Genomic DNA, 54,879 nt, shown 5'->3' on the forward strand with positions numbered 1-54,879 from the left:
TATGACTTTGAGGGTATAGAAGCTAGTGACGACCATGTTGGACCCAGTCCTAACCTTAACCATTATGAGCTAAACAACGGAACAGGTGCTAGGGCTGTAATCTACTGACACAGGCTTGGATAGGGGGCTTTGGATTCACATGGACTCCGCAGGTGGCTACTGCCAAGAGTTTTGGGAAAGGTAAGACTGCAACCCAGTGGTCATGTTCAGTAGTGTACTGTCTAAGCCCCTTCTTTTTCTCTATCTCTTCAATCCTTCAGTGGGCCACAGCTGACTGTTTTGGAAAACACTCATATTCTCTATACAGATTCTTAAGACTTGTGTAGATATAGGAGAGGTCCTCTGCATGAATGCAGCAAATACAATAGATACATATCTGTTTTCTACCTGACCTGTGTGGTTGACCTACTTATTGATAGTCATTCCATACTCTCGTGCTGCTGATCCAGTTTCTGCTGTTTTGCCTGTGCCTACGGAACCCTGACCTGTTCACCAGACATGTACTTCCTTGTCGTGCTTCTGCTCCAGTTTCAACTGTTCTGCCTGCGGCTATGGAACCCTGACCTATTCACCGAACGTGCTACCTTGTCCCAGACCTGCCGTTTTCAACCCTCTCTCTCTCTCTACCACACCTGCTGTTTCGACCTCTGAATGCTCGGCTTTGAAAAGCCAACTGACATTTACTCCTGAGGTGCTGACCAGTTGCACCCTCTACAACCACTGTGATTATTATTTGACCCTGCTGGCCATCTATGAACATTTGAACATCTTGAAGAACAATCTGGCYTTAATGGTCATGTACTCTTATGATCTCCACCCGGCCACCCCTCAGAGCCTGGTTCCTTTCTAGATTTCTTCCTAGGTTCCTGCCTTTTCGAGAGAGTTTTTCCTAGCCACCATGCTTCTGCATCTGCATTGCTTGCTGTTTGGGGTTTTAGTCTGGGWTTCTGAATAAGCACTTTGTGACATCTGCTGATGTAAAAATGGATTTATAAATACATTTGATTGATTTGATTATAACACTGTCTGTATAGTCTTGAAACAGGGCACATGAGATTCATGTCAATTCATTGAAATCTATCCAGTTACACCCACATATAACTACTACGGATAAGCGCTTATTCTACAATTCTCTCTGTTTATTCATCTGAAGAGCCAAGAGTCAGTATGAGAAAGYAGTGGGTCATTTTTCTGGATCAGTCACAGCTATGGAACCAACCATTGAGCCCCATTTTTCCTCCCAGGTACACTGGCCTGTTGTATGTGAAAAGCCATAAAGCTCAAATTAATAATAAACTTGGGGTCCTTGTGTAGCTGTAGCCACAATACATATGACTGAGATGGAGGTAGGAAACTTCAAACATTTCACTCACACTCTGTGTGCCATGGCTGTTATGAGTGTTCTGTAACAGTGCAGAATATAACAGGTTGACAAAAACATCAGGAAAAAAATCTCTCACTTTTAGATATTGTTTGGGGCAGAGAACGAGATTACCCATGTAAAACTGTAAAAGTGTGCTATATTGAATAAGACAAGATTAAAGGGCAACTGCACTTCCTGATTTGGACTTGTTTTAGATTTGGTTCTTTAAGAAATGCTAGCAGCCATGGCTGAATTCAAACGCAAGTTGGTTTCAGTGTCCTGGTTTGATGTGGGTGTCTTGTGTGTGTTCGCAGGTGGGAAGAGTTAGCCAAATTATTTCACCAATTAGCTTCACTGGCTGGTCTGCCAATGTGGCAAAATGTATTTAACTTTGGATAGCCTAGCTCAGGGGCTAGTTAGGGGCCGTCAATAAATTACACAATTTAAATTAGACAATATTTTCATATGGCACACCTTTTCAATTTCTCATTAAATTCCCCAAAATGTATTTCTACAATTTATAGTTGGTTTGACATTTTTAAGTCATTGAAATTTTGAGTTATAGGAATTTTAACATATTTCCCATTTACATTGTGTAATTTACCGATGGTCCCTAACTAACCCCATAGGGATAACCAAAGTCAACAAAAATGTACCACAGACATTACGATTGGGTCCCATGCAGTTGTGTTCCAAACTGATGATTACTTGTGTGTTGCCAGCTGTGGACAGGATTGAAACAAACTCAACATTCATTTCTGTTGTGATACAGTCACGAACACAAGTCTCACAAAACGATGCCACGTAAGTAGTTTTCTAAATGAGAAGTTCGTTTTTAGGGGCAGCTGCTTTTTAAATTCAGTTCGTAGTTTTACTGAAAGGTAACTTAAATGTTGGGGGTAATATTCAGGTCAAACTTTGTTTGCTACATAGGCTATCTGAAAATGTTTCATACTGTTTTGAAAATAAATTATGCATTGTAATACCATTTTGAGTTGAGATTAGTCTGTAATTCATTGCTGGTGTGTTGTAACTTGTGTGTGTGTGTTTCAGTTTTTTTCGGAAKAATTTTTAATTTAGGTAGATGTGACATTTTTTGCTTAAAGAGCCAAATTCAGCATCATAAAGAGTTTCTGGCCCTTTTCACAGCCTTAGAAATACAGAGTTAATTTGATTTGTCTGCTGCAAGATTAAAAAGCGAACAGAGGGAAAAGGTGTTTTAAGGTGTTCATTTCATTAATTCACAGCGCCCTGCGGTCAGGATATAAACACACTTGTGGAACATTACGTGTTTGATGTGGGTGAAACATTGCCAATGTTAAGTGATTAAAGTTCAGGGTTGTGGAAAAAATGAAAGCAGTCCACATTTCAGCAAAATATGGTACTGAGATGGGAGAGATGTGGGTCCTATACTCTACTCTTGCGTGAAATATGTTGTCAACATACACAATGTATAGTCACCAAAAATTCAGCCTGGGTTACAAGAGCAGTAAAGTCAAGCTGAATCTGCCTCCCACTGGTGGCAGTAAAGAATAGCTGTGGTGAGAGGAGGGCAACCTGGTCTCAGAGCATTTCATATTATTCTGTACGTAAATCTGAGAGTATATGTATATTTAGTATATGTTACGTTTCGTATGGTATGTATTCATTTGTGAATGTCCATCACCCATTCATATGACATGTTACGAATTTGCAAAACATAAGATATGTTACGAATTCTAGCTAGGTGGCTAACGTTAGCTAGCTAGTTGAAGGGTTAGCTAAAAGGGTTAAGGTTTGGGGAAGGCTTAGCTAACATGCTAAGTAGTTTCAAAGTAGCTAAAAAGTAGTAAGTAGTTGAAAAGCTGGTAATTAGCAAAAATTCTGAAGTTGTCTGTGATGAGATTCAAACTCACAACCTTTGGGTTACTAGATGTTTGCATTAGACGCCCACCCATCCACTCCAACCAACTACTCTACTTTTGTTTTTGCATTAAGTAATCATCGGTCTTATCTAACTGTAACAAACGTATCATTGTAATTTGAGTGTGCTGGATTTATACTATGTTACATCTAGTCTATGAGACCAGGCTGGAGAGGTAGGAGGGATCTGGTTCTGTATTGTGAGCTCTTTGGGAGTGGCAGTCTTGGTGGTCTGAGAGACTGGTGGTCTGTGACAAATCGGACACCGCTTTCTATCCCCCTGAAGCCCACTTCAATCCGGTTTGGCCCTGATCCAGCCCTGAATCACTCCCCTAAGCTGTGATACAGGAAAACCCAGAGAAACAGGCCTAAATCATACCTGTCCAAACCCCATGTGACAGGAAGCTAAGACCAACCAGGGAGGGAAAAGTCCAACTCGAAATGTAACTATTAAAGAAGGAGTTTTATATGAATGTTTTATACGAGCCTGTGGTTGCAGAGGGATCTGCCGTGTATACATACAGTACGTCCTTTGGACTTGAGTTAGGGAGCAGTGGATTTATTCATTCACAGGCCTTCTGTAAAACCTGAGGGAGTGAGGCTCAACATGAGTAACTCAGACACAGTTTATTTGGGAAATGAAGCATGTCATTGAACAACAGTGTTATGTCCTATCAGGTTCCTATAACAGTTGAAATCTAAAACTAACAGTGTAAATCTCTGCTAAAGGCCTTGCCTGCAGTAGCCTACTAGTCATGATGTGGGGTAGATATCAGAAGAAACTGGTGCAAGGAGCTATAGCAGGACGGGCTCATTGTCATTGCTGGAATGGAATAAACGGAACGGTATCAAACAAGCATATGGAAATGACATGTTTGACTCCGTTCCATTAATTCCATTCCAGCAGTTACAATGAGCCCGTCCTCCTATAGGTCCTCCCACCAGCCTCTAGAGAGAGTGATTCAGGCGATGGTGAGTATAGCTCTCTTCTCTCTCTCGCTTCTCATCGAGGCGACGTCGGCAAAGAACATGATGTCCTCTTTGCTCTCGACCTCCCTCTGGAGAAACTGGAGACCAGCACTGTTGAACCCCAGAACATCCAGGAGCAGAAGGCGAGATAAGTTTGATAACTTTGATAAGACTTGTGGATCATCGGCCTTTAGAGTAAAGGTTTCTATATACTTTGATTGGACTTACCCTGAACTCTCAGACTTTAGAGATGGTGTTGCTTCTTAACTCGTCTATGACGGTTGGCAGCATGTGGTTACTGGAGATCTGGCCAAAGTGGACCCTGGAAAGATAAGGACCAACCAGCACAGTGAGGACAGACACAGACAGACATGAGGCTCATATACTCGCAAGTACCACAGAGACACCAGACACACACACACACCTGTGTGACACGGAACCCAAACCGGCTGCGCGCGTGCACCATCGTGYGCTATCGTGCATAAATKTATTTTGCCCCCCCACACCAAACGCGATTACAACACGCAGGTTAAAATATCAAAACAAACTCTGAACCAATKACATTAATTGGGGGACAGTTCGAAAAGCATTAAACATGTATGGCAATTTAGCTAGTTAGCTTGCACTTGCTAGCCAATTTGTCCGATTTAGCTAGCTTGCTGTTGTTAGCTAATTTGTCCTGGGATATAAACAGTGAGTTATTTTACCTGAACTCCGACAAATTAATCCACACATAAAACGGCCAACCGAATAGTTTCTAGTCATCTCTCCTCCTTCCAGGCTTTTTCATCGTTGAACTTATATGGTGATCCATCTAAACTTGCATAGTATTACCACGACAACCGKCAAAACAGTTCGTCTTTCAATCACCCACGTGGGTATAACCAATGAGGAGATGGCACGTGGGTACCTGCATCTATAAACCAATGAGGAGATGGGAGAAATAGGACTTTCAGCACGATCTGCATCAGAAATAGGAATGGCTTCTATTTTAGCCCTTGGTAACGCAGATGCTCGTTGGCGCGCGCGAGCAGTGTGGGTGCAATAATTGAATAACATGGATTTCAAMATTTCTTTTGCGACGCTCGCGCACGCGACRTGTCCGGTCTGGTCAGCATGTGAGGTTATTTGCATATCGTTGTGTCTGATGTAAACCTCTTATCTCCACAACAGAAACTTTTCAGGAAATTGAACAAATTACCATATTCTCCCCATTAACAAACATACAATTATGAAACTTCCCCAGGTTATCGCACCACTTGAGAAGCCTGCGTTGGAGGCTAGCATACCTGAGCAGAAAGAAGCGGCACACTAGCTCGACCTCCAGGCCATCCTGRACATAGCTGTTGAAGAGAGACAGCAGGTCTGGGACGTATGGGAAAAGCAGGACCAGCAGAGACACCTCCAGCTCACTGGAATGGGCATTCTTCATCACGTCCATGACATAGCGAGAYGGCTGCAAGGGAGGCAGAAGAGGATGTAGTTACAATGGTTACATGATCGATTAGTGAGGAACGGAACTAGTACCCTGGGCTATGCACGTATCATAATTTCAGGTGGAATTAAAAACTTACAGAAACGTTTCCAAAGCCACAAGGATAAGATTGACTTTAGGTGGAGGGAACTGTTTGCCGGCTGACTGGCAGGCTGATGCTCCTCCATTTTCCTTTTCTCTGATCTGTACAGCTCCAGAGCCTCCATGACAAGCTCAGCCTGAAGAGAGAGACATACACACACACACACGCACAAGAGAGAGACACACACACCATTACAAACTACACACAGACAACCTCTCCATCTCTGCAGTCTAGTTACTTGACGTGGAGACTCACAGCTGTCATGACTGTCCTGTGAGGATCACAATGGGTCAGATCAGCTTGGAAATGGCTGACAATAACCAGACCTTCTCTCACCCGCAGAGTGGAGGAGGGATCTGGTGTGGGGGTTTTGACACCTCCACACCCTGTCGTAAATTTGAGGAGAAGACTTTCTTTATTCCCCTCCAGTATGAACAAAGGAATCTCTGTTTCACAGACTTTTCCCAACAAAACTCTAACTCGGTCAAACGTGAATACTGGAACAATATTTGTAACATAATGTGGCGTGGGGAGTGGTCAGTGGGGAGCTATGGAAAACTAATGTAATATTGCTTTTCATTTTGTGATGTCATTAAAAACTGTATGGACAAAATACTGTAACTTGGAAAGTATATCCCCTTTATCTGTCAAGTTTCCATCCAATACATTGTGCATGTAGTATGAAAAATGTTAAAATTATTGTTGTTAAGATAGGAATGTGATTTTAGGAGGTATAAGAGAATCTATCTCCTATAAACTGTGCATARGTAGATAGCCATGCCCCGAGTGAGGTCGGATAGCGTGTCAGACAGACGGAGCTGTCCCCTTCGAGCCTTGGTAACGAAATTAACATTAGACCAGGAAACGTGAGGCGGGTAGCTACACGTTTGAAATGGTTGGTACTTTGAACCTCAACACGAGGTGAAGAAATAACCTCACCTTCCTTTAGACCAGAGAGACGGCAAGCTGCAGCTCATGTTCATTGTGGGTCAAATCCTGACTATCAACACGAGGAGGAAGAGGAAAACAAACCCTCTCAGACAATCACTGGTACAGCTGATTAGCTGTCCTGAGTAAAATATCTTGAACTCTTCAAACCATCCTACTACCCTTGTCAAATCATTGTAGTACGCTACTCTCATCACCTGACTGGAACCATCGGCACGGCTGGCTTATCTTCAAATAAGCAGCTTCAGGATCGAATGGAACAGAGTGAACTCTGAGGTTCTGTTCAGGACTACACGCCGGACAAAGACACCCACATGTAAATACATCCATGATTTCTTATTCCAAACGGGCGGCGGTTCGTGTGCAAACTATATGACTAATGTGAGAAGTCCTGAAATGTATCGACGATAAGTGTCTTTTTCTCTCTCTCCATGTCGTTGGATAAAAAGCCATATTGTGAAAGTCCGCTAGGGACTTTTGTCTCATGTAGTAAGTGTGTATGTTTCTTCTGTGTTATTCTTTAGTTAGCTAGTAAATAAATAATTAAACCAATTTGTGTAGCACTGAATCATGAGCAAGGCTGGGGTTTTTGCAGATGCTTGAGTTTACGACTGTTCAGAATGATGATATGAGGTAATGATTAATAAGATGACTGTTTATAGATGTAATAGATATATACCTTATAGAGTTTAATTCGGGAGATGGTAACTCTTTAAACAACCTCTTCCGTGGTGCCCCAAATCCTAATTAGTTCATTGTTACATGATTAATTTAAATTGGGTAACAATTAAACATAGTTAGATGATTAAATAAATAACAATAATCAGATTAATGAAAGTAAAGTCATGACACAGCTTTGACTGTCCTCTGTTCTTCTTCGCGGCACTTGTGCTGCTTTTTGTCTCTACAGGAACCTGTGAGACGCGAGATATCAGTGAGAGTGAAACGACACAGCGAAAACACACCTTTATACTTCCACTGTTTGAAATAAATAATATGTCACTCCGATGGGAAAGGGCGCATTTAGGTCACATAATTGCTTGCCAATCATCAATATTCAACACATTTTTAATAATGGAACTCTAGGCCTCATCTCCATATGGGAAATGTAACAGCATGGGAGTGAATGTCACCTCTAGAGTCTGGATGTGCTCAAACTTGACTGCATCCCATTGTTTTATCTTATTTTCCTTCCCCGCTGTGAAGAACAGATGGTTTTGGGAACAAACTGAAGGTACATGACGCTGAGAAAAGAAAGAAGGAGAAGGAAAGCAGATGAGAAATGACAAAATGGCGACATGAAAGAGCAGATGGGGTGATGTCATCGGTCAGAGGTGGCTAACTAGGACAGTGTTTCTGAAACTGRAGATTAAATTAAATATTTTACTGGAAATGGGGAGAGTRAAGTCAACGTATATTAAATGATATCATTTGAGACCATTGGTAAAGCGTCCACATTAAGCCATTTACACTGACCATATGTCTGACGGCTTAGGACGATGTGTTCTGGCAGTATATTATATATTCATATTAACATTAGGTTATACATTTTCTGTACCTGTCATCGTGGGCAAACATAGATCGGTGACAGTCCCCAAAATCCAGACCCCAGATCTTGACGTTTCTGTCTGCAGAACCAGTTGCTATCATGGCACTGTCCTGAGAGGTGGAGAAGAAGTAACATTCAGAGTCAAGACAGAYTAGACACACATAACACAACTTTAACCATGCACATTCTATATTCATCTACCGTCACACATTACATTCGTTTTTAGTTGAGATTGGTTGCCAGATTGAGTACTGGTACTCACATGAGAGATGTCCAGGCACAGCACAGGGAGCTTGTGTCCATACAGAGAGAAGAAGAACTTGAGTGTGTCAGTGTAGAAGACCTTGACGGTACAGTCCAGCAGGGAGACAGCCAACAATCTCTGATCAGGAGAATATTTCACACACGCAACACATCCTCATCCAGCTGCAGTGTACGCATGTGTTTCACCGTCAGCCTCCTGCAACACACACACACACAAACACTTAGATCAGGGTCAACACAAACTCCAGTCAAGGGCTCACTCCATAGAAGCTCACCTGAATAACACCATGCAGCCTGGGATCACTAGTACCTGCCTGGACAACAGAACTTCTTTGCCTCTAGTATAAAACAGCATTATTGTGTTATTGACAGTATGTGAAACAAMAGGAATAAAGCTTGGCTTACTTCTGTGCAGCCTCTCCATCCTTAATCAGCTGAAACTCTGCCGTCACTATCCCCCTCTGAGGAAATAACATAATTACAGTCAAATAAACAGTGAGAGCAAATGGGAATGATTGTATTGTATGGGGGCAATTCCACGGTAAAGTAGTGATGCTGAGACTTTAAAATGTATGTCAAACAAAGTGCAGATGCCAAGTTTGGTAATGTAATTTTGTTACCAAACTTTGCATCTGCAAACTGTTCTTCAAGTAAATGTGCTTTAGTAAAAAAAAATATGTGGAAATTGTTCTAAGTAATCATTGTGCATAGAGTTGTATGGTTTGTTTAACTTTTAAATCATTGGTTTTTGTTTGACATACTGTACATTTTAAAGTAAGTCTCAGCATCACTCTGTAAATGTGGACTTGTCCATGGGCTTTTGTCTACAGATAAGGGGACCTTTGGAGTTGTAATGGAGATTGGCACTTTAGAAGATGAGATCCATGAACGCTCTACATGTATTGTGGATGATGTTGAACATGGACAGGCAGATCCTGACAGACAGACAGTACCTGATCAGGAGACGGACAGATGGTCTACAGAGCTCTGTTATGGGCATCGACAGTCTCCAGGAGGGTTCCTGATGCCAAGTCAAAGATCTGAATCTTACCACTTTGACAGGAGAGGAGAGAGACAGACTAGGTTAGCCCATAGACATTACATCATTGTATCTGTCCCACTATGGCGTCTGTGAGAGCATGGGCAGAGCCAACATGGCAAAAGTCCTCAATGGCACTGCTCATAATAAAACAGGCTTGGGCACTAGAGTCCTCTCTCGGTAAGCCTGAGTTCCACACAATAGTCCAATACTGGATAATGCACATCTGCAGTAGTTTGGTGTATGTTAGTGTGTGCATGCATGTGTGTTACCTTGGTTCCTAGGATGATCTGCATGTCTCCAGGGACGAACAGGGAGCAGAGGGCGTACTCACACGCCATGGTGCGGATCACCTGCAGGGTAGACCTGCGGCAGAGAGGAACTTCCTGTTACGACACCCAATCAGAATGAAGAAAACGTATAATATGTGTCTAGGTGTCATAATATATGTAAACTTTTAAAGATGCTGGAAAGCCTAAAGCTTTAATGAACTAGATTTAACTTATACAGTGAAACCCCATGGTCAGGTCAATCCTAGCGCTGTGTGACCTGATGTTTCCACCTGTTCCGGACTTTGACAGTGTCCCCGGAGAGGCGGAAAGGACAGCAATGTTGTCTGAGCTGAAGGCCAATGTGCGGGCACCCTGGTCCCCCAGGGCGAGCCTGGAGGTCTTAGTGCCTGTGGGGTTCTTGTCAGACGTCTTGAGGCTGTAAGTCTCCACTGTGTTGTTCTGGAGCAGCATGGCTACCTTCAACTCCCCACCCGCACACAGCAGGCAGTCCACCCATCTAGGATATAAAGTGACACAAAATGTTGGTTGGTTGATTGAGTGTGTGAGAGTATGCATGCGTGTGTGTGTGTGTACCTAATCTTGGCCTTGATGGCCTTGATGTTGGTCAGTCTCACAATCTCATTTGCCAGTTTCCTCTCCACCACAGGCTCTGGGGCGTCCACCTCTGCACCCTGCACATCCCTACACGAGGGGGCAGCAGCACCTCATCTTTATATTTCACAAATGTAATCAACATAACTGTATATATAAACATTTGAAGTATTTAGTTTGATTGGAATTAGATTCCACAGATATTTGACGAATGTCCCAACTTGAACTACATCTGCAGACTGGTTTTTGCCGTGGCTGTAGTGACAGCGTGATCTTTACTCTGTCTGCGACTTACCTGGCCTTCTTCTTGGCTCTCTTCAGCTTCTTGGCCATCACCCTCTCCACCTCGTCCTCCGGCAGCACACTGAACACCTCCAGCACCGCGTCAGAGCCCTGACGAAAGAGAGGGATTGGGAAAAGTAGGAAAGATCAGAGAAGGGAAGAATACACATCGTGTTAGCGATCCGAGAAATGTATGACAATAAACCAAACACCGACCTCTATTGGACACTGTACTTACAAAGATTTTGTAAATATAATTTCACCTAATTGGTAGTTTAGCAGGTAGAATAGGGAACAATGAAACATTCAGGGACGTGAAGGTAATGAGGTCGAATACTGTTGAAGGCACTCTATTTAAAAGAAATGTATGTGAAACCACACTTTCTGCACTGTTGTTCAAATAAATCGTTTTATTTAGTATAGTATCGCTTATGCCTTAAGCATCCGAAATAATGGCATAGATTCGGTTTTAGAAAAATAGTAATCCTGAAAGCAAAACATGGAAGCATTATGTAAACCTGCTGGTGTTCCAACTGGCCCTACTAAAGTCAACGATTTACCGCTGAACCACGGAGTTTTGATGAAAAATGTAAAGAGAAAAATGTATATTTGATAATCATACGCTGCTGTATATTGTTGACCAGCAGATGTCCCTAATGTGCACTGTGAACCGATTATGAAGCTCCAAGGAATTAACCGTTTTTTAGCACAATTTTGTGAAAGCTCTGAAGCCTTCAGAAAGCTTAACGCTAACCTTAAATTAAGACCAAAAAGCTTATTTTTGTTTAAATTAATTTTTACGATATAGCCATATATATTTTTKGGGCTATGGTAACTAGTGGAAACCCGTTTTCTGTCTTCTGGGCACACGAGGAAGACCCTACTAATCAAACACATATGTAGTCGAACACAAACTATAGACTGATAAAAGAAAACAGAAACACATAGACACAGAGGCAGAAAATACGTATATTAAATATTTTGTTATGATTATTGTACTCTTGTTCAATTGCAATTGAACTATCGATCAGTCACATTAACTAGCTTTTGTATTTATTACATTCGTCTGTTTTATGGGGTTGCTTCTTGTGTTGTTGTTTATTTTATTACAAAATATCTCTGCTCTATGCCATATATTTGACCGTATATCTAAATGCATACATTTACCTTCAATATAGAAAATGCTCTCGAGGATTTACTTACCGGTAGCTACAATTCTAATAGGTCCTCTGAGTGCTGTACTATGCGTTTTACACAAATGTTGGGATTTATTGTACGTCCCTGGGCATTATTCCGGAAGGGATTGTTATGCGTGTTTGGGTTCTTTGTAGTGRATCAGCTGATCAGGAACTCACCAAAATATAGTAAACGTGACTGCGCGATGGGAATTGGCTTGATCAAATCAAGTTTTGCCATGTTTGTGATCATAACAAAATCATGAAGACTCACTGCATTCGATGCTTTTTGTAATTCAGTCCTGCTCGGAGTAGACAACATATTCGTGTACGAAGGAAAACGGGTAGGTGTAAATGTTTCTTCTGATTACCTAACGTTAGCTAGAAAAATATTTGATTTCCTTCCCCTTTTCGACATGCTACTATTTGCTGCCGTGCTAGCAGGTTATTTGCGAATCAAAGTCAAACGAAAGCAAATGCTGCACTGGTAATGTATGTGTGATGGTCAGCTGAGCTCGAGCTCCATGGTTGGTGATGACGACACATTTTATGTTCTCATTTGATGTTTTCCCTATAAATAGGGCCTATTTAACCGTTCAAATGGTAATAACATAATATGAGTAATGGCACACGCAAAAACACTAGGAAATGTTTGGCCATGCTTCAGTAAACACAAATATACTTCTTTTTTTTAAGTTATGGAAATTAGCTAGTATATCTTTATCTTCATTCTGCATTTCATCGAGCCCTTATGGTCCATTCAAATTCCCTGTCTGTTTAGGTGCACTAATGTAACATTAATGAGTCGGACCTAGTCAGACCTTGCTTGACATATTCACCCAATTTGCTCTAACTGCCACCTAACCTCCCAAAAATGCAATCAGAATATTCCAAACATAATAAAATGTCTACTGACAAATTTGGCTTCTGCTATTTAGGTGATAGGCTTTATTTGGCAGGTTGTAGACTAGAAGTTACAGAAGTCCTGAAAACTGGTTAATGTATTACTGTCTAGAACTACACTGAACAAAAATGTAAACGCAACACGTAAAGTGTTGGTTCCATGAACTGAAATAAAAGATCCAGCAACTTAACACAGCCATTAAAGAGGAGTGGGACAACATTCCACAGGCCACAATCAACAGCCTGATAAACACCATGCGAAGGAGATGTCGTGCGGCATGAGGCAAATGGTGATCACATCAGATACTGACTGGTTTTCTGATACATGCCTAGGGTTGCAAAGGGTCAGAAACTTTCCAGTAAATTAAGTTACGCCCTGGAATTTGGGGAATTTAGCTTAAATTCATTTAAAAAAGTTAGCTTATAACAGTTAACCTTTTTTTGTGGGATACACGTAAGGCAATTCTAGGTCTTGTGGCATATTTTGGTTAAACTATCCCCAATTCAATGGAATTGCAACCCCTTCCATCACATGTACAGCTGATTCTGAAGATCTTGCACTCTAATGAGATGCTATTGAGCCCACACTACTACACTGTCTGAGCCAAAGACTACATGCTTTCTGGTAAGTTTTGATTACAATACTGGGTGGGGTGAATATATTTTATATGACATACATGATTTTTTGTTAACTAGTGTGAAGGGTTGCGTCAATCGAATCTGGTATCAGGATAAAATGTGATTCAAAGTCACCGAATATACTTTAAGTATTTTTATTTAACATAAGTGATAAATGGTAAATGCAATTTTCGTATATACGGGTTCACTGTATCACGTAAAGCAGAGAACTGACAGAAATTGTACAGACATCTTCTTTTATACTGTGACAGATGCAGTTCCAACTTTAGAGTTGGCCTGTCACAGTAGAGGCTTAGCGTGGTTTAAACTTGCTAGCCTATCGGTGGTGCCCAAGCTTGTCCCAGCCTCACAGCACACAGGATCCAGATATCCGGAAGTGTTTGTTGTGAAGTTTGAGCTGAGTTGTCGGTGACTACACTGCTCASKTCCTGTTTTCTTGTTATTCAGCAGTCACGCTATGTTTTGTGATTAACATGTCCTATTTCTATAAGGCATATATTTTTGTTAAAAAGAGAACAAAACCATCCTTTACACTAGTAAATAGTAGCCTACAGCAAAGTGTGTTTAAATCATTTCTAACTTGTTAACAATTTCTGCTAGTTAGTTTTTGCTACCATGAGGGTTTTAGCTTGCTTGAGCCTGCTAATTGAGGAGTGTTAATTCACCTGTTGCCATACATGTTTCATTTTGAAACATTCATCTTACAAAGGAGTTGTTTTATCTAACTGCTTAACTATTTATCTGTACTTGGAATTTAATTTTTTATGACATTTTTTACTCTGTTTTTTTCTAATCTTTACAGGGAAATACAACGGGCGCTATCTGATGCGTGGAGCCATTTCACTGCAGCTAATGTAGAAGGAAAAGCTGTGTACATTTGCAAATACTGTGCCAAATATTTTTTTTATTTAACTAGGCAAGTCAGTTAACTTCTCTGCGCTACGGATCCCTTTAGCGGGATCATTTTCCTAAACAACCGCTGAATTGCAGGGTGCAAAATATTACTAACAATATTTATAATCATGCAATCACAAGTGAAATATACCAAAACACAGCTTAGCTTGTTGTTAATCCACCTATCGTGTCAGATTTTGAAAATATGCTTTGCAGCGAAAGCAATCCAAGCTTTTGTGAGTGTATCAATCAATGCTACAACAGCTAGCCCCAAATTAGCATGGTCCTTTGATAATCTTCGGATGTTTGCACTCACGAGACTCCCAGTTACACAACAAATGTTCTTTTTGTTCGATAAATATTACTTTTATAACAAAAAAACACCATTTGGGTTGCGCGTTATGTTCAGAAAACCAAAGCCTCGTTCCGTTCGACGAAAATTCCAAAAAGTATCCGTAATGGTCGTAGAAACATGTCAAATGTTTTTTATAATCAATCCTCAGGTTGTTTTTAACAAACATAATCGATAATATTTCAACCGGACCGTAACCTATTCAATAAAAGAGAAAAAGAAAATGGAGAGCTACCCCTCTCGCGCGCAGGAACTAATCAGAGGACACCTGACTAGTTTTGAAAATCTCGCTCATTTTTCAAAATAAAAGCCTGAAACTATATCTAATGCCTGGTCACAGCCTGAGGAAGCCATTGGAAAAGGAATCTGGTTGATACCCCTTTAAATGGAAGAAAGACGGGCCAGGAAACACAGATAAAAAATAATAAAATAATAATAATAGTAATACATTTCTTTTTTTAAATCACTTCCGGGTTAGATTCTCTCAGGTTTTCGCCTGCAGCATCAGTTTTGTTATACTCACAGACAATATTTTGACAGTTTTGGAAACTTTGGAGTGTTTTCTATCCTAATCTGTCAATTATATGCATATTCTACGATCTGGACCTGAGAAATAGTCCGTTTACCTTGGGAATGTTATTTAAAAAAAAAAAAWAATAATAATCTGACCCCTAGCGTCAAGAGGTTAAGAACAAATTCTTATTTTCAATGACGGCCTAGGAACATTGGGTTAACTGCCTTGTTCACGGGCAGAACGATAGATTTTTAACTTGTCCGCTCAGGGATTCGATCTTGCAACCTTTCATTTACTAGTCCAACGCTCTAACCACTAGACTACCTGCTGCCCCGGCAGAGATGCAGAATCATCTGGCCAAGTGCATAAAGTTCTCTCAGCGCTCACAACAAGCATCTTCTGACAAAAGTCCCTCTACTTCTATTCGAGGTGAAAATGATGTATAAGACACCTTATCGATAGCAACAGCTCATGGTCCTCCTGGAATCAGAAGTTTTTTTGACTCCATGGAGGAACGTAGTCAGAGAAATGCTGATGAATGTCTTGCTCGAGCTGCGTATGCAACTGCTTCACCGCTGATGCTCACAGGCAATCAAATCAAATGTATTTATATAGCCCTTCTTAGATCAGCTGATATCTCAAAGTGCTGTACAGAAACCCAGCCTAAAACCCCAAACAGCAAGCAATGCAGGTGTAGACGCACGGTGGCTAGGAAAAACTCCCTAGAAAGGCCAAAACCTAGGAAGAAACCTAGAGAGGAACCAGGCTATGAGGGGTGGCCAGTCCTCTTCTAGCTGTGCCGGGTGAAGATTATAACAGAACATGGCCAAGATGTTCAAATGTTCATTAATGATCAGCAATGGTCAAATAATAATAATCACAGTAGTTGTCGAGGGTGCAACAGGTCAGCACCTCAGGAGTAAATGTCAGTTGGCTTTTCATAGCCGATTATTGAGAGTATCTCTACGCTCCTGCTGTCTCTAGAGAGTTGAAAACAGCAGGTCTGGGACAGGTAGCAGTCCGGTGAACAGGGTTCCATAGCCGCAGGCAGAACAATTGAAACTGGAGCAGCAGCACGGCCAGGTGGACTGGACAACAAGGAGTCATCATGCCAGGTATTCCTGAGGCATGGTCCTAGGGATCAGGTCCTCCGAGAGAGCGAAAGACAGAAAGAGAGAATTAGAGAGAGCATACTTAAATCACACAGGACAACGGATAAGACAGGAGAAATACTCCAGATATAACAGACTGACCCTAGCCCCCCGAACAAACTACTGCAGCATAAATACTGGAGCCTGAGACAGGAGGGGTCAGGAGACCTGTGGCCATCTGATGATGCCCCAGACAGGGCCAAACAGGCAGGATATAACCCACCCACTTTGCCAAAGCACAGCCCCCACACACTAGAGGGATATCTTCAACACCAACTTACCATCCTGAGACAAGGCCGAGTATAGCCCACAAAGATTCCGCCACGGCACAACCCAAGGGGGGGCGCCAACCCAGACAGGAGACACGTCAGTGACTCAACCCACTCAAGTGACGCACCCCTCCTAGGGACGGTAATGGAAGAGCACCAGTAAGCCAGTGACTCAGCCCTGTAATAGGGTTAGAGGCAGAGAATCCCAGTGGAGAGAGGGGAACCGGCCAGGCAGAGACAGCAAGGGCGGTTCGCTGCTCCAGTGCTTTCCGTTCACTTTCACACTCTGGGCCAGACTACACTCAATCATAGGACCTACTGAAGATTTGGAGTCTTCAATAAAGACTTAAAGGTTGAGACCGAGTCTGCGTCTCTCACATGGGTAGGCCAGACATTCCATAAAAATGGAGCTCTATAGGAAAAAGCCCTGCTCCAGCTGTTTTGCTTAGAAATTCTAGGGTCAACTAGAGGCCTGCGTCTTGTGACCGTAGCATATGTGTAGGTATGTACAGCAGGACCAAATCGGAAAGATGGGTAGGAGCGAGCCCATGTAATGCTTTTGTAGGTTAGCAGTAAAACCTTGAAATCAGCCCTTGCCTTAACAGGAAGCAGTGTAGGGAGGCTAGCACTGAGTAATATGATCAATTTTTTGGTTCTAGTCAGGATTCTAGCAGCCGTATTTAGCACTAACTGAAGTTTATTTAGTACTTAATCCGGGTAGCTGGAAAGTAGAGCATTGCAGTAGTCTAACTAGAAGTAACAAAAGCATGGATTAATTTTATGCATAATTCTTGGACAGAGAATTTCTGATTTTTGCAATGTTATGTAGATGTCCTTGAAACAGTTTTGATATGTTCGTCAAAAGAGAGATCAGGGTCCAGAGTAACGCCGAGGTCCTTCACAGTTTTATTTGAGACGACTGTACAACCATCAGATTAATTGTCAGATTCAGCAGTGAAAGTTAACATTTATGTTTTCGAATGACATCCCAAGAGGTAAAATATATGTTCTTCCACCCAGCATACACCCTTCCAACCAGACATGCTTTATCTACTCATTTGCTGGATGCAGAGTTCAAGTGAAGGTCAAGCAAATCATAGAGAAAGCAGACTGTATTGTAATCCTCTCTGATGGGTGGTCGAATGTTTGTGGGCAAGGAATAATTAACTACATCATCTCCAACCCTCAACCAGTATTCTACAAGAGCACAGACACAAGGACCTTGGACCACAGAAGGTATTTGCACTGGTGACAGACAATGCTGCGAACATGAAGACTGCTTGGTCTAAAGTGGAGGAGTCCTACCCTCACATCACACCCATTGGCTGTGCTGCTCATGCATTGAATCTGCTCCTGAAGGACATCGTGGCACTGAACAATGGATACACTCTACAAAAGAGCCAAGGAAATGGTTAGGTATGTGAAGGTTCAAGTTACAGCAGCAATCTACGTCACCAAGCAAAGTGAGAAGAATAAGAGCACCACATTGAAGCTGACCAGCAACACCTGTTGGGGTGGTGTTGTCATCATGTTTGACAGTCTCCTGGGGGGGAAGGAGTCTCTCCAAGAAATGGCTGTATCACTGTCTGCTGATATGGACAGCCCCATCAAGAGGATCTTCCTGGATGATGTGTTTTGGGAGACAGTGGTAAGCAGCCTGAAACCCCTGAAACCTATAGCAGTAGCCATTGCACGGATTGAGGGAGACAATGCCATCCTGTCTGATGTTCAGACTCTGCTTGCAGATGTAAGATAAGAAATCCGTACTGCCCTGCCCACTTCACTGTTGCTCCAAGCAGTTCTGAAATGTATCAAAAAGCGTGAAGACTTCTTCCTGAAGCCCATACATGCCGCAGCGTACATGTTGGACCCCAAGTATGCTGGCAAGAGCATCCTGTCTGGTGCAGAGATCAACAAGGTCTATGGTGTCATCACTACCGTGTCTCGCCACCTTGGCCTGGATGAGGGCGAGGTTCTTGGCAGTCTGGTGAAGTACACTTCCAAGCAAGGGCTTTGGGATGGAGATGCAATATGGCAGTCGTGCCAACATATCTCATCAGCCACCTGGTGGAAGGGACTTTGTGGATCTGAGAATCTTTCCCCTGTTGCCTCCATCATCCTCCAAATCCCACCAACATCAGCCGCCTCTGAGCGCAACTGGCCCTTGTTTGGGAACACACACACCAAAGCACACAACAGGCTGACCAATACAAGGGTTGAAAAATTGGTGGCCATCCGGGCAAATTTGAGGCTTTTTGAGCCTGACAACGAGCCATCCTCAACAAGGTTGGAAAGTGACAGTGAAGATGAGGCCTCAGTCTGATGTGCAAGAGGTGGACATTAACGAGGTCCAGGGAGAAGACATGGAAGCCTGAGAGGAAGACAACCAATTTCAAGTCGAAACTAAATCGTTTTATTTATTGATTTTGGAAGGATTTAATCATTTGCAATTATGTCTACTTATAAGGTAAACGGTTTATGTTTCTGTCTCCATATGATATGGTAATATATTCAATGCAAAAAACATTTACATTTAAATGGTATTAATATTAATTCTGATATATTCCTGTGGAAAGTTTCCACCTCTGAATATTCCCCAAATGTGCAACCCTATCCACGCCCCTACTTTTGTGACCAACAGACGCATAACTGTATTCCCAGTCATGTGAAATCCATAGATTAGAGCCTAATGAATTTATTGAAATAAACAGATTTCCTTATATGATCTGTAACTCAGTAAAATCTTTGAAAATGTTGCATTTTATTTTTGTTCAGTGTATTTTACTCTGTCAGAACAAAGCCTTTCTTTGATTGTGTTAAAARGCTTTTGCTCTACAAAATGGGTTGTTATTGCTACTTTTAACCTACTGAATGATGAACACTGAAACCACCAGACCATTTGTAAACACAAATGTATTCACCACTTGTGACTGTCTGCTGGTCTTTGTCATAACTGCTCCTATTTGGCTCCTGGACAGTGGACACTCTGATATATGCACTTTAATGTCTTTCTCTGGCTTTGTTTGCAGTGGGGAGCATTGAGGTGTAGGCCAGCGACGTGCAGGAATGGATCCTCTGGGAGCACGCTCTCAGTTTGTGGAGGTACAGACTCTGTCCACCTGGGAGCGGCAGCCAGACCCTGAGGGAGAAGAGACAGAGAAGGAGTACACCGACAGCCTGGTCAGCCAGGAGGCCTTCCCCTCCCCTTTTCCCTACAGAGAGGACATCAACAGGAAGATAGTGCTTTAGTGAGTACGCACACTGACTGGACCTCTATCTCTAATACCACTTCCCTATCATTTGGTCTATTTTGCTCTCTCGCATTCTCTTTTTTCTTTCTATCTCGGGGGTCTCTCATTTTCTCATACATTCATAATCGTCAAACTCTTATCAAATGCCTTTGTTGACAGCAATAAGGTCTCTCAAGTTGAATCCCTGGCTTCTTGTGCCTTGTGATTCTGTTATTGCTCCATGCACCACTCTCTCTCTCTCTCCACATGGGCATTCTAGACCCTACCTCATAAATCCTCTTTGTGGAGCGAGGCTGAGCACATGATGTGTCCAGAGGTTCCACTAGTAGGAGTCTCTCAGTAAGACCTTTGTACCCAGGTGGCCTCAAGCCCTCTTCACATTCCTGCTGTTGTTAAAGGAACAGACTGGACTGAACTAAGGCCTTTTTACACAGGTCTTAGGAAAATCACTTTTCTGTTCCTGATTTGTCAGCATTTTCAGGACTTGACACAGTGTCTTGATTGACTTGCACTCCCTTTGCACAAGGATCAACAACGATCACCCCAAGTGCAGGGGTTAAAGTTCTCCGTCACTGCGATGGATTTTCGTCATATGGATTTTTTGTGAAGATTTTTGTTTTTAGGATCTATGTATTTTTTCAATTGAAAAGGACTGGGATTGGTCAAACTCTGTTTAATACATGTACAAAATGATCCTTTTTCCCTAAAGGTATGATGGTCATTACTTTTTTTTACATGAAAGGGGTGCTTAACTTGGCCCCGCAGACAATCGATCTGAGCTCGACTTAAGTTTCATTCATGGGGTTTATTTTTGCTTTAACCCCTGCAGGTGTGTACAACAAGGCCTACAACACTTAGCTTGTTCACAGCCAACCTTTTTGAGGTCGTACTGCTGTGATTATGCCGATGTAGTGAGGAATAAATCWTTATGACTTGTCCATTGGCTGTTTGCTAGCTCCAGCATTTAAGTGAAGTGAAACATCACTGTAAACCTGATCGTATGTCTTCTTTGCTGTTTCAGTAGCTCGGCTGTCTACTGATCTGCACTCCAGTGGCAAGGTTGTCATAGGCTTATTTCTCAATGACTGAAGACTAAGGATGTCATGACTCAGTACCAACTTAACTGCTTGAGTAGTTGCCCTTTTAGACTTTGACAAAGCAGGGCTCTATGCTGACCTTTTTTACAAGGAGCATATGTGCGCCTAAGTTGAAAAATGTAAGCGCACACAAAGCAATTTAGGAGCAAAGTGACAAATATTTGAGGTGTTACAGATAGAATCCTTAATTTTTCTAGGCACACTGGTGCTCCTAAATACAAATTCCAGGTCGCACAGTAAAATATTTAGGCGCATAAGCGAGTAAAATGGTCGCACTGTAGAGCCCTGCAAAGCCCTGTGGGAAGGATCTTAAATCGGTAAACACACCTGTAGTCAAACTTAAACTGTTGTGTAAATCATCCATAAATGTCAAAGGGAGATACGCAAGCTCCAACCTCATACTGTACGACCAATACAGAGTTAAAATATCTAACCCTCTTTCTTTCTGCTGTCTCCTCTCAAGTAATGGCGACGTGGCCCTGCTGAACTGCACAGCGATTGTCAACACGAGTAACGAGACTCTGACGGACAAAAACCCCATCTCTGAGAGCATCCTCTTACACGCTGGGCCTGAGCTTCGAGATGAGCTGCTCAAACTGAACGGTAGGGGGCACCACTGAGTTATCAGGTCAAGGACAACATGCCTGGGTTGCACTTAGTCGGCAAAAAACAAGAGAAAATATTTTCACATGGATGAGGTACTATATCAACTTGATCAATCAGAATGCTTATTTTCGTTGTCCAACTTCTCCTATTGGTTTGTGTCTACTGAACATGACCTTGTGTTATGCTGTCAAAATTAATGTAATGTGTTAACATCATGTGAACACTGGAGACAAATGCATTACTGCCAGCTTTTTATACCACTTGCTAATATTCAAACGGGGGAAAAAGTGTTAGATTGGGTCTTGTTGCTATGTGTGTTGCTATGCTAATCCCTTTCAAGGCTGTGTTCATGGTGAAGAATGTTATATTTGTGTGTTCTGTGTGGGATATACTCTTGTATTACCTGTATGTGTGTATTCATGTGTATGTGTTTATCCACAGGATGTCGGACAGGCGAGGCGAAAATGACCAAAGGCTTTAACCTGGCGGCACGCTTTATTATCCACACGGTGGGCCCCAAGTACAAAGCCAAGTACAGGACGGCTGCTGAGAGCTCACTGTACAGCTGCTATAGGAACGTAATGCAGCTCGCCAAGTAAGACATTAACTCATCATTAGTCTACATGAAGTTGACTGTATTGCATAAGTACAACACAGTGTTCTATGTGTTCCACCTCGTGTTCATTTGGCTAGCTGCATTCCGCTAGGTGTGACTGGAACAGCAGGCCTGTTGATTACATCACAGCTTGTTCACACACACACACACACACACACACAAGTGTTTACTCCCCACATAACACGTCTGTGTGGAGCGCGAGGTGCTCCCTTACTGCCCATTAACCTCATGTTTTTTGTAAAAACAATTTACTGTGTTTGTGGTGTGTACTGTACTGTCAATTGAATGGGGTTTGTGGTGTTTACTGTTAGTATGTGGAGTTGTGTGAGAGCTGATGTTTGTGTCTCTGCAGAGAGCAGGCCATGGCATCTGTGGCCTTCTGTGTGGTAAGCACAACTAAGAGAGGATACGCACTAGAGGACGCCACACACATCGCCTTCAGTAAGACACACACACAGCACACATTCACTAATAATGATCTCTCATACAGTAGCGTACAGTACACCATGTCACATCATTTTAAGTAGCTCATATGTGGCTGTCAACTATTTTTTTTTTTTTTGAAATTTTGCAGGATGAAATCTCTTGAGATGCATCTCGTTTTCAAGAGTATCCAAATTAAATAGACTAAAACAAACAAACAATACTTAGAAAAAATAATATGGCAACTACTAACAATAACAATTAACTAATAATATTTTATTAAACTTACATTAACAGAAAATTAAAAGTTGTAGATCTACAAATAACAACTAATAAAAACTACTGCTACCAATATCAATTCAACTACCAATACAACTAATACAACTACCAATACAATACTGCTACAACTACCAATACAACCCCCAAGGGGTGTAGAGAACTTTTTGCATTTTTTATAACACATTTCATGCAATTCTACTCATTTTGCCATGGGGTGGAGAGAAAAATATACTGGGTATATATATTTCTTTTTTTGTCTTTGGAATTGGCTGCCAGTTTCCCATCCCTGACATGTATATATGCATGCATGCATACAAATACTGAACAAATATAAACGCAACATGTAAAGTGTTGGTCCCATAATTCATGAGCTGCAGTAAAAATCCCATAAATGTTCCGTATGCACAAAAAGTTTATTTCTCTCAAATGTTGTGCACAAATTTGTTTACATCCCTGTTAGTGAGCATTTCTCTTTGCCAAGATACTACATCCACCTGACAGTGTGGCATATCAAGAATCTGATTAAACAGCATGATCATTACACAGGTGCACCTTGTGCTGGGGACAATAAAAAGGCCACTCTAAAATGTGCAGTTTTTGTCACACAACACAATGCAACAGCTGTCTCACGTTTTGAGTGTGTGTGCAATTGGCATGCTGACTGCAAGAATGTACCAGAGCTGTTGCCAGAGAATTTAATGTTTCATTTCTCTACCATAAGCCGCCTCCAACATCGTTTTTAAGAGAATTTGGCATTACGTCCAACCGCTCACAACCGCAGACCACATGTAACCAGCCAGCCAGGCCTCCACATCCGGCTTCTTCACCTGTGGGATCGTCTGATACCAGCCTCCCGGACAGCTAATGAAACTGAGGAGTATTTCTGTTTATTTAAATAGACTGATTTCCTTAATATGAACTCGTTGAAAAAATTGTTGCGTTTTGTATTTTTGTTCTGTGTGTGTGTGTGTGTATATATATATACATATATATACATGTGTGTGTATATATATATACATATATTCAAGGTCCTGGATATGTATATATATTATATATGTATGTATATATGTATGTATGTATACACACACACAGTGGGGCAAAAAAGTATTTAGTCAGCCACCAATTGTGCAAGTTCTCCCACTTAAAAAGATGAGAGAGGCCTGTAATTTTCATCATAGGTACACTTCAACTATGACAGACAAAATGCAAAAAATCCAGAAAATCACATTGTAGGATTTTTAATGAATTTATTTGCAAATTATTGGTGGAAAATAAGTATTTGGTCACCTACAAACAAGCAAGATTGCTGGCTCTCACAGACCTTCTTAAGAAGCTCCTCTGTCCTCCACTCGTTACCTGTATTAATGGCACCTGTTTGAACTTGTTATCAGTAATAAGACACCTGTCCACAACTTCAAACAGTCACACTCCAAACTCCACTATGGCCAAGACCAAAGAGCTGTCAAAGGACACCAGAAACAAAATTGTAGACCTGCACCAGGCTGGGAAGACTGAATCTGCAATAGGTAAGCACCTTGGTTTGAAGAAATCAACTTTGGGAGCAATTATTAGGAAATGGAAGACATACAAGACACTGATAATCTCCCTCGATCTGGGGCTCCACGCAAGATCTCACCCGTGGGGTCAAAATGATCACAAGAACGGTGAGCAAAAATCCCAGAACCACACGGGGGGACCTAGTGAATGACTGCAGAGAGCTGGGACCAAAGTAACAAAGCCTACCATCAGTAACACACTACGCCGCCAGGGACTCAAATCCTGCAGTGCCAGACGTGTCCCCCTGCTTAAGCCAGTACATGTCAGGCCCGTCTGAAGTTTGCTAGAGAGACATTTGGATGATCCAGAAGAAGATTGGGAGAATGTCATATGGTCAGATGAAACCAAAATATTACTTTGGTAAAAACTCAACTCGTCGTGTTTGGAGGACAAAGAATGCTGAGTTGCATCCAAAGAACACCATACCTAHTGTGAAGCATGGGGGTGGAAACATCATGCTTTGGGGCTGTTTTTCTGCAAAGGGACCAGGACGACTGATCCGTGTAAAGGAAAGAATGAATGGGGCCATGTATCGTGAGTTTGAGTGAAAACCTCCTTCCATCAGCAAGGGCATTGAAGATGAAACRTGGCTGGGTCTTTCAGCATGACAATGATCCCAAACACACCGCCCGGGCAACGAAGGAGTGGCTTCGTAAGAAGCATTTCACGGTCCTGGAGTGGCCTAGCCAGTCTCCAGATCTCAACCCCATAGAAAATCTTTGGAGGGAGTTGAAAGTCCGTGTTGCCCAGCAACAGCCCCAAAACATCACTGCTCTAGAGGAGATCTGCATGGAGGAATGTGCCAAAATACCAGCAACAGTGTGTGAACCTTGTGAAGACTTACAGAAGACGTTTGACCTCTGTCATTGCCAACAAAGGGTATATAACAAAGTATTGAGAAACTTTTGTTTTTGACCAAATACTTATTTTCCAYCATAATTTGCAAATAAATTCATTAAAAATCCTGCAATGTGATTTTCTGGATTTTATTTTCTCATTTTGTCTGTCATAGTTGAAGTGTACCTATGATGAAAATTACAGGCCTCRTCTTTTTAAGTGGGAGAACTTGCACAATTGGTGGCTGACTAAATACTTTTTTGCCCCACTGTGTATATATATAAAATCTCCACATGGTGATGTTTTTGTTAGTTAAAAACAGTTTGTTCTTCGCATTTAAAAAAGGGTACTGATTTCTATAGGTAAATGATTCCTGTCAGTTTGTATCTGAAAGATCTTATGCCAATCTCATGAAGTACCCTTAGCATTTGTAAATGCTGCTGTTGTCGAAAGCAGTACTGTGAGTCTTGTATCGTTAGGTGTTCCTTAATATATAAACAGGGACATTTTTTAAGTTGATAGATTTCAAAATAAATTGGTACCAATGCAGTTGTCTTCTGCTTGAATAAGTGATTCATACATTGTTTAATGATGTGTCTTACAATTGCATCCAATAATGAATCGGCAAAGATTTGTTATTTATTAATTAATTAATCTAATTMACAAAGTAAKGTTTTGGTAGATGATGTCACCATAGTCTATGAYAGGATGCAGCATTCAGGTTACTAAGGTCTTTTAAATGGATATAGTAAAACAATTATTAGATCTATATAGTAAACAAAGCTTATAGTTAACTGTTTTTCCCAATATAATCAATATGCTTTCCAAAAGATTCATAATCATTACTTAATCCCAGATATTTCAAACGATCAACACTTTCCAGCCTTGCAACTATTCATACTGGCATGATGTTTCATAACTCATCCATGACCCCTGACCTATGTGAAACATATGACTGTGTAACTGTGTTATTTTTTGTTTTGTTTGTTGTAGGAACGGTCCGCAGGTTTCTCGAGAACCATGGAAAGAGCATAGAGATGGTGGTGTTCGCTGTGACGGATATGGAAGAGGTGTGTTCTTATATTCTTCTCTGCACATACCTTCGATGTTTTACACATTCCTAGGTTTATGTGCACAAATGTACTGGCTTATTCTTAGGGCAACCAACATTTTCTGTAGTGTAACTGAACTCAAGGTAATGTTTGGAGCTGTGTTTCGAAGGCCATGTTTCCATGGTTTATTGTGATTATCCACTCATTTGTTATTCGTAGAGAACTTAAAATATTTCAAAGATGACATTAGTGTTCCAGTATGAGGTAATTATTCATGTCAAAAGAAGGCAGAGCAACTATTTTATTGATAAGGAGAGTACGTTTATTATTTTTATGTCAGTCTGAAACTGAGGGTTTTTGTGTTAGAAAGCATGTGCGGGTGTGTGGCATTATTTTATATATGTGTGTTTAACATTTGTTTTTGTATGTGTGTCTTAGCCTACATACAGGAAGCTGCTTCCTCTCTACTACCCTCGTTCTGATGAAGAGGAGCGCGCCAGCCTGCCCCTAATCCCTGCCGACATTGGCAACTCAGAGGGTGAGCCTGTAGTCCCAGAGAGACAGATCCGCATCGCTGAGAAACCAGGCAGTCTGGAAGGTAAGACTACATTTCCCACAACCCACTAGGTGCGACTCATCTCCTAGCTGTAAAGCTGAACATGGTTTCAATATGTTTATCATAGTACATAGTAACAACTTCCATTCCATGTACCGTACCAGTCAAAAGTTTGGACACACCTACTTATTCAAGGGTTTTTCTTTATTTTACTATTTTCTACATTGTAGAATAATAGTGAAGACATCAAAACTATGAAATAACACATGTAATCATGTAGTTACCAAAAAAGTGTTGCTGAGCACTTGTTGCTGAGCACTTGCTTTTCCTTCACTCTGCGGTCCACCTCATCCCAAACCATCTCAATTGGGTTGAGGTCGGGTGATTGTGGAGTCCAGGTCATCTGATGCAGCACTCATCACTCTCCTTCTTGGTCAAATAGCCCTTGCACAGCCTGGTGGTGTGTTGGGTCATTGTCCTGTTGGAAAAACAAATGATAGTCCCACTAAGAGCAAACCATATGGGAGGCGTATCGCTGCAGAATGCTGTGGTCGACATGCTGGTAAAGTGTACCTTGAATTCTAAATGTATCACCGACATTGTCACCAGCAAAGCACTCCCACACAATCACAACTCCTCCTCCATGCTTCACGGTGTGAACCACACATGTGGAGATCATCTGTTCACCTACTCTGYGTCTCACRAAGACAYGGCGGTTGGAACATAAAATCTCCAATTTGGACTCATCAGACCAAAGGACAGATTTCCACCGGTGTAATGTCTATTGCTCGTGTTTCTTGGCCCAAGCAAGTCTCTTCTTCTTATTGGTGTCCTTTTAGTATTGGTTTCTTTGCAGGAATTCGACCATGAAGGCCTGATTCACGCAGCCTCTGAACAGTTGATGTTGAGATGTGTCTGTTACTTGAACTCTGAAACATTTTATTTGGGGCTGGTAACTCTAAGGAACTTATCCTCTGCAGCAGAGGTAATTCTGGGTCTTCCTGTCCTATGGCGGTCCTGATGAGACCCATTTTCATCATAGTGCTTGATTATTTTTGCGACTGCACTTGAACAAACGTTCAAAGTTCTTGACATTTTCTGGATTGACTGACCTGCATGTCTTAACGAAATGATGGGCTGTCGTTTCTTTTTGCTTGTTTGAGCTGTTCTTGACATAATATGGACTTGGTCTTTTACCAAATAGGGCTATCTTCTGTATACCCCCCTACCTTGTCACAGCACAACTGATTGGCTCAAATGCATTAGGAAGGAAAGAAATTCCACAAATTAACTTTTAACAAGGCACACCTGTTAATTGAAATGCATTCTATGAAGCTGGTTGAGAGAATTCAAAGCTGCTATCAAGGCAAAGGGTGGTTACTTTAAAGAATCTCAAATATAAAATTGGTGATAATAGACCTGCTGCCACCAGCAGTCCTGTGCAGCAGCTGTAGTTCCTGGTGTCTGAACAGAACTAGCTAGTGCTGCCTAGTTTAGGTTCTGTGTCCATGGAGAAACACTCAGTGGACATAGGAGAATAATGCAGGATGATCTGTCATAGTCGAGTCAGTGGAACATCTCAGTCATATCCTCAACGCGCACGAGCACACACAACACATACCGAGTGAGGGATCTTACGTCAGATTGGAAGACATTAGGAGCCATCTAATTGTTAAATTAAGCATGTCTTGCTGTTGATTAATATTTTCCAATGAGCAGGTGCAGTAACTGCAGAAAGGAGCACATACAGTGCCTTCGGAATGTATTCAGACCCCTTGACTTTTTCCACATTGTTACAGCCTTATTCTAAAATGCATTAAATACATTTTCCTCTGCAATATACACACACTACCCCATAATGACAAAGTGAAAACAGGTTGTTAGAAATGTTATCAAATGTATTCAAAATAAAAAACTGAAATACCTTATGTAAATAAGTATTCCGACCCTTTGCTATGATACTCAAAGTTGAGCTCAGGTGAATCCTGTTTTCGTTGATCATCCTTGAGATGTTTCTATAACTTGATTGGAATCCACCTGTGGTAAATTCAATTGATTGGACATGATTTGGAAAGGCGCACACCTGTCTATATAAGGTCCCACAGTTGACAGTGCATGTCAGAGCAAAAACCAAGCCATGAGGTCGAAGGAATTGTCCATAGAGCTCCGAGACAGGATCGTGTCGAGGCACAGATCTGGGGAAGGGTATGAAAACATTTCTGCAGCATTGAAGGTCCCGAAGAACATAGTGGCCTCCATCATTCATAAATGGAAGAAGTTTGGAACCACCAAGACTCTTCCTAGAGCTGGCCGTCCGGCCAAACTGAGCAATTGGGGGAGAAGGTTCTTGGTCAGGGAGGTGACAAAGATTCCGATGGTCACTCTGACAGAGGTCCAAAGTTGCTGTGGAGATGGGAGAACCTTCCAGAAGGACAACCATCTCTGCAGAACTCCACCAATCAGGCCTTTATGGTAGGGTGGCCAGACAGAAGCCAAAGGGCACCTTAAAACAAGATTCTCTGGTCTGATGAAACCAAGATTGAACTCTTTGGCCTGAATGCCAAGCATCACATCTGGAGGAAACCTGGCACCATCCCTACGGTGAAGCATGGTGGTGGCAGCATTATGCTGTGGGGATGTTTTCCAACGGCAGGGACTGGGAGACTAGTCAGGGTCAAGGGAAAGATGAACGCAGCAAAGTACAGAGAGATCCTTGATGAAAACCTGCTCAGGACCTCAGACTGGGAGCGAAGGTTCACCCTCCAACAAGACAACGACCATAAGCACACAGCCAAGACAACACAGGAGTGGCTTCGGAACAAGTCTCTGAATGTCCTTGAGCGGCCCAGCCAGAGCCCGGACTTGAACTCGAACAAACATATCTGGAGAGTAGAGGTCGACCGATTTTATGATTTTTCAACGCCAATACCGATTTATTGGAGGACCAAAAAAAGCCGATACCGATTAATCGTACGATTTTTWAAATGTTATTTTTTTAAATGTATTTGTAATAATGACAATTACAACAATACTGAATGAACAATGAACACTTATTTTAACTTAATATAATACATCAATCAAATCAATTTAGCCTCAAGTAAATAATGAAACATGTTCAATTTGGTTTAAATAATGCAAAAACAAAGTGTTGGAGAAGAAAGTAAAAGCGCAATATGTGCCATGTAAAGAATCTAACGTTTAAGTTCCTTGCTCAGAACATGAGAACATATGAAAGCTGGTGGTTCCTTTTAACATGAGTCTTCAATATTCCCAGGTAAGAAGTTTTAGGTTGAGGTTATTATAGGAATTATAGGACTATTTCTCTCTCTACCATTTGTATTTCATATTCCTTTGACTATTGCCAGTGTAGCAGTATAGCTTCCGTCCCCTCCCTCGGCCCTTCCTGGCTCGAACCAGGAAACATCGAACAACAGCCACCCTCGAAGCATCATTACCCATCGCTCCACAAAAGCCGCGGCCCTTGCAGACAAGGGGAACACCTACTCCAAGTCTCAGAGGCGAGTGACGTTTGAAACTTTATTAGCGCGCACCCCGCTAACTAGCTAGCCATTTCACATCGGTTACACCAGCCTAATCTCGGAGTTGATAGGCTTGAAGTCATAAACAGCTCAATGCTTGAAGCAAAGCAAAGAGCTGTGGCAAACGCACGAAAGTGCTGTTTGAATGAATGCTTACAAGCCTGCTGCTGCTGCCTACCACCGCTCAGTAGACTGCTTTATCAAATCATAGACTTAATTATAACATAATAACACACAGAAATATGAGCCTTTGGTCATTAATTTGGTCGAATCCGGAAACTCATTTTGAAAACGAAATGTTTATTCTTTCAGTGAAATACGGAACCGTTCCGTATCTTATCTAACGGATGGCAATCCCTAAGTCTAAATATTGCTGTTACATTTTACAACCTTCAATGTTATGTCATAATTATGTACAATTCTGGCAAATTAATTACGGTCTTTGTTAGGAATAAATGGACTTTACACAGTTTGCAATGAGCCAGGCGGCCCAAACTGCTGCATATACCCTGACTGCTTGCACGGAACGCAAGAGAAGTGACACAATTTCCCTAGTTATAAGAAATTCATGTTAGCAGGCAATATGAACTAAATATGCAGCTTTAAAAATATATACTTGTGTTTTGATTTTAAAGAAAGGCATTGATGTTTATGTTTAGGTACACATTGGTGTAACGACAGTGCTTTTTCCGCGAATGCGCTTGTCAAATCATCACCCGTTTGGCGAAGTAGGCTGTGATTCGATGAGAAATTAACAGGCACCGCATCGATTATATGCAACGCAGGACACGCTAGATAACTACACATGGTTGATGATATTACTAGTTTAACTAGTGATTATGTTAAGATTGATTGTTTTTTATAAGGTACGTTTAATGCTAGCAGGCTCCTTGTGGAGTGCAATGTAAGGCAGGTGGTTAGAGCGTTGGACTAGTAACCGGAAGGTTGCAAAAACGAATCCCCGAGCTGACAAGGTAAAAATCTGTCGTTCTGCCCCTGAACAAGGCAGTTAACCCACCATTCCTAGGCCGTCATTGAAAATAAGAATGTGTTCTTAATAACCTCTTTGGGATAAGGGGCAGTATTTTCACGTCCGGATGAAAAGCGTGCTCAAAGTAAACTGCCTGCTACTCAGGCCCAGAAGCTAGGATATGCATATAATTTGGATAGAAAACACTCTAAAGTTTCTAAAACTGTTAAAATAATGTCTGTGAGTATAACAGAACTTATTTGGCAGGCGAAACCCTGAGGACAAACCATCCTGGGGGGGAAAAATTGAGGTCACCGAGTTTTCTATTGGGTTTCTATGGGAAACTAGATTTGAGGCACCTGGTTGCAGTTCCYATGGCTTCCACTAGATGTCAACAGTCTTTAGAAATTGGTTGATGTTTTTCCTTTGAGAAATGAAGAAGTATGGCTGTACTTTCTAAGTGTCAAGCCAATTGGACTCTTGTTTGGTGCGCGCGACCTGGAGCKMGCTCCACTTTGATTTTATCCGCTATTGAACACAGTATATTCCGTCTTAAATTTTATCGATTATTTACGTTTTAGGATCCCTAAAGTTGGATTAGGAAAGTTGTTTGAAATGTTTGGACCAAGTTTACAGGTAACTTATTAGATAATTTGTAGTCATGTTGGGCGAGTTGGAACCGGTGTATTTTTTTATCAAATGCACCAAATAAATGGACATTTTGGGGATATAAAGAAGGAATTTATTGAACAAAATTACCATTTGTGATGTTTCTGGGACATATTGGAGTGCCAACAGAAGAAGATCTTCAAAGGTAAGRCATGAATTATACCGTTATTTCTGACTTTCGTGTCGCACCTGCTTGATTGAAATATGATTTTCATGTGTTTGTATGATGGGGCGCTGTCCTCAGATAATCGCATGGTTTGCTTTCGCCGTAAAGCTTTTTTGAAATCTGACACGGTGGCTGGATTAACAAGAAGTTAAGCTTTATTTTGGTGTATTGCACTTGTGATTTTATGAAAGTTAAATATTTCTAATAATTTAATTTGAATTTCGCGCTCTGCAATTTCACTGGATGTTGTCGAGCGGAACGTCCCCAATAGGTTTTAACTGACTTGCCAAGTTAAATAAAGGTGTAAAAAAAWATATATATATTTTTTAAATCAGCCACAAAATACAGATTTTCCAATTGTTATGAAAACTTGAAATCGGCCCTAATTAATCGGCCATTCCGATTAATCGGTCGACCTTTACTGGAGAGACCTGAAAATAGCTGTGCAGCAACGCTCCCCATCCAAGAAAGAGCTTGAGAGGATCTGCAGAGAAGAATGGGGAAAAACTCCACAAATACAGGTGTATATACATTTAGCAAAAATGTCTAAACTGTTTTTGGCTTTGTCATTATGGGGTATTGTGTGTAGATTGATGAGGGGGGAAAAACAATACATTTTAGAATAAGGCTGGAACATAACAAAAGGCACTGTATGTCTTCAATAAAGGAATCTAAGATGGCCTCCCTCTTGTTTTTTGGGGTGTTGAATATGTTTCTCTTTCAGTAAGGGTGTTTTTTTAGTTTTGTTTATATGTGTTTGTGTACTGAACTGTAGTGCTGAACTGGTGTACTTTAGCCACTTGTGTTCATTTTAGCCATGTGTATGTTTGTGTTAGTATCAAGATTGTGTGTGTGTGTACCTCTTTTTTGATGACTCTTGTCCATATGGGGCTCCAGACCCAGAGGTGTTGATCCAAGACAAACAGGCTGTGTGTGAGTCAGGCCCAATGACAAACACTGGAATCAATACACACACACACACACACACACACACACACACACATACATATTCTGCCTAATCCAGAGGGGCCATGGATGAGCTGCTTCTCTTGCCTTGGGCTGAATGGCTCAGGTCTGGGAGGACAGCCCAAGGTCTAGACACTAGACAATTTAAATAAACATACCGGAGAGACCGGCCCAGTTTCACCACCAGTGAACATGTGAAGTGTGATGTTTCATGCTTATTTTGTGTGTTTGTGTGGCTTTTCACAGCAGTGCTTTGAAAGATTATATTTGTTGATACAACATTGAGGGAGAGTATGTTATGTATTTTAGAGTTGGAAGTAGTTTTCATAGAATGATGTGTCTGTGTGTACTGGGTAGATGACTGTGAGGAGGAGACTCTGGACTCAGACCTGGGCCAGGTGGGGAATCATGCGTTTGCCCGGATGGAGGGAGATGTGGACAAACAGCGCAAACTCATCCTGCAGGGCCAGCTGTCTGACGCAACCATCCACAAACAGCACCAGAGAAAGTGAGTCTAACACAACTTGTAAACAGAGATGGGCAGTATTTCTGTTACGTGTATTTGAAATACGTATTTGAAATACTTCTGAGTGTTTTGTATGTAGTATTTCACTGAGCTGAACTACACTGCAATGTATTATGTAACAAGATACTTTCGAAAGCTGTAATTTGTATTTTCAAAATACAATTCTATTCCATTTATTTTATAGCGGTTCACAATTGTATGGCCCCCTTTCACCCTACATTGGTATCAAAAGTCTGATGGCACTGGAGTAATACGAGTGTCTGCTAAATTACAAAATGTATATGTAAAAATGAAAAGTATGCTGAGGAGAATTCTAATGAGCTACCCTCGAAACAAGGCCAATGGCAATACCCAGTGTGCTTTGCAGTTGTTCATTTTCACATGTACATTTTGGTCATTTAGCAGACACTCTTATCCAGAGTGACAGTGCATTCAACGAAGGTAGAGGAACAACAACATATCACAGTCATAGCAAGTAAGACGTTTTTGTAACTGTTACTGAGAATGTTGTTTCTGTTCAGCCAGCTACTTGCAAATGTATTTTAAAATACAAAACACATGTATTTTAATTAAATACAATACTTTGAAAAAGTATCTTATTTTATTTTGATACATTGGTCTTTAGGGTATGCATCCTTATACCCTAGTTTTACCAACATTTACAGTACACCCTAAGCCAGTACAATACTGAGTGTTGACATAATGTGTTATAACCTCTCCTGTTGTCRCAGTTATAACCGCTGGTTATGTCGAGCCAGGGCAGAGGACTTGTCTGACATAGCAGCACTGAAAGCCTTATATCAAACTGGTGAGTTGGGAGAGTGTGTGTTTGTGCGTGTTTTTTCTGTATGTGTTTGATCTCTAATGTGTGTTGGAGATGGAAATCTTTTTTCCAGCTCATCAAGGGGAGATAATACGTTTTCAAATTTTTTGTTATCAGGATTAAAAATGGCCAGTAATGAAATGGCCTCCGTGGTCATGGCAGGATGTCTTACTTTCTCTCTCCCTCTCCTTTTTATATTTATTTTATTGAACCTTTATTTAACTGGGCAAGTCAGTTCAGAACAAATTCTTATTTACAATGACGGCCTACCCCGGCCAAACCCGGGTGGCACCGGGCCAATTGTGCGCCACTGTATGGCACTCCCAATCTCGGCCGGTTGTGATACAGCCTGGGATTGAACCAGGGTCTGTAGTGACACCTCTAGCACTGAGATATATATWTTTTTTACCGTTATTTTACCAGAAAAGTTGACTGAGAACACGTTCTCATTTACAGCAACGACCTGGGGAATAGTTACAGGGGATGAATGAGCCAATCGTAAGCTGGGGATGATTAGGTGACCGTGATGGTATGAAGGACAGCTTGGGAATTTAGCCAGGACACGGAGGTTAACACCCCTACTCTTACGATAAGTGCTATGGGATCTTTAATGACCTCAGTCAGGACACCCGTTTAACGTCCCATCCGAAAGAACGCACCCTATACAGGACAGTGTCCCCAATCACTGCCCTGGGGCATTGGGATATTTTTTAGACCAGAGGAAAGAGTGCCTCCTACTGGCCCTCCAACACCACTTCCAGCAGCATCTGGTCTCCCATCCAGGGACTGACCAGGACCAGCCCTATGCAGTTCCTTAGACCACTGCGCCACTCAGGATCTCCTGCTCTCCCTCTTTCTCTTACTCTGTCTCTTGCCTCATTCTCTTTGTTCCCACGCTTTCATTTGGTTTCATTTAGTTCTTTGGTTCATTCGTTTGTGTTTATTTTTCAGTGATGGCAATTTATAAAGTGGGGCTCATAACACCCTCCTGTTTCAGTGAGTGTAATTGTCCCATGTCTCCTCTAGGAGGCAGTGTAGTAACACTGGCAGGCCACTGGGCCGTGTGTGTGTGTGTGTGTGTGTGTGTGTTCCCACAGGTGTTGACGTGTGTGTGTTCCCACAGGTGTTGACGTGTGTGTGTTCCCACAGGTGTTGACGTGTGTGTGTTCCCTCAGGTGTTGACGTGTGTGTGTTCCCTCAGGTGTTGACGTGTGTGTGTTCCCACAGGTGTTGACGTGTGTGTGTTCCCACAGGTGTTGACGTGTGTGTGTGTGTGTGTTCCCACAGGTGTTGACATGTGTGGCAGGACGGTGATGGTTCTTGTTGGCAGAAATATTCCTGTGACCCTCATCGACATGGAAAAGGTACCAGGCCTCATTCGCAGGCAAGATCATGAACGTTACAGTTTTAGTGGTGCAATAGAATACAGATGAATGTTGTTGCTCTTTGTGAAAGCCTTGACCGCTCCTCCATGTGTGTCTCCACTGCAGGCCCTGCTGTACTTCATCCATGTCATGGACCACATCACAGTGAAGGAGTATGCAATGGTTTACTTCCACACTCTGACCGGAGAACACAACCGTCTGGACTCTGAATTCCTTAAGAAGCTCAACGAGATTGTAGATGCCAAGTAAGACACATACACCATGCGTTTTATTGATTTAGTGAGGCGAGAGAGAGCTAGATTAACTGAAGGCTATAGAGACAATTACACTGTTTGTTACCAGATACGATGTGCGACTCAAATCTGAACGCGTAAGATGAAACTGGTCTTCAGCAAGTCCTTTCCATGAATGAGGTTTTACCATGAAATTGTTATTGGCTCTATGAGCTGTCAGTTGTAGTTTGTTCTTTAGAGAGTACAGTTGGCTCATCCTCCAGTAAGACCGGAGTTTTGTTTCATTGACCAGTGCTGGTTTATCACCTTTTTGTATAGCATCCAAATATATTGTTCACACTGCCAAGGAGCTCGGAGAAGGTTCCCAGAAAGCGTTGGCAGTATTGGCAGTGAGGCGCCTCAAATCAGAGACGCTAACATTACGAAAGCATTACCATTTCCTGCCAGCGCTACAACCTTCACTGAACAAACAGCCTGTTGCAGACAACAATCAGCCATGAGTGAACTTCATGTGCAATTGAAGAAAACGGCATCAGGCTCTGTGTGACTTAAAATAAATCTCCCTTCCTCTGTGTCAAGACTAAGAAAAGCACCATACACTGAGCACTATGTCAACACTACACAACACTATACAACCCTGACCTTGCGTGCCTCTATTTGAGTCAACCACGGAAAAAATGTCTGTCTACTCACACCATCACACTGGACTGGAGCTGAAAACCACATACTGCCAATGAATACCAGATGGCTTCTCACCCTCAACCCTATAGCCGTAGATAAGGCAGCACCACTCACACCCACACTATCTCCTCAGCAGTGGGCAGTTTCACCCAGTCATTCTGAGAAATCTAGAGGGAGATATTGACTGTCAGCCTCTGGACATACCACATAACTTCTTCTTTTGTGACAACGGAGATTACAGTCTTTGAAGCTAGTTTTTGTAGTCATTGAAAAATCTGTTGGGGGTTTTATCTAGTGTTCCTATGATCTAACGGAAAGTCATCTCACTTATTAGTAGATCAACTGAGTTTACACCAATAATAACATGTTTGTTAGCTCTTGGCACCGCTGACTTCTTTTCCCAAGCATTGTGATGAGCAAGCTGTGATCCCCATGAGAGAATCCCTGCGGCCCCCGTAAGAGAATGCTCTAGACCAGGGTTTCCCAAACTTTGTCCTGGGGCCCCCCCTGGGTGCAAGTTTTTTGGTTTTGTCCTAGCACTACACAGCTGATTGAAATAATCRAAGCTTGATGATGAGTTGGTAATTTGAATCAGCTGTGTAGTGTTAGGGCAAAAAACTAAATGTGCACCCAGGGGGGGCCCCAGGACMGAGTTTGGGAAACCCTGCTCTAGACCAATAAAAAGGACAGACTACATTAGGAACTCTGTTTTGGTCATCTCTTTAGAGTTGGCTTTTGGACTTAGCAGAGATCTGTTTTGGAAATGACTATTCTTTCCCTAGGTCTAGACCCAAGAAGAGACCCTCAAGAACCTGTCTGGCAGGGGAGATGAGGGAGTGAAAGGCTGTTCCACTATGGAGACAGATGGGTCAGAATTTGGCCTTTAAGGATTGTCCCAGGCCCAAACAAGGCCATATTCTACCTTCCTGTGGTGTCTTCTAGGTCACTGATGAAACTGGTTAAATGGTTATTTGCTTGGTGCGGTTTTCTCAAGTGCCCTATAAGCCTGCACTGGCTGTGGGTGGTTACTGTGAACACAATGTACTTCCACTGGCTGTGGGTGGTTACTGTGAACACAATGTACTTCCACTGGCTGTGGGTGGTTACTGTGAACACAATGTACTTCCAAAGGATGATGGGTTTGTTCCACATTATATGAAATGGGACTAAAACCATGTAATTACATGGTAGTTTACATAGGCAGGTTTGGGGTATTGCTATTGCAAATACATCGGTAGTCCATGGCGTGGGAAAGGGTAGAGGGTTGTGTGTTTGTGTTTCTGTGTGTGCAGGTTTCTGTGCTCTTGGATGCCTTGGGGCAATTTTTTTTGGGGGGGGGCGGACAGTACCATGTGCCTTGGTCTGAGAACTGCTACATTTGGAGCAGTTTCATGGACGTTTGTCTGTTTTGTAAAAATGCACTCTTATTTCTAGACATATTTACATGTTTTATATTGCTGTTTTTTTTTCTCAATAAGCACAAATATAAGTCATCGTTAGAATAATAATGACGACTATGTAACATGCTAGCCAATAGTGATGTGTCAGTGAATTCATTCTGTAGTTCCGGGCAGCCTCCGAGAATAACATCAATTTATACGCTGATTCGGTGAGTGAGTTTATAAGGAAGTGTATTGGATATGTGGTACCCACTGTGACTATTAAAACCTACCCTAACCAGAAACAGTGGATAGATGGTGGCATTCGCGCAAAACTGAAAGCGCGAACCACTGCATTTAACCATGGGAAGATGACTAGGAATATGGCTGAATATAAACAGTGTAGTTATTCCCTCCACAAGGCAATCAAACAAGCAACATTTCGGTATAGGGACAAAGTGGAGTCGCAATTCAAGGGCTCAGACACAATATGTATGTGACAGGGTCTACAGACAATTAAGGACTACATAAAGAAAACCAGCCACGTCACAGACACCGACGTCTTGCTTCCAGACAAACTAAACACCTTCTTTGCCCGCTTTGAGGATAATACAGTGCCACCAACATGGCCGCTACCAAGGACTGTGGGCCTTCTCTCTCCTTCTCCATGGCCGACCTGAGTAAGACATTTAAGTGTTAACCCTCGCAAGGCTGCTGGCCCAGACGGCATCCCTAGCTGCGTCCTCAGAGCATGCGCAGACCAACTGGCTGGTGTGTTTACGGACAAATTCAATCTCTCCCTATCCCAGTCTGCTGTCCCTACATGCTTCAAGATGGCCACCATTGTTTCTGCACCCAAGAAGGAAAAGCTAACTGAACTAAATGACTATCGCCCCAAAGCACTCACTTCTGTCATCATGAAGTGCTTTGAGAGACTAATCAAGGATCATATCACCTCCACCTTACCTGCCACCCAATGTTCATCAACTACAGGTCAGCATTCAACACCATTGTACCCTCCAAGCTCATCATTAAGCTTGAGGCCCTGGGTCTCAACCCCGCCCTGTGCAATTGGGTTCTGAACTTTCTGACTGGTGGCCGCCAGGTGGTGAAGGTAGGAAACATCACCTCCACTTCGCTGATCCTCAACACTGGGGCCCCACAAGGGTGCGTGTTCAGCCCCCTCCTGTACTCCCTGTTCACCCATGACTGCATGGCCATGCACACCTCCAACTCAATCATCAAGTTTACAGGTGACACAACAGTAGTGGGCTTGATTACCATCAACGACGACGAGACAACCAACGGGGAGGAGGTGAGAGCACTCTGAGTGTGGTGTCAGGAAAACAACCTCTCGCTCCTCAATGTCAACAAAACAAAGGAGATGACCGTGGACTTCAGGAAACAGCAGAGGGAGCACCCCCCTGTCCACATCGACGGGACAGTAGTGGAGAAGGTTTCTTTTTTTTTTTTTCGGCATACACATCACTGACAAACTGAAATGGTCCACCCACACAGACAGTGTGGTGAAGAATGCGCAACAGCGCCTCTTCAATCTCAGGAGGCTAAAGAAATTTGGCTTGTCACCTGATATCCTCACAAACTTTTTCAGATGCACAATTGAGAGCATCCTTTGTGCTGCAATACCACCTGGTATGACAACTGCACCACCCAGAGGGTGCGGTCTGCACAACGCATCACCGTGGGCGAACTACCTGCCCTCCAGGACATTTACAGCATCCGATGTCACAGGAAGGCCAAAAAGGACAACAACCACCTAAGCCACTGCCTGTTCACCACGCTACCATCCAGAAGGCGAGGTCAGTACAGGTGCATCAAAGCTGGGACCTAGAGACTGAAAAACAGCTTCTATCTCAAAGCCATCAGGCTGTTAAACAGCCATCACTAGCACAGAGGGGCTTCTGCCTACATACAAACTCAAAGTCATTGGCCACTTTATTAAATGGATCACTAGTCACTTTAATAATGCCACTTTAATAATGTTTACATATCTTGCATTACTCATCTCATATGTATATACTGTATTCTATTGCATCTTGCCCTATGCCCATCGGTCGTCGCTCATCCATATATTTATATGTTCATATTCTTACTCCATCCCTTTACTTAKATTTGTGTGTGTTAGGTATTTGTTGTGGAATTGTTAGATATTACTTCACTGTCGGAACTAGACGCACAAGCATTTTGCTACACTCGCATTAACATCTGCTAACCATGTGTATGTGAAAAATAAAATTTGATTTTATGTAGTTGATGTTTTTTGCTTTGTTTTATATTCTAGGTTTAAGAAGAACTTGAGGGCTTTCTACTTTGTACACCCCTCATTTCGCTCCAAGGTAAAGTACAGTACCTGCCTTTTTCTGCTTCCCCCAAACTCTGTTGTATGTATTTATACTACTGTGTGTAAAAGGCATTGCTGTAAAATTATTTACAGTGCATTCGGAAAGTATTCAGACCCTTTGACTTTTTCCACATTTTGTTACGTTACAGCCTTATTTTAAAATGTATTAAATCGTTTTTTTCCCTCATCAATCTACATTTACATTACATTTAAGTTATTTAGCAGACGCTCTTATCCAGAGCGACTTACAATCTACACACAATGTCACATAATGACAAAGCAAAATAGGTTTTTAGACATTTTTTGCTAATGTATAAAAAGTTTAACTGAAATATCACATTTGCTTAAGTATTCAGACCCTATACTCAGTACTTTGTTGAAGCACCGTTGGCAGTGATTACAGCCTCAAGTATTTTTGGGTATGACGCTACAAGCTTGGCAGACCTGTATTTGGGGAGTTTCTCCCATTCTCTGCTGATCCTCTCAAGCTCTGTCAGGTTAGATGGGGTGAGTCACTGTACAGTTATTTTCAGGTCTCCAGAGATGTTCGATCGGGTTCAAGTCCGGGCTTTGGCTGGGCCACTCAAGGACATACAGAGACTTGTCCCGAAGTAACTCCTGCGTTGTCTTGGCTGTGTGCTTAGGGTTGTTGTCCTGTTGGGAAGTGAACCTTCGCCCCAGTCTGAGGTCCTGAGCACTCTGGAGCAGGTTTTCATCACGGATCTCTCTGTATTTTGCTCTTTTCATCTTTCCCTCGATCCTGACTGGTCTCCCAGTCCCTGCCACTGAAAACATCCCCACAGCATGATGCTGCCACCGCCGTGCTTCATCGTAGGGATGGTCTCAGGTTTCTTCCAGATGTGACGCATGGCATTGAGGCCAAAGAGTTCAATCTTGGTTTCATCAGACCAGAGAATCTTGCTTCTCATTGTCTGAGAGTCCTTTAGGTGCTTTTTGGCAAACTCCAAGCGGGCTGTCATGTGCCCTACTGAGGAGTGGCTTCCGTCTGGCCACTCTACCATAAAGGCCTGATTGGTGAAGTGCTGCAGAGATGGTTGTCCTTCTGGAAGGTTCTCCCGTCTTCACAGAGGAACTCTGTCAGAGTGACCATCGGGTTCGTGGTCACCTTCCTGACCAAGGCCCTTCTCCTCCAATTTCTCAGTTTGGCCGGGCGACCAGCTCTTGGAAGAGTCTTGGTGGTTCCAAACTTCTTCCATTTAAGAATGAGGGAGGCCACGGTGTTCTTGGGGACCTTCAATGCTGCAGAAATGTTTTGGTACTCTTCCCCAGATTTGTGCCTCGACACGATCCTGTCTCGGAGCTCTACAGACAATTCCTTCGACCTCATGGCTTGGTTATTGCTCTGACATGCACTGTCAACTGTGGGACCTTATATAGACAGGTGCGTGCCTTTTCAAATCATGTCCAATCATTTGAATTTACAGGTAGATTCCAATCAACTTGTAGAAACATCTCAAAGATGATCAATGGAAACAGGACGCACCTGAGCTCAGTTTCACGTCTCATAGCAAAGGGTCTGAATACTTATGTAAATAAGGTATTTATGTTTTTCATTTTTAATACATTTGCTAAGATTTCTAAACCAGTTTTCGCTTTGTCATTATGGGTTATTGTGTGTAGATGTATTTAATTTTTTAATACATTTTAGAATAAGGCTGTAACGTAGCAAAATGTGGAAATAGTCAAGGGGTCTGAATAGTTTCTGAATGCACTGTATACTACATTGTCTACAAGGCATTGCTGGGATATGTACATGTACTAGGGTTGGGGTCAATTCCWTTTCAATTCAGGAAAGACACTGAAATTCCAATTCTCTTCAATCACTTTAAATAAGGAAAAAAATTGAATTTGGTTTACTTTCTGAATTGACTGGAATTTAAATGAAATTGACCCCAACCCCTGTATATACTGTACAAATACCTTATACATACAGTATATGTATTCAGTGTATGTACAATGCAACAATCTCTTTGGCTGCTTTGACACCACTGTGTTTTCAAAGCTCTGTCTAGTTCACAACCTTTTCTGACCTAGAACTGCAGGACTCCACACACACGGGCRCCCACAGCCCTTTAGGTGGGACAAGGCTCACAGTGTAGCAATATTATAATTGGTCGACTTTAAGGATCCATGATCTTAGAGGAGTTGTGTGTATGACTGATGGGGCTAGGCATTGTGGTAAATGGGTTTAAATGGTTTGGAATGGGAAGCAGAGCTACTAAAGAGCAGAGTGGAAGTCTATTGGCGATATTCAATCAAACCTAATAAGTGGATTTTAGGGAGACGTAAATTAGTTTCAATAAAATACCACTTAAACACAGGAATGCTTCAGCCAAAACGCATCCATGCTTGGTAAACAAACCAGTATTACAATTGAGCCTTTAGGGCAGGTTTCCCAATCCGGACACAGGATTAACAAAGACCACACACACATTGTTGTTGCTATTTCCAGTATTACCAGTGTTTCCCGATGTATCTAATCTTATCATGTTAATTTCTCTGTGTGTCAGGTGTCCACCTGGTTCTTCACAAGATTCAGTGTGTCAGGGATGAAAGAGAAGGTCCATCATGTAGAGACCCTCCAGCAGCTCTTCACCTGTATTCTGCCTGAACAGATAGACATCCCCCCCTTCGTCCTGGAGTACGACGCACGGGTGAGGGCCTACAAACACCACTCTGTCTCTGTCTAGTTTACTAGCCTTATTGACTTACATCTGCAGGGCTCCACGCACTCACACACACAGGTGGAAGCATTCAGAATTGTGGGTACAATACATTCGGGAAAGTATTCAGACCCCTTCACTTTTTCCACATCTTATTCTAAAATGAATTAATACATTTTTGGGCCTCATCAATCTACACACAATACCCCATAATGACAAAGTGAAAATAGGTTTTTAGAAATCTTTGCAAATGTATAAAAAAAAAACGTTTAAAACACGACTTATTTACATGAGTATTCAGACACTCCGCTATGAGACTCGACTTGTTTCTACAACTTGATTGGAGTCCACCTGTGGTAAGTTCAATTGATTGGACATGATTTGGAAAGGCACACACCTGTCTATATAAGGTCCCACAGTTGATAGTGCATGTCAGAGCAAAAACCAAGCCATGAGGTCGAAGGAATTGTCCATTGGCACAGATCCGGGGAAGGGTACCAAAACATTTCTGCAGCATTGAAGGTCCCCAAGAACACAGTGGCTGCCAACATTCTTAAATGTAAGAAGTTTGGAACCACCAAGGCTGTAAGGTAACAACATTTTTAAAAAGTGAACGGCTCTGAATACCTCCTGAATGCACTGTATATTCCCACGTTGTATCAGATCCTAATTGCTGCACTTGTGTGTTATGATTTAAAATGTAACTTATCTTCTTCAGACTATTTTTGTCAGGTTCAAAAGACCCAATTGTCTGCAAAAAGAAACAGCAAACTGTTCTGCAAATACTTTTGAGTAAACCCAAGATGTCTAAAGAACTTAATGGTGATGGCAGTTTGGTCAATTTGTTGTAATGGGTGTGATCCATCATTGGAAATGAAACAGGAATTGTTATTTAGTTTAATGTTAATTTAATGATTTATCCTGGGTTATTCCAAGGTTAAAAATGTCATTAAATGGTTTCTAAATGTAGGTTTTTGTTTCTTAAAAAAGCATTGAGGGTGGTTGAAAAGCGATAGGGCCTGCTCACTAAAAATAGTTCCTGAGAACATGAGGTGGGAAACACGGCTCTTTGGGAATTACCATGGGGAACAATACAGTTGGTTAATTCTACTGCAGGAGCGAGAGGTAGAGCAAAAGAGTTAGACCAACCAACAGTGAGACAATGAAGTACAGCACTATGACAAATGACCAAAAGGACATTGCCAGGACTATGAGGAGGACCTCTCTCATACCTTATCTAATGTCAAAGTTTTAATGCATGAAGTGGGTTCCCCTAAACAACACATTGCCAGGACTGTGTTGTTGTAGTAGTTTGTTGCTTAGGGGCATTCAACTGTGTTCTATGGTTATATCCTTGACCTGAGTAATATGTATGCTATCATCTGGGCTGTTTTTACAATAGCCTGTAAACTGCATACCCTTAGATAATATATTGTACTGTGTTTTAAAATGAAGCCTTACAACAACACTAAGTAGCTTGTTTATTTTGTCTTTCTCGCTACATGGATATTATTGTACCCATTGTTTTCCAGATGTTTTATTGAGACACAACACCCACTCTGACCTGCCATGTATCCATATAAGATGGATGTAAACACTTGATATTCCTGTTAGTATATTTACACAGGTCTGTGTGTTCTACTCAATTTGTCATCCAGAGTTATCAACCTTAATCAGATGGAAAGCAGAACTGAAAAGGAATGAGAGTAACACAATGGCTCTTATTTGTTCTTGTGTTGACATAACCAGAGAGAGGGGAAACGATGCAATCATTCCTTTTGTTGTATTTTTTGGTTGTTGTTTAATTTGTAAGCTAGAGTGCTTGATTATGCTGATCTTTCTCTTGTCCTTGTTTTGCCTGGGTCGGTTGGGTTAGATTGTCCTTGTTTTGCTTGGGTCTGTGTTGGATTATATTTAGTAGGGAATGTCTTTGAAGTGGAGGCTCCATTATGGATCTATCCGACTGTAGATTATTTGAGTTGATGTTGCACTTCTTCTGGCTCTTAATGCTAACTATGGTAACTACCTCAGTCTCTCCTCTCACTACCCTGGCCTATGAGTGCATCAATATCTGCGTTCAACTGCAGCGTGGCTGGCGTTAGTCCTTCAAATGATCCAAGCGTTGGTCCCATTTGGATTTAGCCACAAGGCTGTGGACAGAGTATTATTATTGTGCACCAGCCTGTTTACCACTTTCTAAGGGAGAAAAACGGGAACAGTGAGATGTCCACCGTTACAATAATGTACCAGAAAAACACTGTCATTAAATGACTTTATATCAGTGCAGGCTCCTCAGTGGAAGGGGAGGACCTAAAAATAGTGAAACATTAAAGTTATTGTTTTTAGATAAAACTACTGATTTATACAAAACATAAAGAACACCTGGGCTTTCCAGGTGAAAGCTATGTAAGGGATAGTCAACCAGGGGCTATGCGTTCTATGGGAAAAAATGAATGACGTGGAAGGTGTGTTCCAAGACACGCTAGAGTTGCATTATTTTCCAGAGAACGCATGGAGCCCCGAGATTATCCCTTTTATACCATGGCTATAATTTAACACATTTCCTACTAGAAATGTGTTCAGCATCCACTGGAGTATCTAGCAAGTTTACTAGCTGGCTAAGGCTATCCAACACCGCAACTCTTCCAAGTCAAGGTTCGCTTTCAGTTTTATTCATTTATTGCCACCGGGGCCCGACTGCAACTGCTTGCTGTACACTGTACTGTGTGATTGTACACATGGATTGGATAGTGGGTTTACTAATGTGTTAATTCCAGTTTGTTGACTTTTAATGTTAATATGGTGACAACGATGTAGGCTGTGTAGCGATTAACGTTTATGRTATGAAGGTTTTGCTTGGAGAGGTTTTTGTGCCTGGTTACAGACAGCTGTTCTGTTGTGTACTGAAGTCCACAAGCGATGAGAGGAGGAGAGTGCATAGATGTGAGAAGGAATTATACAATGAGCAGAGTGATAAATGCTGTATGTGGCTGCTATGAAAGTGAACTGTGGGTGATCAGGGGTGTATTCATTCTGCTGATTCTGTTGGAAAACATTTCTTAAATGGAAGCAAATGAAACGAGGAGGGACCTACCTGAATTTGTCCAAAAAAACTATTGTTTTGTTTGGACTAATGATTACACACCAGGTCATCTAGATGCAGGCAAGAGTGTGCAAGGCGGTATTGAATGTTTGTCACCTTGATTACTCCAATTTGTCTCGATCTGTGCACCTACGTTATAAACTTTCATTTCTAGGCTAGGTTGTAGCAACTTCATGATGGGTGTAGGGCAAATTCAAGTATCATGCAGTAGCCTAAACCTATCACTGTTACATTGAACAGGATGAATGGAATATGAATGACAGTTATCCAATATGCTGTAATAGAAATAAGGCCATGCTCATAAAATAAAAATCCTCCCTAATGTTGAACGGCACCAACCGCCACTGCTTTATATAGAAGGGTTGTTTACTCATTAGTCATTTCTATCCAGAGACATTTAGTTGGAATGTGCCAGTTGTATATTTATTCAGGTTTGTGTTATACTCAAAACTCAATTTGTCACTGGAGTTATCTAACTAAATCAGAGGCAAACCAGGCCTACAAATGAATGAGAGAATTATACTATGGCTCTTTTAATATCTTTCATTATGCTTTCATTGCCTTTTTTGGTAACATCTTTGGATTTTCCAGTCAAAATGCTTTCGGCTGACTACTGCACACACAGTGCTGTGTGTAACCTGATAGAAAAACGTCTAACCTCATTATAATGACAATACCCTGTACTGTATGTGTTGTCCCTGTGTATTTTAGGTGAATGGGGCTTACCACCCCGCCCACTCCCCCAGCCTATGAATGGACCAATCAGAACTCTGACTGAGATCAAAGGCCAAGGACTATTTTAGACTCACTTCATCTAGTCACATAACTGGCTCCACTTCCTGGTTCTGACCAGCAGGAACTCTGTGGTTTAGCTCCTTTACCAGATTATAAGCCACCCAGGGCCTCAGTGGGCCTAGGTGGACTTTGAGTTGATTTTGCTCTGCCTGGGACCTCACAAGGACAGTATGATGGACGATGACACTCTCTGAGAAGCCTGGATACTAATGAACCTAGGATTATGTTTTTTATTAGCAGTGCGATACAATCAGATGACAGACAGATTGACGGACAGACGAATGGGTCTCTCTGTGACGGAGCCTGTGTGAACTCGCCAACCTATCCCAGGACACACTGGTGGCCTGTCTTAAAATCCTGCCCGTGTGTGTGAGAACGCGGAGAGACATCACTCATGTTTCAAATGTTTTATTTTTGCACAACTTCACCAAATGGTAGGTTGAAGGTTATGTGTTCACAATCACAAGCTGCTTAATTGTGAAGCTGTTTTTAGGTGTCCCAGAACCTAGTGTCCACACTATCCCTTTCCATCCCACTGTTTCTTATTTAACGCACACAGTTGAAATCATTTATCAAGTTTATGGAAACTAGAATGTGCCTCACATGAAACACAATAACACCGTAAACATAATTATACTACATTCAAACCTACTGCTTTTCTCTGAATACCAAATAAACTTTGTTAGCCATGCAGTCAGATTCTTCATATGTACGTTAACTTGATTTCTCCTTTGTTATCTACTCTGTTATATTGTGCTATTATTTCAATGTATACCAGCTTTGCTCTTCTGTCATTGAACGCACACGCTTTCCTGAGACATGTTAGTGAATAAAAGACTGTATTGAGAGCCACACATTGTATAGGCTATACAGTAGTTCATGGTTGAGTATCAGCTGAAGTTAGTCTTGTTTAGTGGTCCATAGAGAAAGGATGTAGTCCTCTGAGATTTGAGCTGCGTCTCAATTACATTCTGTCTCAATACATTCTTAGCCAAGATGTAGTTTTTAATTTTAAGGTAAAGATGTGAAAATAAACAGTCGTACCATTCTGATTTATGCTGTCCTTGTTGCATGTTTTGAAGTTTGATCTGCTATAGATCCATATTGTGAGGGGTTGTGCGCTTTTGGGAAATGCACCCATACATTGTTTTTGTGCACTTTGATTGGACTGTTGTTGAGCCAGTTCCTTCTGATATAAAGCCAAGGGTCAGTTATGTCCCCCATGTCTCACCCTAACCTGTCAGCACAATAACTTCTCATTCATCACAACAAGGAACATTAAAAATACTTTGTCAAGATTTGTGTTCAGTGTAGGATTGTTGGGTCTAGTAATTCAGTTTGAGAACATGTATGAACATACTATACTTCAATATCTGACTAACAGTTATTCAAGTCCATGCTGAAAAATAAGTTCTCTCAAACTGTGTTATGGAAAACTTATGTGCTGGGGCCCCACAACCCTGTAAGAACGGGATAAATGGAGAGAGAAGGTCGACATATAAGCAGTGGCGGGATAAACAGCAGGTGTTTCACACAGAATCACTTTTTCTACTTCTGTCTTCCACAGAAAAGAGCTGTCTCTTCCAGGAAGCTGTGACGTGGTCTCTCCTCCTCCACTCTTCTCACCCTGCCCTTTTACCTGCCCTCTCCATAACCCTCCATCCATCCTTCACCACATCCCTCCTTTATCATGTATCTTTTTTTATCCATTTATTAATCAAAGCCGAATTATAGCTTTGGATGGAGTCGAAGATGGAGAGAGGAAGGGAGGGATGGGATGATGAGAAGAGAGGGGGTAAATCCATCATCCACAGACCTCCCTCTGTGATCGAGGGATTAGTTGGCTGCAGTGGTGTGGTGGACATAGCGACACACACACATACCTGGCCATCTTTCGCTCTGCTCTCCACAGTGGAGTGGGTTCGCGAGAGGTCAGGCAGCAGGATCTACAGTGTTACACTAAGAGAGAGACACGCTGTTTTAGTTTCTGTTCACAGAAAGTGTGTTCTATTTATGGCTTTCAATTTAACTGATTTCTGCCATACTGGAGGATGAAGAAGGCTAAGGTCCGAAGCACGTCCTTTGGAGTGCTGCCCATTCCATTCTCTATGTAGCTGTTGATGACCACTGAGTAAAGGACTTCAGACCCAATGGACGCTCTGTTATGTGGATGCAATCAGGATTGTCAATGATCACCATGTGCCTGAGTCCATTACATCWTACTGTCTTTGATGTTGAATTTATACAGACTCCACTGAATAGACCAAACATGACTTCACAATGACCCCATATACACAATGTCCATATCAGTAATTACTTACAGTTATACACGCTCAGGAGAATAGCCTTTGAACAGATCACCATCAAACCACAATTCTGTAGTACACAGAGTGGATGAGACCTACAAGTGACCGTGGCCTTGATTGTAAAGCATGTAGTCAAAGGCTCGCCATTGCACATTTCTGTCCATGAGCGCAGCCAAGAATTACTCCTCTGAAATATCTGCACTGTTTCATGTTGGAGACGCACACAAACACTGACTAATGTTACTTTAACGACCCATTCATCAAAGATTGTCTGCTATAGAAAGAAAGAGGGCCAGAGAGAGAGATAACTACCCAGGACAGAATCAACCCTTTTTGAATGGAATCTCCTGGAATTGGCCTCTCTGGAAGCAGCACAGCAAATGCCTACATAATTAATTCAATCTCCTAAAATAATTATACTCTTAAGTCGGCAACCGTATTGGTCAAGTCAACCAGTATTTAAAAGAAATGACATATGGCTGTGAACTTATCTTTTAAAGCAGTACCAGGTTACTTTCAGAAGAACTTTGTCGTAGAGCAAAACAGAGAACACCTTAGCTAGTTGGCCAAACCGTTCGATGGTACTGACATTTTAGAAGACTGTCTCCTGGTCTGACAAACAGCGCTGTAGCTCTGACACTTTCCACCACAGGTGCAAAAGGCTGACATAGGCGGATGCAGTGGACATGGAAAAAAACTGGAAAAACAGCAGATGTGTCTAGCTTAAACTGATTAATTTGGATGGGTATTTTATTATTATGTTACGGGTGCGTATATGCTCTTAAGGATTTAACACACAGTCAGTACAGGGTAAAGGACAGAAGAATATGAGGGTTGTCACAGTACCAAGAATTAAGCCTGCGTTATCTCACATCCATCCATTAGGCCTGTTCTTTAATCTAGCATCACTCCGTGGCTCTGGTTGATGCTGGAGAAATATGTTTGTCTGAGGCAGAGAAAGAGAAATAACATATTTCTTATTTGCCTGGAAGAGCATCAAACGTGTTGATAGGAGCCTGTTTCAAACTCCTATCCAAGAGGTAATGGGAACAGGATGTTGGAGAATGAACAATCAGAGGGATATAGATAGACACACACACACACAGTCAAACGTTTGGACACACCTACTCATTCAAGGGTTTTTCTTTATTTTTACTATTTTCTACATTGTAGAATAATAGTGAAGACATTAAAACGATCATAATCGCTCCTCTTTCACCCCAGCTGCCAAACTAACCCTGATTCAGATGACCATCTTACCCATGCTAGATTACGGAGACATAATTTATAGATCAACAGGTAAGGGTGCTCTCGAGCGGCTAGATGTTCTTTACCGTTTGGCCATCAGATTTGCCACCAATGCTCCTTATAGGACACATCACTGCACTCTATACTCCTCTGTAAACTGGTCATCTCTGTATACTCGTCACAAGACCCACTGGTTGATGCTTATTCATAAAACCCTCTTAGGCCTCACTCCCCCCTATCTGAGATATCTACTGCAGCCCTCATCCTCCACTTACAACACCTGTTCTGCCAGTCACATTCTGTTAAAGGTCCCCAAAGCACACACATCCCTGGGTCACTCCTCTTTTCAGTTCGCTGCAGATAGCGACTGGAACGAACTGCAACAAACACTCAAACTGGACAGTTTTATCTCAATCTCTTCATTCAAATACTCAGTCATGGACACTTACTGACAGTTGTGGCTGCTTTGCGTGATGTATTGTTGTCTCTACCTTCTTGCCCTTTGTGCTGTTGTCTGTGCCCAATAATGTTTGTACCATGTTTTGTGCTGCTACCATGTGTTGCTACCATGTTGTTGTCATGTTGTTTTGCTACCACGCTGTGTTGTCATGTGTTGTCTTAGCTCTGTCTTTATGTAGTGTTGTGTTGTCTCTCTTGTTATGTGTTTTGTCCTATATATTTTTTTATATATTTTTTCTTTTTAAATAATCCAAGCCCCCGTCCGCGCAGGAGGTCTTTTGCCTTTTGGTAGACCGTCATTGTAAATAAGAATTTGTTCTAAACTGACTTGCCGAGTTAAATAAAAATAAATAAATGATATATTTTAGATTCTTCGAAGTAGCCACTCTTTGCCTTGATGACAGCTTTGCACACTCTTGGCATTTTCTCAACCAGATTCACCTGAAATGCTTTTCCAACAGTTACCACATATGCTGAGCACTTGTTACTGCTGCTATTCCTTCACTCTGTGGTCCAATTCATCCCAAACCATCTCAATWGGGTTGAGGTCGGGTGATTGTGGAGGCCAAGTCATCTGATGCAGCACTCCATCACTCTCCTTCTTGGCTCATTGTCCTGTTGAAAAACAAATGATAGCCCCATGCAAACCAGATGGGAGAGCGTATTGCTGCAGAATTCTGTGGTAGCCATGCTGGTTAAGCGTGCCTTAAATTCTAAATAAATCACAGTGTCACCAGCAAAGCACCCCCAGACCATCACACCTCCTCCATGCTTCACGGTGGGAACCACACATGCGGAGATCATTTGAGGCTGGTAACTTTAATGAACATATCTTCTGCAGCAGAGGTAACTCTCGGTCTTCCTTTCCTGTGGCAGTCCTCATGAGAGCCAGTTTCATCATAGTGCTTGATGGTTTTTGCGACTGCACTTGATGAAACTTGACATTTTCCGTATTGACTCACCTTCATGTCTTAAAGTAATGATGGACTGATGTTTCTCTTTGCTTATTTGAGCTGTTATTGCCATTATATGGACTTAGCCATATTTTGGAAAAATACCATCTTCTGTATATCCCCCCTACCTCACAACACAACTGATTGGCTCAAACTCATTAAGAAGGAAAGAAATTCCACAAATTAACTTAACAAGGCACACCTGTTAATTGAAATGCATTCCAGGTGACTACCTCATGAAGCTGGTTGAGAGAATGCCATGAGTGTGCAAAGCTGTCAGCAAGGCAAAGTGTGGCTACTTTGAAGAATCTCAAATATATTTGGATTTGTTTAACACTTTTTTGGTTACTACATGATTCCATATGTTATTTCATAATGTATTCTACAATATAGGAAATAGTAAAATTAAAGAAAAACCCTTGAGTGAGTAGGTGTGTCCAAACTTTTGACTGGTACTGTATGTAAAAGTAATTGTTAGGAATACACAGATCACATGCATTTTCTATACTCACATACACTAAGTGCACAAAATAATAGGAACACTTGCTCTTTCCATGACATAGACTTACCAGGTGAATCCAAGTGAAAGCTATGATCCCTTATTAATGTCACTTGTTAAATCCACTTCAATCAGTGTAGATGAAGGGGGAGGAGACAGGTTAAAGAAGGATTTTTAAGACATTTGATACATGCATGTGTGCCAAAATGTAAGTGCCTATGAACAGTTTACGGTACTGTAGTAGGTGCCAGGCGCACCGGTTTGAGTGTGTCAAGAACTGCAACGCTGCTGGKTTTTTCACTCTCAACAATTTCCCGTGTGTATCAAGAATGGTCCACCACCCAAAGGACATCCAGCCAACTTGACACAACTGTGAGAATCATTGGAGTCAACATGGGCCAGCATCCCTGTGGAACGCTTTCAACACCTTGTGGAGTCCATGCCCCGACGAATTGAGGCTGTTCTGAGGGCAATAGGGGGTAAAACTCACTATTAAGGTGTTCCTAATGTTTGTACACTCAGTGTATATCTGGAAGTGTGGGTGGGGCTAAGGGAGGGGGTCATATGGTGAAATAAGAATAGGAGTGCTTCTGAGAAATTACTCCACCGGAAACATGCAGAGGTCATGCAATCCGCTCTCTCTTTTTTCTCTCTCTTTCTCACTTGCTCTCTCTGTTTCGACCACAGTGGCATCTGTCTTCTGCGACCCCCCTCCACCCATCACCTGTTTCTCAGGACCTTGAGTAGGTCTCCTCTTATAAATGGCACTCCTTGCTTCAGGGCTGTTGTTGCTGTGGGGAAATGGGTGATGTTTGCGCAGCTTGTCTATTTCCTGAACGGGAGGSACAGTTTGCTCAAGCTGCTAGAGTTCTCAGAAGTTAGTGACACAGGACACGACAGGCCTGCGGAGTCAGGAGGATGCTTTAGGGTGTTGCACAGTCACTCTGACTCAGGACTCATTAAGATAACAAAAGGGGTAACACTTTTATTCTTCCCCCTTTCACACACTAGATCAGTGTTTTACGCTGCTCCATGCAGAGCAGAATTACATTTCCCCCAGGACTACTTTTGTAGCAGAGGCTGTGTTAACCTGAATCTATTCCCCCTTTTCTGAACTTGTCCTGACTTTGAGCCTACTACGTGGACAGGCCAGGAGTGGTGTTTGCATCAAGCACAACAAACACACAATCCGTCATGTCATCGCCCCCTATAAAACAGATGTGATCGGTGCTAACTGGACTTGTATCTGAGGTCTCTGGGCCATAGGTAACTAATTAGCTCTGTGGCTGATTAAAGTTGATGTTACTCACATACTGTATACACCCCATTAATACTCAGACAATTTGATGATCAAGGATGATAAGTAAAGCAGAGAAGGGAGAGATACTGTAGCTTTTAGGATAAATTACATTGTGTGTGTACGTGCTTGTGTGTATGAGAGAATGTCTAAAGCAGAGGACACTCAGGTTCATTGTGGCCCTGTCCCGATGGGGTTTCTCACCCCCTTCCTCACTCTCTAAGCATTCTGCTGCTGCTGCCTTTTCATTGTCTCTCCATGCATATTTCTATCTGCAGTATTCCAGAAATCATGCATTGTTTGGCCTGGCCATACACTGCCCTGTTTATTTTTGTGTGTGTTTCTGAYGGCGATTGTCCATTGGGCTGCCCAGGACGCATTGTGTGCCTGAATGTCCACCCTCCCCCTCCAATCCCCTGGCAACCTGTCACCTCTCTCTACGTGGCCATTGACGCACACAGGAAACGAGAGATTTAACACCTAGTCGAGGAAGCCTTTAGAGCACGACAGGCATGCTTTTATACTGAGGACACCGCCACAGAGTAAAGCATGCTTTAGAATTCAGTGATAATATAGTAGAGGATTTTTAAAGATAATGCAGATTGAGCCAGTCCACCACAGGGCTTTCAAGACTATTTGTTATGTTTAGATAGCACAGCAGGGATGTCACAATGCCGTCAGCATGTTGATAGGTATTCATCATATGCAAGTGGAGTCTGAWTTACACTTGAACGACTCGACTTATGGGAGATGGTTATTTGATCAAGTCACTAGTCAGGGAGGAAGAGTTTGATTTATACAGCATGACACAGTGCCTCGGTTTACGGCAATGACAGATGGAAAAAGTGGTTCAGATGTTGTGCAGGGCAGCTGCGTCACACCATGAGT

The 54,879-nt window shown here is 42.0% G+C and overlaps 1 protein-coding gene and 1 pseudogene across 3 annotated transcripts; one reads left to right on the top strand and one right to left on the bottom strand.

Annotated features, from left to right (window-relative positions):
- Positions 1-3,584: 3,584 nt before the first annotated feature.
- Positions 3,585-12,066, bottom strand: LOC111971588 (WD repeat-containing protein 3-like; annotated as a pseudogene).
- Positions 12,067-12,076: 10 nt separating this feature from the next.
- LOC111978772 (ganglioside-induced differentiation-associated protein 2) lies at positions 12,077-48,281 on the top strand. Of its 3 annotated transcripts, XM_070448734.1 has the most exons (15): positions 12,077-12,296; positions 13,396-13,480; positions 19,704-19,922; positions 21,486-21,625; positions 22,070-22,223; positions 22,597-22,685; positions 26,334-26,410; positions 26,831-26,990; positions 33,616-33,766; positions 34,516-34,592; positions 35,895-35,971; positions 36,098-36,237; positions 40,588-40,642; positions 43,179-43,322; positions 47,146-48,281. In XM_070448734.1, exons 3-15 carry the CDS (start codon positions 19,741-19,743, stop codon positions 47,185-47,187), a joined length of 1,488 nt encoding a protein of 495 aa, XP_070304835.1. In that variant the 5' UTR covers positions 12,077-12,296; positions 13,396-13,480; positions 19,704-19,740; the 3' UTR covers positions 47,188-48,281. The 3 variants fall into 3 exon arrangements, with proteins under 3 accessions (XP_070304835.1, XP_023864784.1, XP_023864790.1); XM_024009016.2 differs by lacking the exon at positions 13,396-13,480; XM_024009022.2 differs by lacking the exon at positions 13,396-13,480 and having other exon boundaries at positions 47,467-48,281.
- Positions 48,282-54,879: the final 6,598 nt, after the last annotated feature.

Source organism: Salvelinus sp. IW2-2015, linkage group LG2 (assembly GCF_002910315.2).
Source record: "Salvelinus sp. IW2-2015 linkage group LG2, ASM291031v2, whole genome shotgun sequence".
Taxonomy (NCBI): Eukaryota; Metazoa; Chordata; class Actinopteri; order Salmoniformes; family Salmonidae; genus Salvelinus; species Salvelinus sp. IW2-2015.

What these genes read in the sequence shown, in the direction of transcription:
- LOC111978772 (XM_070448734.1), top strand. Translation starts at nt 19,741, where the DNA reads ATGGATCCTCTGGGAGCACGCTCTCAGTTTGTGGAGGTACAGACTCTG. An exon ending in AACAGGAAGATAGTGCTTTA is followed by an intron (nt 19,923 to 21,485) that starts GTGAGTACGCAC and finishes TCTCCTCTCAAG; the next exon opens with TAATGGCGACGTGGCCCTGC. An exon ending in GAAAGCCTTATATCAAACTG is followed by an intron (nt 34,593 to 35,894) that starts GTGAGTTGGGAG and finishes GTGTTCCCACAG; the next exon opens with GTGTTGACATGTGTGGCAGG.